This window comes from Panthera pardus, unplaced genomic scaffold (genome assembly GCF_024362965.1).
Source record: "Panthera pardus isolate Hobbes unplaced genomic scaffold, ASM2436296v1 HiC_scaffold_25, whole genome shotgun sequence".
In the NCBI taxonomy this organism is placed as follows: Eukaryota; Metazoa; Chordata; class Mammalia; order Carnivora; family Felidae; genus Panthera; species Panthera pardus.
Genome location: NW_026526821.1, coordinates 28,024,513 through 28,095,355, shown reverse-complemented (window position 1 = coordinate 28,095,355; position 70,843 = coordinate 28,024,513). Strand labels below are relative to the sequence as shown.

The 70,843-nt window shown below is 52.0% G+C and overlaps 1 protein-coding gene across 1 annotated transcript; it reads left to right on the top strand.

The window, feature by feature from the left end:
• The first annotated feature begins 29,980 nt into the window (after positions 1–29,980).
• RSPO4 (R-spondin 4) lies at positions 29,981–64,772 on the top strand. Its single transcript, XM_019458922.2, has 5 exons — positions 29,981–30,515; positions 58,563–58,751; positions 59,235–59,375; positions 61,124–61,309; positions 63,716–64,772. Exons 1-5 carry the CDS (start codon positions 30,035–30,037, stop codon positions 63,817–63,819), a joined length of 1,101 nt encoding a protein of 366 aa, XP_019314467.2. The 5' UTR covers positions 29,981–30,034; the 3' UTR covers positions 63,820–64,772.
• The last annotated feature ends 6,071 nt before the right edge of the window (positions 64,773–70,843 follow it).

Below are 70,843 nucleotides of genomic sequence, written 5' to 3'. Positions count from 1 at the left end.
GAAGAAGGCAGTCTACAAATCAACCTGCATGGGCAGGGCCACCACTTCTAAAACGTCACCCCAAAGCATTCTTCTCTGCAACCTCTGTAACTGACCCAGCTCCCCAAGACCTTCCGGAAATCATAGGAGGTTTGTCCGCTTGGAAACTTTTATTCCATGCCCTTTTGTTTCATGATGGCTGATGGAACGTCAAAGGAGGATGGGTCGCCTGAACGGAGGTGTGACTGAGCACCAGGCAGGAGCGTAAGAGCTCTGCAGGCTTTGAACTTTCGCAGGAACCCTGTGTCATGGGTACTATTTAAACGATACACTGAGGCACCGAGCGGAGTCACGTGCCCTGACCACACAGCAAGCGGAGTAAGGCTGCGCGCAGTCATGGCCAAGACGCAAGACGGACCGGACTCGGGCAGGGTCCAGCTGGGACTCTGCCATTTACCAGCTGTGTGTACTTGGGTGAGTTAGTCTAACTTTGCTGTGGCCCCAGTTGCTTTATTCATAAAATGCGGGTGATCACAGCCCCTACTTCACCGACCGTTGAGATTAGATGAGATAGAACATATACAATGCCAGGTGCACGTACAGTCCTTTATTCACCCCGCATCAATGCCGAGCACCTGCTGTGTGCTGGGCACTGTTCTAGGTGCTGGCGCAGAGCAGTGAATAGACAGACATGGGCCCTGCCCCCATGGGGCTGATATCCTAGAAGTAAACGGTAATCAAATGTTGGAATAACAGTTAACTGAAGTTTAGCTGGAATTTGAACCTACAGCTATTGACCCCACAGAGAGGGCTCCGTTATGCCCTTCCCCTGCAATATATATACACATATAGATGTATATGTACATATGTATATATGTATATGTAGAACTATTTGTAGGATGAGTCTCCTCTACTAAAATGTAAGCTCTTCCCTGGCCTTTACTTTTTTCATCTCTAAAATGGGACAATAAAAAAACAAAAAATAAATAAATAAAATGGGACAATAGGGGTGCCTGGGTGGCTCGGTTGATTGAGCGTCCAACTTTGGCTCAAGTCATGATCTCACTGTCCGTGAGTTCGAGCCCCGCGTTGGGCTCTGTGCTCACAGTTCAGAGCCTGGAGCCTGCTTCAGATTCTGTGTTTCCTTCTCTCTCTGCCCCTCCCCTGCTCGCACTCTGTCCCTCTCTCTCTCTCTCTCTCTCTCTCTCTCAAACATAAATAAACATCAAAAAAAATTGTTTTTAAACGGGACAATAACCTCCAGGCTGGCAGATCATTTCTATAAGCTAATGTTTTCAAATCAAGGTAGTAGACAAGGGTTGTTGTCCTAACAAATGCATGCCTAGAGCAAGAGTGACTTATTCTGACAGAAGCAGGGTCAGGGAAGGGCCCTAGGAGACAGGACTATTTGAGCCTAGCCCTGACAATGAATAAAATATGAATCATCAGAGACAGATAGGATGGCGTTCCGGGCAAGGAACCTAGAAGTCTGTACTCACGCTTCAGCTTAGCCAGGTCCCAGCCTTTCCAATTGCTCTCTTCTCCCACTTGATTAGTGCTGATGGATCGTGGGACAAACACATAACACTAGTGTTTCATCAGATACCATCCAGCATTGGTTACTGACATTTCCAGCAAGGTGTGTTGTCTGGGGCTTCCTGGAGAGTGCCTGAGCATTGATAGGCAACTGTTCATCATTCATTCATTCATTCATTCATTCATAATGAATTGGTTTATTTGCTCAACAAACATTTCTCAAGGGCTTCCTCCATGCCTGGTGCTATGTCAGATCGGGACCCTCCGTTAGGACAGCCAGGGTCCCTGCCCTGGAGGAGCTCATGATCTCATGGGGAGAATGGATGTGAGCCATCCATGCTGACAAGTAACGACAAAATAGATGGTGATGATGTCTGTGAAGGAAGCAAACAAGCAGTTGAGAGATGATGCTCGAGAAATCCTCCTTTCTGTAGAGTGGTCAGGGTAGGCCCACCCAGAGGAAGTGACAGTGAAGCTGGAGAGGATGAAAGGAAAGCCACCAAAAGAGTGAAGACAAGGGTATTCCCAGCAGGAGGAAGATCATGGGCAGAAGCCCTGAGGTGGGAAAGGATCTGGCCTGTTGAGGGACTGGAAAGCGGCTGATGTGGGGCTAGGAGCTAGAGGCCCCTTGGGGCCTGGAGTAGGAGATGGGCTGGGGCACACAGGCCATAAAGAAGAGTTTGGTTTTTGCTCAGGGTGTGATAGGAGGACATCAGGAGACTTTAGGTGGGGAAATGAGAAGATCCCTTAGCTGTCAGGGGTGATGGGGCAAGAGGAGGCCTGAGGGCAGCTGCTGGAGACATCCAGACAAGAGACGCTGAACGCTTGTCCCTTTTCCCCATGCCTGATTCTTTAACCTTCTGTTTGCACGCACCTTGTCATGAAGACTCAATACCTCGACATATAGTCTCCTCCACTGTTGGGTAATTCCAACTGAAGGAACGGGGTCCCACTGACGAGTGATTCTCAAGCATTTTGGTCTCAGGACCCCTTTACCCTTAAAAACTATTGAGGACCCTATACAGCTTCTATTCATGTAGATTACCTCCAGAGCCAGGATAAGGGAGAACTAAATGAGCATAAAATTCGAGGGGTGCCCCAAAATCTCAGTAATCAAGATGAATATTTTAAAACAGTATTTTGAAAAATCCATATTGGAGCCTGAGGCAAAAGGAAAAATTAATAACATTGATCTTGTCTTTATTTAAAATTTTGACATTTGTTCATCATGAATTTTCTTTTGCATTAATTTTTTTTTCATTGTTTTCAAAGCGAAGGTTCTATCACAGGTCATAGCTTCAGAAAATTACATTGAGAGTGAAAAGGGTGAATGATGTCTTAGTATTATTATGAAATATGATATATCACCTGTAGCCCCCCCTGGGATGGGCATGGGACCCCAGGGATTCCAGACGATACTTTGAGAACCACTGCTTTTGACAGAAACCAAATCTTCTCCAGTAGTTTCCGCCCTTCGGTCTTAAGCATGCCCATAAAGCTTCTTCTGGGCTTTCCTCTGCCTTCAAGGGGGGTAGCATCCAGGAGGCTGAGTTTCCTGCTTCTTGCCCATCGGCTCCAGGCTAAAGACCTCCAAGTGCATGGGCTTCCCACCGACCTCTCCCCAGCCCTTCTCTGCACGAATCCCTTTGGCTGATGTCTCTGAGAGATCGAGGACCCCCAGTTAGGACGTACATTTCCAGGTGTGGTCTGAGAACCGTGGAGCCCCGGACCTGTCACCTCCTGCCTCGGGACACTCCATTTCTATCCCTGCTCCTGGGTCTATCCAAGCTCCCAGGGCACCAGCCCTGGTGATTCCTGTCCCTCCACTCTCCTGGGCTGCTGATGTGAGTGTGCAAAATCTCTATGTGCTTCCTCTGGGCCCCTGGAGAGCAGGCATCTCACCAAGAAACAGCACGCAAGCAAAGGAAACCTCCAATGTGTTAAGCTGGCTTCTAGGAAGCCAACTTCTGAAAATTCAGTTTGTCAGAAGTATGAACAGGATGCAGAGCCTGGCGAGGGCAGGCTCCGAGGACAGCATCGGAGGGCAAGAGTGGAAGTAACAACCGGCAGGGCAGCAAAATGCGAGCAAATTCCTCCTCACAAACAGATCCCTGCCTGCCTCGGGTCTGTCTTTGTTCCTTGAAGTTTCTCTCTCCAAACATCGACGCCCACTCCGCCAGGCTCTGCCTCTCCTGGATACCTCCCTTCCTCTCTGCGGGCCTCAGTTTCCCTGGCTGCCATATGGGAGGATGGACCTTGGGTTGCCAACCTTTCTGTCCAGTCCAGTATCCCAGAATCCACACTTCTCTGACTTGAAGCCCCCCCAGGCATTTAGAATTCCACGATTCTAAGCTGCCTGGATTTTACGACTGCAGAATTTGACAAGTCAATGACGGTGGGTTCTGAAGTGCTCTGAAGTTAAGATTCGGTGGCTCTAATATCCTGCCCATGTAACATTCTATAACTCTAAAACGCTGAGCCTCAATGCTATTCGGCATCTGAAGCAGCACAGCGTCCTCTAGGGCCAGATGGGCTGGGTTTATCTACGGGCGGCTCTACCCCTCCTAAAACTGGGCCAATTACGTGAACTTCTGGTGCCTCAGTTTCCACATCTGCAAAGTAAGGAGCATGATGGTTACGGCCTCGTGGAGCAGTTGCGATAAATGTTTCACTCCTACTATTGTTCCAGGTTGGAAAGTCTCTATCCTCTCAAGAGTCTCAGGTGGGTGCTTCCGGGCCTCCAACGCTCCAGGGTTAAATGTTTCAAAGAATCTCTCGTTCAATGGATTCAATGACGCGTGGGCTCTGGAGGCTGGACTTAGGTGTTTCGGTGTTCCTGCCCGATCATGAGATCATGAGGATGTATAGGGCAAGCTGAGGAGCCTGGCTGACTGGCCCAATCCTGGCACTCTCAGCCACCAACCCCAAAAGCATGACAAGCTTGGGATCCGCAAACCCTAAGAAGTCCCCATCTCTGCCCTCAGTACACACATACCCCTAGAGATAACCTGACTTCCTGTACAAAGTTTCATTGACCCTGAAACCCAGCTGCCTGACATGTTGGGCACACTCAGCCAGGGCTCAGCCTATAGGAAGGCCATCTTCTCACTTCCCTCCAACGTTCTCAGAGCTCAGGCCAACCAATCCCGCTGCCTGTATCAGCCCCCACAAGCGCACAACCTGGCCACACCCTCTCCCCTCTGGGTCCCAGAGTCCTGACGTAAGACCCGAGGAAACTCAGCTCTAAGACCTCGGCTGAATCAGTTGGGCATGATATGAAAGGCAATGGGGAGCCCAGCCTAGCTCTGGAGAGAGAGGGTCTCCAGATGAAGGGCGTTCACTGTCTTCCAGTGGCTCCTATACCCTTTGCGTCTTGTCCTCACAGCTGCCAGGGGCTCCCGCCAACTACTGGCCATGAGTCCCTGCTGTGTTTCGGGGTTAGGTTATTTTTTCATTAAGTTTGCAATTATTAAAAAAATGCAAGTCAAATTGTGACATGCTGAGCTGGGCAGGCTGGAGGTTAAAGCTTTTTCCCTGCCTGCGGCCCACTGGGCCCCCACCCTGTTCTGGGGAAAGGGGAACATTTTCGGGAAAATAAACAAGGAGGCCTTGATGCTTTGGGGACTTTATGAACTTGACCCTACCCCCACTCCATACCCGACTCCATTAGCAGGGCTTGGTCGCTCTCCCTGTTAATTAAAGGGAAGACTGGTTTCCAGGGCAATTTCAGCTCTGGCCAGGCCTATGCCCACATCCTTGAGAGGGAGGGCATGGTGATAGGCTGGCTGGGTGGCTGGTGGCCTCAGAGGTAACAATTTGTCTCAGGATGGAATCTACTCCCCCGAATAAAGGGACTTTGTGTTCTCTCCCTTTCTCATAGCCCCCTGACCTCCAAGGAGAGAATTCTTAGAGGAGAAGCAGCTGTGATTCCCCAAGAGAGGGGGGCCGCCATGGTAGGCAACTCAAGACCACTGCCTGGGCCAGCCAAGACCCTCTCATCCCCCCTCAGCCTCCACCCGGCCTCGGAACTCCTGCTTTCTTGTAGAAACCTGTGCACTCACACAGTCCTTCCTTCATCCATTCGTTCATGTACCAGCTCTTTATTGAGCCTCTGCTAATCCACCAGGCACGGTGCTAGGCACTGGCCATATGGAAGTGAAAAAGAAAAACTCCCTCCCGCCATGGAGCTCACATTCCAGAAAGACACGAAAGATGAGTAAGTCAATGTAAAATCATCACCAGGCAGTCAGATGAGGACAACTAAAACAGAGATTGTAGGTAACAAGTGACAGGTGGGCACGAGTCTCTCTGAGGAGGTGATGTCTGAGCAGACACCTGCAGGTAGGGAGGGGCGAGCTGTGGGGACAGTGGGCACTTCTGCCATAGCAGAGACAGCCTGGCCTTGTGCCCCCACCCCTGTTTTCCATCTCTGGTCTTTTGCCAGGACTTCCTGGACTGCCTTTCTCTCTGCCTGTATTTTCTTTAATATGTGATTTGCTATTTTATTAAGTGAGTCAAATACATTTGTAAAAGCAGAACACAGAGCTGTCTGGGTTATAGCACAAGCTGTCCAGTGAGAATCAGGAAACCCACATTCTTGACACGCTTCTGCTCAATATAATGGTGCCCTTACCATTTAAAACTCTCGAGAAATGGTATTTTTTTTTTAAGATGGCAGACAAAAGGCATTTCTACTCCGCTTCTCTCGTTAAAAAAATTTTCCCTAAAACAGGAAACAGAAACAAAAACTCGGTCTTTGAGAAACCTGGGAGATAGTATAACCCTGAACCACAGTTTACAGAGAAGGGAAGTGGATAAAGAAATGGCCAGTGGCTTAGCAGAGAGGAAGAGAGTCAGACCTAAGTGCCTGGGTAGATGGTTGCTATGGGGATGGATAGCTGCAAAAAGGAACGAGTCGATTTGCCTGAAAGGCTCAAAAATTGCAGATACCAGCTATCACAGAAGGTGCTAGTGAGTGGGGATTGAAGTGGGGGCAGGGAGGGGCTTGGGCTGGAAGTCCATACTGGGAGCAATGAACCCTCAGGTCCCTGACTCCTATTCAGCCCGGTCTGCAAATAGCCCCTGTCATATCCAGGGTGGGCCACTTCCGAGACAAAGACCTACAGATAAGATGATTTGAGAGAAGGGAGAATGCTCCACAGAGTGAGCCCAATAGCCTCTTGCTCACCCACTCCAGATGGAAGCCCACCAGTCCACCACCCCCACCCACAGCTTTCCAATCAGACTGTTAATATGAGTGAGCAGCCAGGGATCACTCCACATGTAAAGAAATTTCCAACATGAAAGAGACCAAAGCAAACCATGGGAGCAGGGGGGGGGGGGGGGGGGCAGGGACTTAGAGACAATGAAGGGAACAGAAGAAAACTGAAAAATAAGTCCTACGATTAATGTCCTTTGGGAGATGAAGATACTGCATCCATAAAACATGAACAGGATGTTATTAAAAAGGAACAGAGTAAGGAAAATTAAAAGTACATGTAGTAGATTGCACAAATAGCCACAAGTTCCTGCCATCCCCCAATGCCCACCCTTTTGCCCTTCTGGAGACAGAGGCTCTTCTAGTTATCCACTGCTACATTAACAAACTACCCCCCAAATTAGTGGGCTAGTTTTGTGAATTGGAAACTCAGGGAGGGCTCAGCTGGGTGATGATTCTTCTCCAGCTGGTGTCCTCATATGACAATACCCAAAAAGAGAAAGAAAGTAGTGGGGGGGAGGGGGATAAGTGTAGGTAGAGGGAAGAAACCCTTTCCCAGAAGCATCCAGCATACTTCCCCTCTTGTTTCATTGGCCAAAACTGGGTCACGTGACCACTCCTTGCCACAAGGGAGTCCAGGAAAGTATCTGGAGTAGAGAATTCATTCCAGGCACGAGCACTGTCCAGTCTCTGGTCTTCCTTTAAAGATTTTGGGCAGCTCAGGGCAGCTTGGTGGCTGAGTCGGTTGAGCATTCAACTCCTGGTTTCAGCTCAGGTCATGATCTCACAGTTTGTGAGTTCGAGCCCTGCATCGGGCTCCATGCTGACGGCACAGAGCTTGCTTGGGATTCTCTCTCTCTCTCTCTCTCTCTCTCGCTCTGCCCCTCCCCTGCTCACTCTCTCTGTCTCTCTCTCTCAAAATAAATAAATAAACGTAAAAACATTTTTTTTAAAGACTCTGGGCAGCTCAATCTTATATAGTTTGTTTTTCCTTTAGTGAGATTTTATATCCCCCTTCATAAGAATGGCCACCCTGTGTGTGCAGGGCTCCCTGCCAAGGCCTTCTGCACCCACTTCTCTTCAAATGGTATTATGTGGGTGCAGGGCTTTAAGGATGATTATCCTCATTTTATTGAGGAGGAAACAGAGGCCCAGCCAGAGAGGAGTCCCACCTGCCCAAAGTCAGATGACTAGTAGGTACCAGAGGGGGCATTTCAACTCAGTTCCATTCCCCTCCAGCCTCCTGTGTTTGGCCAGGGCCAAGGTTGCTCTCGTGCTCTAGCAGAGAGGTCAGGTTTCCTTGTGGCAGACCCCTCCCAGACCTCTGCAGTGTCCCCAGACAGTACTACTGTTAGAAGTGATGAAGATAGTCGTCCAGATATGGACCCCGGATCTTCCCAGTAAATACTACCCGGCCACAGGGAAGGCCTGCCTCTGTCCCCACCCCTGGAGCCCAGTATAGCCTCCTTGGAAACAGGGAGGGCGTCTCCCTCCCCCTTTCAGATATGGCCAAGTTTGGGGGTCCAGGAGAGAGGCCAGTGGAATCCCATGGGGTCGGGGAGAGTCACCTTCATGGAGCGACCCGTCACTTCGTCAGACAGCATGAAGATAGACGCCCCCCACCTCCACTCTCGCTGTGGTGGCTCCATGCTGCCCACCGTCTCGTGGGAGTGGCTCTTAGCACCAGCATGGTCTGCCACGTGGAGACAGAGGCCAGCCCCCCAACCCAGAATTCAAACACTGGAAGCCCTCTGCGATCACCTTGCACATGGGGCACCATCACCCTGAGTCTCCTTGTATCGATTCATCACCTTGTATGGATTCACTCATCCATTCCCTCCTTCATTCATCTCTCCAACAACTATTTTTTGAGTGCCTCACCTCAAAGAGCCTCTTAATTTTAGTGTAGCCCAATGTACCATTTTTGTTCTTCTAAAATAGTCCTTCTCTCCAAGGCTATGCCCTGTTCCTGGCCCCAGGACGACCATGGTGGTCTAGACCGCCTCGCAGAGCTGATGGTCAAGGGGAAGGAAGACTTTAAACAATTAGTCCCATCAATAATATGCAGTTTGAGCGTGGTGACACTAAAGGGAACAGGTGTAGGGACAAAACCAGATGATCCTGGTTAATTTGGGGAGGTGTGGGAGGGTGACTCCCTATGAGCCCCTGGCATTCTTATTTTTGAAATCAAATTGTATCAGATATTTTTAAATGTACCCACACTAAATATATTTTTAGCCGTAAAATTACTTGAAAGGGTTTTTCTAATTTTACCTTTTGTAAGTATCAGCTGGTGAACAATGTATTTAATTAACAATTGTTCAGGCTTAACGACAATTGGTCCACACCTCTAGGAGTTCTAGCAAAGTGGAAAAAATAGGGTCCACAAGGGTTTTTCAACTCCACCTTGAGCGGGATTTTATTTAAGCAGGGATCTGTGACTAAAACACTTTGGAAACTCTCCTCCTCCGGGGCCCCACGCACCAGGATTGGAGGGTTGGGGCCGGGTGGGAAAGGTGTTATAGGACAGTCTGGAGTGGTGGGGGTGGCACAGAGAGCCTGAAGCCAGAATGACTTGGGGGGTGGGAGGCAGGTTCAGCATCTGGGGAATGTAAGGGGGCTTCTCCTGGGTTGGGGATGGGGGATGGTTAGGGGAAGTAACTGTACAACTAGGTCTCACTCTCAGGACAGGCTGTGATCTTGGCCTGGGCCACCTTTACCTATAGCCACTGACAGCTAGAGCCTCCAGGGAGTGGAAGGAGGCATTCCTCTACCCACCCCCCACCCCCCCCACCCCCCCCCAAGCAAAGAATATGGACGGGAAGACTCTGACTGCTATCAGGGAAGGCAGGCCAAGCCCATCCCTGGGCCTGAGACCCAGATGAACTTGAGAAAGGAAACTTCCTTGGAGATGCACGAGAAAGGGAGATTTATTTTTTTTTTATTTAAAAAAAAAATTTTTTTTTTAACGTTTATTTATTTTTGAGACAGAGAGAGACAGAGCATGAACGGGGGAGGGGCAGAGAGAGAGGAAGACACAGAATCGGAAGCAGCTTCCAGGCTCTGAGCCGTCAGCCCAGAGCCCGACGCGGGGCTCGAACTCATGGACCGTGAGATCGTGACCTGAGCTGAAGTTGGACGCTTAACCGACTGAGCCACCCAGGCGCCCCTCGGGAGATTTATTAACAAAAAAAAAAAAGGTCGTTATTATCATCATGGATCAAGAGCTATAGGGCTAAGCTTCAACCATTCAGTTAAAAAAAATTAATTCCCAAATGTAAGAAAAGAAAATCGTTAAAATTCAATAAGAAGACAAGCCAGTGGCTCTCAAACGCAGGAGCAAATGCTTTCCGTCACTCCCAATTCAGAAACTCAGATTTTAAATGTACGACGGGTTTGACAAGGACAGGTGTTTAATGAGGATGGTAAAGTATATCCCTAAAAGTCAAAAATTAATTACAAAAGGAAAAGTAATAACTTCACAGTGGACACCACCTTAACCAAGTGGTCAAAGTGAACACGAAGGGACAAGTTGCCATCCTGTGCCTCTGCTGCCATGCACTAAGAAGGACACGGCACCACTTCTGGGGTATTCCCGACAAAAAGGCATAACCAGAGTCTAATTAGGAAGAAACATTTCACAAACCCAAATCAAGGGATGTGACATTCTGTAAAACAATGTATCTATGTTCTTCAAAAATGTCAATGTCACGAATGACAAAGAAAGGTCGGGAACTGTTCGGGATTAAAGGAGAATAAAGAGACACAACAACTAATGCAATATGTGATCCTGGGCTCCATCCTGCAGTGGGGGAAAAAAAATCTATAAAGGATATTATTGGGACAGTTGACAAAATTGGAATATAGACTGCGGCTCAGATGAAAAGTATGAGCTGGCGGGCCAGTGGGGAGCAGGCATTCCGCTACACCGGCTGGAATGTCAGGCCATTTGGCAATATCTACCCAGTTACAAACACACATCCCCTCTGCCCAATTCCTCTCCTAGGAATTTATTCTGCACATACACGTATTTGCAAATGACATCAGCATAAGGACAGGCATTGCAGCCTTCTGATAATAGCAAACGGCAGGAAACAACCTGAAAGAGAGCTGTATAATCTGTCTCCCACTGACGCCAAGTGGAGACTTTGACCCCCTCACCCCAGGGGAGGACTCAGGGGCCCAGGAGGTCTAAGATGAACCCCCAGGCCTCCTAACCCCCAGGTGCCCCGCCTCCTTCACGCAGACCTTTTGTATTTTGCCCCAGCCTCCCTGACCTCACCCACTGCCCCATTCTCTCCCCACTCACGCCTCCTTGGTGTGGATTTCTGTGCAGCCACATGCGTCTTGGTTTGCACGCTTTCATCTTTTTTTTGGCTGCCCCTTTCACCGCCAAATCGTAACGTACTGGCTCAGAATCTGAAACTAACACAGACCTGAGTTCAGCCCCCACTGCCCAAGTCACGTCTCCTAAACTGGTGCCTGCAAACACTTGGCAAGGTGGGGCGCACCACATGGAAGCTGCTGGTATCGTGGAAAATGAGCACCATCTGCCAAACCTCCAGCTCCCGTGAAAGCCTCGGCCAAAGCCCAAAGAAACCCCACAAAACAGGTCCCAGGCCTCCAGCCGCCTGCTCCGGGGTGAAGGGTCTGAAAGAGCAGCCTGCAACGTGGTCATCGATCCTGTGCTCCAGTCTTACCTGCGAAACTGCCTCTTGTACTTGGTGAGCACACACTCTCTGTTTATTCATTTTAATTAATAAATTGTAATTATCCAACTCACCTATGTAGAATGTAAGTGATACATTCTCTTTGAAAATAGTTGAAATGTACGGAAATCTATCAATGAAACACTTAAACAGAACGTTGCGTGAAAACAGCCAAACACAAAATTGTATCCACCTTATGATCCCGTTTACATAAAGTTCGAAACCAGGCAAAACTCACTTAAGATGATAAAGGGGATAGAACAGTGATAACTACCTTTGAGGGGATAGCCATCAGGACTCCTGGGACGCTGGCCATATTCTCGTCCTTCATCTGAGTGTTGATGACAGGGATGGGTACGGTTTGTGGAAACTTTTATCGACTGCCACGCTTATCCATGTGCATTTTAAATGTATCTCATACCAGATCCAGGCACATAGACACCCCAGGCACAAATAAAATCTCTAAGTAAGAATAGCTCTTTGCACGCCATGCCATTTTATTCTCTCCTTCAGATCCACCACTGTTAAGTTTGGTGCTTCCTTCTGAAATATTTTTCTATTTGTTTATGTTGATAGATTGATAGATGATAAATGGATGGGGGGGTTAGATGGATGGATGGATGGATGGATGGATGGATGGAAGGAAGGATAGATACATAGATGATAGCAAGTTAGAGTTTATGTTTTTCCCATGGACACTATACACTGTTTTTCTGTGACTGGCTGTTTCCTTTCTGTCCTATGTCTTAGAGATTGGACCATATCATTATCAGAGATCTGATCTTGTTCTTTTTAAGAAGTACAGAGTATTCCATAGCGAGGACAGACCACAGCTTACTTAATCAGTGCCGTTGGGCATTTAGGTTTTTATTTTTTTCAACGTTTGTGGTTTAAACAATGCTGTAAGGAACACTCTTCTACCCAGTCCTTTGGGAATTTGTATATTTCTATTGTGCGGATGCTAAAGGAGGAATTTCTGAGTCAGCGAATGCGCACTTAAAATTCTAATGAATGTTGCCAAATCACCTACCAAAAAATGCTACACCAATTTACATGCTGTCCATTCATTTGTTTCACTCACTCTTATGCCTGATAAATATTTATGAGACACCTTCTGTGTGCTGGGCATGCGGTTCTAGGTTCTGGGGCTTCAGCAGGGAACAGGAGATAGTTCTTACCCTCATGGAACCAGCAGTCTGGTCAGGCAACAGCCCCAAACAAATAAACACATAAATACATAATACGTCAGGTGATGAGATTCCGCTTTGCCCATTTTATGATGGAGTGCTTTGCCTTTTTCTTGTTGGTTTATAGGAGCTCTCAATATTATGTATTTTAATCTTCTGACCTATATATGTGCATCTATTTTCTCCAGCCGGTCGCTAGTCTTTTATCTTTGCTCCTGATGTTTCAAAAAGTCCTAATTAATGATGGAGAGCCACAGAAATTTTATTTCAGGGTTCTGTTCTAGGAAAAGTGGTTTGGGTCCTCCCCCCACCCCGCCCCATGAATCTATGTATCTTTGTATCTTTTTTTTTCTTGCTTTGACTACAAGGAAGCTCAGAACAAACTTTTCTATTGGCTTCTAGCAACTGCTCAGAACCTCACAGCAGGATCCTGTAACCTGATCTCGACCCTGGGTTCCTGTTCTTTCCTTTCGCACAGGTTTGTTATCTATTTCTTTTTCTATCTTCTAGTTTGTAACACCTGTAAGCTACTTAAAACCATTTTTTGCTTCCGGGTGGGGCTTAAATAAATGACTTCATTGCCTGCTCATAGCAGCCCGTTTCACAGATGACAAAACTGAGGCCCAGAGGAGGGCAGCAACTTGAGCCAAAGCTGCATTGAGACGTCAGAGAAGGCCACTCAGCTTCTCCATGTCTGCGCTCCTTCCCTGCTCTGTTTGTTTCTAAAGAAGAGCCTTGTCTGATTTGCCACCCGTATTAATCAGAAGTCTCTCAGTTGCCTGTGACAGAAATCCTGTGAAACGAGCAAAGGGGATGTGTTGATTCATGTGGAGGACGAATCCAGTGGGCTGCAGGTACGGCTGGATTCAGGCACGTAGACGGTATAGGCAAGCCTCCCTCCACACTCAGCTTCACTTCTCTCTGTCTCTCTACTCGGTAGCATCATCCTTTCCTGCTCCACTCCATGTGGCATAAATGCAACACCAGCAGCTCCAAGATCACATTCAGAGCCCAAAGAGGGAGACCCTCCCTGGAGCCTCAAGAGAGGGAAAAGATTCCAACTGGCCCCGCCTGGAAAGCCCTTCTCCGGTAGCCAGGGTGACAGGCATCTTGACTGACAGCTCTACGAGGCTCCTGGAAGTGGAGAGGAGTGCCCCAGAGACAGAGGAAAGGGGGAAAGAAAATGTGGTGGGTAAACAGAGTCTGCACCGACCAATGCCTATTGTCCCGGGGAAACCGATCTCCCGATGGGGGAGGAAAGCGACGCTCGCCCCGACAACAAATTAGCCCATGGGTGACTGGTCTTCCTTTAACAGAAACTCATCTTTTTTTCCCTCCCGCTCTTGAGCGCTCAGTGGCTTTGGGGACTAACCTACCATCGTCATTGCCAACCACAACCTCTTTCATGCCAGTCCTGACTGCATCCACTGGCTTTTGCCATTTCCACCTCCTGAATGCCCGCTTCTTAGCTCCTAACCAAATCCTAGCACCTCTTCCTTGGAGCCCCCAAGCCCAGGAGGTGCCTCCCTCTTCCGAACTTTCCACACCAACTTAAGACATTTTTACAGTAATGATTGTGTGCTTAGCTCCATGGGGAGAGACAAAGATCCACCCGGGGACGAAGGTGCACCAGATTTGACCCAAAATGCCCTTTCAGACAGGTGGCTGGATGGTTTTTCTCGAAGGCTATAGTTCATGCTGGAGAAAGCAAACAGCACTCTTACTGTGTCCCCCAAGGTCGTTTGGGAGATGAAGTGAGAAGAGACATAGGAAGGGAAAGCAGTGAATATGTGAGGCTCTTTTTGTGTGTTCAGATCTCCCCAGATCTCTGCCAGGTGCATATTAATTTACAGACAAGGAAACTGGTGCTCAGAGAGGTAAGGTGGTTTCCCAAGATCACACAGCCAATGAGAGGTCTGCGGAACCCAGAGTTGAATTGTCCCACTGTCCTGTCTTCTTTCTGCCCGTTCCTTAATAGGCACCCCCCATTATTAAGTGACGACTCACACTACGGAAACGTCTCCTAATTAAATCTGAAAATAGGAAAAGCATTTGGAATCTACTCTGAGGAGGCTAGCCTTAGCAGAATCACTTCCATGCCAAAAATTTGTTCTCCAGCTATGTAGCAGCTGGATTTTTTTTCCTTTCATTTCTTGATGCTCTCCATGGGTGGAAAATGTAAGATGACAGAAGATGACCAGTTTCTACCCTTCCCTTCCTTCTGCAGATGCCTCAAATCCTTTGTATAATAGGGACGTAGAAATGATGATCAATCAATTAAGAAGACTGTTGGCGAATTTCATAAATCCCCACCGCTTCTTTTTTTTTTTACCAGATATGCTTGTTTGGGGGCAGTTATTGCCCCAGAGTGGACACAGCAAAGTCCTGGACTCCATCCCACAAAACACAATGACAACCAGTGGGGTAGGTTGCTTTGTTTTACAGCCAACAGTCTGAGAACACATCTGTTGTCAGCCTCCAAGTCAGGCCACTAAAAAGTGTGGAGAAAAATATGGGCTCTTTCCCTTTCCTGCCATGTAGAGTTGTGGTAAACTAAGCCGAGTCTGAATATTCCAGCTTCGTCTCCTTTAAGCTGTGGGCTCTAAAGGATGAGCCTTCCTAGAGCCTCTGTGGCCCCCATCCCTGGCACCCCCATCCATCCCTGGCCACCCTGTGGCCCCTTCCCCCGGAAGAGGAGAAATCACCCTATTATCGGGGAGATTCTGTTGGTCCACTCGCTTGAAATAAAACCAGTTAAGGGGTAAGGTGACCACAGGGCCTGATGCCATCTCGCTCTAACTGGCCTCTTCAACTTCCCTCACCCTAATTCAGCTCCACCAGCCTCCTTGCTGCTCCTCAGGGCTTTTGCACAGCTGTTCCCTCTGCCTGGAATGCTCTTCTCCCAAGTTGTCCCAGGGTCTCCTCCTTCACTTCCCTTCAGGGTTCTGCTTCAATGCCACCTTGTCAAAGAGGACTTCCTTGATGACCATCTTGCCTGGGTTACTCCCAACATTGCTCCTTTGCCTTATTTTTCTTTGTAACACTTACATCTCATGTACAGTATGTGTTTATTTGTTTGTTATCTGCCTCCCACAGCCAGAACGTGAGCTCCATGAGGGTAGGGCTTGATCTGGCTCAAAGTTGTATCTCAGTCCCTGGAATAGTGATTGATGGATGGCAGGGTCTTAGTAACAATTGAATAAATGGGTAGGTGGCAGATAGGTGGATGGTGGATGGGAGGATATATGGATGGGAAGATGGTGGGTGGGTAGATGGGAAAATGGGTGGATGGGATAATAAACCGATGGGTTAATGGATGGATAGGAGAATCTGTCTATGGGTCAAAGGGTCAATGGCCAATGGGTTGATGGGTTGATGGGTTGATGGGTCGATGGGTAGATGGTAGGTGAGAGGAAGGATAGATGGGAAAATGATGGGCTGGAGGATGGGAAGATGGGTAGATGAGAGGATGGAAGGATGGGTTGATGAGTCAGTGGACGGATGGAAGAATAGGTCCATGATTTGATGGGTCAATGGGTTGCAGGGTCAATGGATAGAGTGAAGAGAGCACTGGATTTGGAATCAGACAGACCTGGGTTTTTGTTCCAATCCTCTCCCCGCTCCCCATGTGACCTCAGTTGACTTACTCATGCTCTCTGATCCTCTATTCCTGCATCTGCAAAATACACAAACTATTTCTTTGCGTCAAGCGTCTAGCAATGACTATGTACCAAGTGCCATGCTGAATGCCTTACAACACAATGTCCTTTAACCCTCTCAGCAATCCTGCAACGAGGAGGCTGAGGCCAAAGGAAAAGACATGACCTGACCGTGGACACATGCTAGCAAAACCCAAGCAGGAACTCAAGCAGTTCACCTAATACCAAGATCTAGGTATTTGTGAATATGGAGGGCTGAACAAAGGAGATTATTATTATTGTTGTTGTTAATCTTATTGATTGTTAGGGCCAGGCCTTGACCAGGAAGTATCACTGTGGTACTTTGGAATACACTTGGGGCCTTCCTATGGCTCTGGGGTCATCCTTTACACCTTGATCTTCCAAGAGGATCGCTGAGGGTGCACTGACCGGGTAAAATCAAGGGATGTCAGCAGAAAGCATTTCTTCCTCTGACTTTGTCTTCAAGAGGGAGACCAGATAGTCAAGATAAGACTGAAACAGTGGACCTAGAAAAGAGGAGAGGTGGATGGCGGAAACATTGGGAAGGGAGGCTGGATCGGACCAGTGACTCACTTGACAGAGAATCTCGGAGACGGTGGAATCTACACGTGGATCTGGTAACTGGAGGGAGGATGGGGCCACATCCCCAGCAAGGGAAGGTCTAAATCAAGCCAAAATGATCCTGGATCTCCAACCACAGATCATTCCCTGGAACTGTGTGACGATTTGGAGAGGCACCCCAACAGGTGGGAACAGGGCTTTGGAACCAGAGGGACCCGTGGTCCAGTCCTAGCTCCGTCTCTGACTCAGGCAAGTTGCGTCCTTTCCCTAAACTCTGATTTCCTCAGCTGAGAAATGTAGATAGTAGTCATTTCTGTCCCTTGAGGATGTTGTGAGAATCCAATGGGGCTCTGTGTAAAGAAGATAGATAGCACAGGGAACCAGCTGCCGTGTTGTGAGGGGACTCAGGCAACCCTGTGGAGAGGAACCGAGATCCCAGCCAACAGCCAGCTCCAACTCTTGGCCATGTCGGTGAGCCACCTTGGAGGCAGGTCCTCCGGTTCCAGACAGACCCTAGGGTGTGTGCAGTCCCAGCCAACATTTGCACTGCAACGTCCTGAGAGATCCTGAGCCACTAAGGATTATTGGTGTCATAAACCAAGGGTCAGTGAACTTTTTCTGTAAAAGTTCAGATAGTGAGTACTTTCATCTTTGAGGGCCATGTGATCTCTGTTGAAACTGTCTTGTCATTATAGTGCAAAGTCAGCCACAGGCAGTACATAAATAAATGTGACCGTGTTCCAATAAAACTTTATTTATAAGAACAAATGACAGCCCTCATTTGGTCCGTAGTTTGCCAATCCCTGTTTTAAGCCACTAAAATAAATGAGTCATGTATTTTTCATGGTGCATAAAAATAGTTGCTTTCTTTGTGGGGTTGATGGTCTTGCCTGGAATGCTGACCCCGTCTCCTGTACGTCTTCTCCATTGGATTGTTCAGACCTCGGGGCAAGGTGTATATAGACTGACTTCCACATCTCCACCTCTCCCAGCTCTTAGAGCCATGCACAAAGAAAATGCAAACCCGTTTTCTGGAGGAACAAACCAAGTAAAGCTCAGGACAGTATTTATGCCACAAGCAGGGAGCAGACTTTTGAGGCTGCGGAAACATTCCGAGGATTAATGTAATCTGGAAGCCTTCCTGAAGGAGGTGGACTTGAGCTGAACCTTGAAAGGGAGGTATACCTCAGATGAACATTAAGCAAAAGGACAATCATTTCAGAGCAGAGGGAACATTGTGAGCAAAGAATGGAAGGGCAGGCACATGGTGAAGGGGTCGGTGCAGGCCTTGAATGCCGAGTGAGGGGCTCGGCTGTCATCTGGGAGACCAGGGCCTCTCAAACGGAGCCAGATGGGCTTTAACGATGGGCTCTGGGGAGAGAAGCTGTGACTTTCATAAAATTCTGTGACCCAGAGACAATGAAGACACTGGAGTAAGCTGAAGATTTATGTTTTAGTTTAAACAGAAGGGGACATCTTGATTTGCGTTCCCCCAAAAGTAGACACTGAGATGAGGAATCAAGCAAGTGCTTGATTTGGGAGGTAATTCAGGGAAACACAGTACAACACAGGGAAAGATGGGGAAGTGAGGCCTGGAAGGAGAGGAGGCCAAAATGATGCGTAATCAAGCAGGCTGCTGATGGGGGCTACGGGATCCAGTCCCAACGGGATCTCAACTGGCCACCTCTGGGAGACAGTGAAAAGCACGTGAAAGCAGGAAGCTGGCACTTATCCACCAACTCCCACGGGTCACTGGCTGAGGGGTGCTTGGCCCCTTTGATTCCCCGGCACCTCTAGCCTCGGTGGAGAGCTCAGGTGTCTGCGGGAGCCTCCTTGGGCATGGAAAGGTGAGTACTGAGGGAACAATGACAGCGAGTGACATAGGTGGGGTGTCACCTACAAAGTAACGGGTTAGAAAGAGTAATTGAGTGCCCAGGGCGGGGCGGGCACAGACTCTGACCTGAGACCCAAGGAAGTGGCTGCAGCAGACCCTGAGGCCCTAGTGTTGAGGCCGGGCTGGAGAAGGGGGACCGAGGGCCAGCCTGGCTCCACAGACCCAGGGAGGGGGTGGATGGGCCCCTCCCAGAGCGGGAAGCCAGGAGAGGAAGGGGCTGAGTCGGGCTGCAGACACCCGGGGCTTGAGAGGCCCACCTCCAGTGGGGCCATCAGAGCTGGTAAAGGACTTGCCAGACAGCGGAGATGGAGGGAGGAGAACAGAGCCCAAAGGGACGCAGAAATGCAGCAAGGAGTGCAACAAGGAGTGGGAAGGGCGAGAGGAGTTTGCAAAGGAAGGGGGCGGGGGGGGGGGGCGGGGGGGGGGAGAGCGCAAACGGATTTGGGAGGGCAGCATTCCGAACTGATGCCTGTCGAGGGTTTAGCACCGGACCCTCAAGCTCTTGGGGGTGGACTTATTGCCTCTCAGATGCCTTTATATGGATTTATGTAAATGCCTGGGATGATGTGGCAGAGAAGTTCTACAGAATCCAGCCACCCAAGTGAGCATGGCTTCCCACCCCTTGCTGGGGGTGGGGGTCACTCTCTTCCAGTTCTTTCCACCCCGCCCCCCACCCGCCGCTAGCATGTCCCCTAACTGGCCCTCATTACCAAACCCACAGCTAAACGCTGAGGCCAGCACAGGGCCCCGGGGCAGGAGGCCCAGCTGGTGCATACCAGGTCCCTGCTTTCAGGGGCACAGTCAGCAAGACCACAAATCACTGAGGCCAGTCCAGATCCTGGGAAATGGCATAAAGGGAATGAAGCGAGGGAAGGGGATGGATGAAGGCAGGGGTGGGGGGGGGGGAGGGGGTTGACAGAGGGGTCGGGGAGGCCTCTCTGAGGAGGTGACCTTGGAGAAGACAAGGATGAGCTCACCGCGGGAGATCTGGGGAGCGCTCCAGGCCGAGGGAACAGCAAATGCAAAGGCCCTGAGGTAGTAATGAGTGGGGAGTTGTGTTTGAAGAACAGGGGGAACAGGAAGGTGACCGGTGTGGAGTGTGGAGAAGAGATAGAGATAAGGAGCGGGGCCAAATCCTATGGGCCTTGAAGGCCGTGATAAGGGGAAAACGGGGGCAGGGGGGTGGGCAGACATGGCAGGTTTCAAGCTGGGGAAGGAGACGGCCTGATGCTCTTTATGTCAAGATCCCTTTGGCTTCTTGGGGATGCGGGCAGACTGCAGGACAAAACCGGAGGACAATTTGGGAGGAGGCCTTTATATGCACGCAGGCACGAGATCCGGGGGCTTGGATGAACAGGCCGTCACGGGGGTGTTAGAGACGAGGGGCTGGCTTTGAGAGCTATTTTGCGGGTGAAACGGACTGGGTGTGGTGATCGCCTTAGCAGACCTAGAAATACGAAGTCAACGGCAAATTGGTTACTTGGGAGCTGATCCCAGAAAGCAGCAGCAAGGAAGTGAAGGAAGACAGGGAAGAAAAAGAAGCAAATATAAGGGGTGCTGAGAATCAGGTTGGACAACAGGGTTTCCATGCCACTGGGAACCTCGAGAGTCCCACCCTAGGGGCCCGAGCTGGGGGCTTATCCACCAACTCCCAACATCCCTGGTTGAGGGTTGTTCCGGGGAGCATTAAGTACCCTGAGGGCAGCTGGCCCCTGGGTCTGGGCCAGAAAGTGCCTGAAGGGTGAATGCCAAGCCGGTGTGGGCAGGGCACCCACTGAAGGCGCTAGAGAAGTGGGAAGGAGGAGACTTGGAAGCAAATACCTTGGCCAAGACCTCTCGGGAGCTGACCTGACAAATCGAGAGGGATTGGAGTGGGCAATGGGGGCCACTGGAGTGGACAATGGGGGCCATACGGTAATGGGGGCCTGGTCCTAGGATTAAGGGACTGAGGGAGACCAGAGAGTTAGTGCTTCTCACTTCCTCCTTGGTCCAGTTTTGGCTGAGCAGCTGGGAATAAGGTGGGTGAGGACTTGGTGGGCGGGGGGAGGTCATGGGTCCTGAGGGTCCTTGGGCTGGGAGGCAGAGGCCAGAGAAGACAGGCGAACTGGAGGCAGTCAGATCTGTGTCCCCTCGGAGTGCCTTCCTGGGACCTCCTTTACCCCATCTGTGAAATGGGGCTGTTGTTAGGATTAAGGGAGAGAGTGTGGAAGGACCCAGAACTCTAGACTTTCTAATGCCAGGGTCCCATCTTGTCTCTGCCCTGTCCAATGCCCCTCAGTGGCTGCTGATGGCTTTCAGAGAGGGTGGAAACTCCCCCACCTTTCCCTGAAAGAACAGGACTCCTCCCCATGTGTCCCGGCCCAGCTCTCTGGCATCTGCCTTTTCCTACCCACCGCCTCCCATCCCCACGGGAAGACACATCCCTCACCCCCTCTGCTCCAGCCACTCTGCCTCCCTTCACTGCCTTGGCCCCACATTCAGTTCATTCCTGCCTCTGGGCCTTTGCATCTGCTGTTCCCGCAGCCTCCTGGAATGCTTTACCCAGATCTCCATACAACCCACTCCTTCACCTCCTTCAGGTCTTTGTTCAGTGTCCCCTCTCAGAGCAGCCCGTCCCCGCCCACCTTGGTCCAACCCCAGCTTTCTTCACTGCACTCACCGTCACCGACATCACGTTCCACTCACTCCTTGTCTCTCCCCTGGACCGTAAGCTCCAGGGGGGTCGGATCTGGACCTGGCGTACCGTTGTTTGAGTCCAGGACATGGGGACCAGCACTCAGTAAATATGTGTTGAACGAGTGAAGGTTTAACCGCCACGAGCAGTTCAACAGGACTCAGCTCAGACGTCAGCTCTTACAGGCATCTTTCCGGCCCCTCGCCTGAGCTGCACAACCCCTCCTACTTGCCTGGATTTGAGAATTTCTCCGACTTTGTTATGGTTTCTGCTTTTTCTCTGTCTCCCCACCAGGCCACGAGGGCCTTGTGCCTTTAATGCTCAACTCAATTCATCAATTATCGACTGCTAATGGTCAGAACCAAGATGGGGGACACGGGGCAGCGGGCCACCAAACTCTACCACCTTTCAGGGGACAAACAATTGCATATAAATAATAACAACATCTATTCCGCGCACCTGCTCAGTGTCAGATTTGTGCCGGAGGCTCTGCGATTGCCTGGTCTTTTGATCTCCGCCGTCCTCCTTGGGCAAGTGGTATTGCCTCCATTTCATAGGTGAGAAAAGAGAGGCTCGGGGTTAAGGACGCACAGCAAGGAAGAGGCTCCGGGTCTTGGCGACTTCCAAAGTGGGAACGTGTGGAGGCCTGAACCTTGGCTCTTCTCCCCCACCTTTCTGCACTCAGTTCCCTTTCGCCCCACCCCCATTGCTCCCTTTGTGTTGACCCAGAACCAAGGCTGGCCCCAGGCCCCACGCCCCTGCCCCGGGGCCCACCAGCGACCTGCCTGCCGGCCCTTCCTTATGAAAAACTTCTCTTTGTCCTTCCCTACTCTCCCCCAGCCAATTACTGTGCGATCAACTTGGTTGTGGGTGTATTTTGGAAATATTTTCACTGTTTTAAAAGTTTTTTCCTTTGAAAGAGGGCTCCAACTCCAACCATGCAGGGGGAAGAAAAAACCCTACCCCAGAGGACCAGGGATGCAAATGTAGAAACCAGAAACGACTGTATTAAAGAATCAGAACTGAAAACCTCCCAAATAATAGAACTCCTCAGAATTCTGGCCTCAGGAGGACATGGGTCTTTGAGGCTGCCCCAGGGTGGGGTTGGGGGCTTTGCAAACATAGAAAATGGGTATCTTCCTCCTGTGATAGGATATAAACCCTGCTCTAAGGGTGCCGAGAGAGTTCTCTTCTCCATCATTTCCTGGGCAACAGACTGAAGTCTGGGTACGACGGGCAGTTGGGTTCACACAGCAGATCCAGGATGGGCTGCAAGTAGAATTCCAGGTTCGAAGCCCCACTGTGGGCTCCACGTGGGGCCAGAGCTAGCGCTCAGTATGACGCCAGGATCATGAGTCAGTATGGAGGCAGGAGTATGACTCAGTCTACAACAAGGATCAGAGCTCAGTCTATCACAAGGTCCAGGGTTCAATCTAAGATCGGGATCTGGGCTTAGTCTAAAGCTAGAGTCTAGGCCGAGTATGAAACAACACTCATGGCCTGACTGAAACCCAGGTATGGTTAGTGTGGGGCTCAGTCCACGAACAAGACGGGGATCAGAACCCTACTCAGGTCCAGGATTATATCTGGTCTAGGATCAGGGTCAAGTTTCAGTGTGTGATGAAGGACCAGGACTCAGTCTACAATGAGAGTCAGGGTTCAATGTGCGACTGGGACCAGGATTCATCTCGGGTCTTGAAACCACCAAAAAAAGAAAGTCTACCACCTCCTGAGACCATGGGTGAGTCACTGCACCCTCTAGGCCTCAGTTTCCTCTTCTGTGAGCTGGGGATAATTATAACCCCCATCCTGAAAACTTCCATGGTTAAATGTCAGGCCAAGTGAAATAGAGGATATTAGCAAGCTTTGCAAGCGGTAGGGTGTTGGGCAGATGTTTATATAAACACCGCAGGGGAAACCCCAAAGAAGGCTGATCGTGGAAAAGTCCAAATGTCACTAAGCCTCCCCCTCCACCTTCTACCCAAGTTTCTCTTCTGCCTGTAAAACTAATAATAGCTAACAGTTACACAGCAGGGCCTTGTGCTAGGCACTGTTCTAAGAACGTCACATATATTTAATTTAATCTTCAAACAACCCTATGAGGTAGGTACTGTATTATCCCTATTTTCAGAGGGGGAAACTGAGGCAGAGATAGGTTAAGTACTTTGCTTTGTCACCCTTAATATGTAGAAAGTCTCTGATTCGAACCTAGGCACTTTGGCTCCCAAGTCTATGCTGAGTGTAGGCACTGGGGGTGGGCGGGGGGGAACGGGGGACGGGTCTGGAAGATTCCTCATGGAGCAGACAGGGGTGAGAGATGCAAGTCAGCACCAGGCTGAGACATGACCCATGGCCTTTCCCCAGGAGGTTGTCTCTCAGCAGACCCCACTCCCACAAGAGGACATAACAGGCTGGGGTGGGGGGGAGGAGTTGGCGGGTGGCATTAAAGGCATTTCTGTAAACTTGTTTGTTTATGGAAAGAAATTTCAGGCCAGCTGCTGAAAACCTGTATTTTATGGGTAATTTTTCAATTTATTTCACACTGGTATTAAAAACAACAACCCAACCCACCACGGAGGCTGTGATTCCCCTGGGGTTGGCGAGGGAGGGGCGGCTGGCTTAAAGCAGCTCCTTTGTTTGCCTGAACAACCCAGGGACAAGGCTGCCTGCCTTCCCTTGGGAAAAACCAGACGGACGTGAAGAATGAAGACAGGGCATGATGCAGAGGGTGTGGTTTAACAGGAGAACAAGGTGAAGTTCAGCGGAGGAAGGTGGGGGGGGGGGTGTTCAATGCCTGTCTTTTATAGATGATGAGCTTGAGACCCAGATAATGAAAATTGTTAGTAAGAACTTATTCTGGAGGAGACATTGCTTTCACCGCCACTGCCTCATGGGTGGTCATGACAGTTAAGATACTGCCTTGGTTTGGGATTGCTGTGATGCAGACACTGAGACAAAGATCGGAGCTCAAGAAGTTTATTTGGGAATTGATCCTAGGAAGTGTGGGGCGGAGAATAAGCTGTGAAACAGGATGGGAGGACGGCCCAGGAAGGGCGGGTCATCAAGACAGGTACCAATGGGGACCACTGGAGCTCACCCCTGCTGGGCAGTTCTGGGAGACAGCATAGAACAAGCCTCGGGCTATCCCACCTGTTAAAAGAGGGCTTTGGAGTAACTGTCCATCATCGGATGTCTCCACTCTACCAATGAGTCTACCAGCAAGACTTTGATTTTTTTTTCCAGTCATTGTACTGTTCAGTTTTATACTTTCTCTTTGGTTCTTTTTAAAATAACTTCTATTTCTTTGTTGAGATTTTCTATGTTTTCCTTCATTTCCAAAGAATTTATAATTTCTTGGCAAGGCGCTTCTTGGATGGTGGCTTTAAAGTCCTTGACTGATGAGCCCAATATCTGAATCATCCCGGTTTTGGTATTAGTTGATTGTCTTTTCTCATTCAAACTGTGGTTTTCTGGTTCTCAGTATGACAGGCAATTTTGTATATATCCTGGACCTTTGGGCTATTATATTAGGAAACTTCGGGTCCTATTTAAGTCTTTTATTTTAGCAGGCAGTTTCACTTTTTAGGGGTAGCACGTAGATTCTCACCTACTTTTGGAGGCTGTAGTGGCAATGACCATTTTGTTTCCAGAGCTCTTGCATTTCTATTCTGGTCTGCTTTGTTCTTCTGGTGCTATTGGGGCTAGTATTAGCCTGATACCAAAATCAGACAAAAGACAGCACAAGAATTATATATAGGTCAACGTCTTTCATTGATGGATGTAAAAATCCTTAAGAAAATATTATCAAGTAGAATTCAGCAACATATAAGAAGAATTATGCACCATGGCCAAATGGGGTTTATTCCAGGGACAGAAGGTTAGTTCAATATTCAAAAATCAATGTACTACATCAACAAGCTAAAGAAGAAAAATCACATGATTGTATCAATAGATTGCCCCCCCCCCAAAAAAAAAAGAAAAGAAAAAAGCATTTGACAAAATCCAACACCCATTCCTGATTGAAAACTCACAGGAAAATAGCAATAGAGAGGAACTTCCTCAACTTGATAAAGAGTATCTACAAAAAACCTACAGCCAACATCACACCTAATGATGGAACACTGAATGAATGCTTTCGCATTAAGACTGGGAACAAGGCAAGCATGTCTGCTCCCATCACTCTTATTCAGCATAGTGCTAGAAGTTCTAGCCAATGCAATAAAGCAGGAAAAAGAAATAAAAGGAACGTAAATCAGAAAGGAAGAAAGAATACTGTCCGTACTTACCGGAGACATGTTATCTTTGTTGGAAAACCCTAGAAATCTACAAAAATACTCCTAAAACTAATGATCAAGCTAGGAGGATACAAGATCAATACATAAAAATCAGTTGTATTTTTATGTACTAGGAATGAACACATGGGGTAACAAAATTGAAAACACAATACAATGTACAATTCTTTTTAAAAAGGAAAGAAAAATTCTTAGGTGTAAATCAAATAGAACATATGTAGGACTTGAAAATGGCAAAACACTAATTCCATAAAAAATCAAAGAATATCTGAATAAATGGAGACATATACCATGTTCATGGATTGGAAGACTCAACAAGGTCAAGATGCTAATTCTCCCCAAATTGATATACATGTTTAATGCAATTCTGATCAAATTCCCAGCAAGATTTCTTGGTAGGTATAGACAAAATTATTATAAAATTCATATTGAAAGACAAAGGAACTAGAATAGCTAAAACAATTTTGAGAAAGAATAAGATGGATGAGATCAGTCTTCCCAACCTCAAAATTTCAGTAATCAGAACAGTAAGGTATTGGCAGACAGAACAACACATAGTCTGCAGAACAGATAAGTCAGAAATAGATTCACACAAATATGCCCAATTAATTTTTGATGAACAAGCAAAAGCAATTCAATACAGGTAGGACAGACTTTTCAACAAATCACACTGGAGCATTTGAACATCCATAGGCAAAAAAATGAACCTTGACGTGAATCTTATTCTTTATGCAAAAATTAATTTAAAATGGATCATGAACTTAAATGTAAAATGATATAACTTCTAGAGAAAAATAGGAGAAAATCTTTGAGATTTGGGACTAGGCAGAACAAGAGGGCACAAGACTAGGCAAATGTCCTTAGACTTGGAAAGTCTAAGATGGAAAGAAGATGAAGGGACAAATCATAAGCTGGGAGAAAATACTAGCAAACCACATATCCACCAAAGGACTTCCTCATGGAATTAAAAAACCCTTAAAATGCAACAGTAAAACAAACAAAAAAAAATCCCCATCAAAAATGTGCAAAAGATATGCACAGACATTTTGCCAAAGAGGATATACAGAAACTTGTACACAAACATCCATAGTAGCTTTGGACTTAATAACCAAAATCTAGAAGTTATCCAAATGTTTTTCAAAGAGTAAACGGCTAAAGAAACTATAGTACATTCATCCCACGGAGTATTACTGGGCAGTAAAAAGCAACTGTTAATCATGTAACAAGTTGGGCAAATCTCAAGAAATTATGCTGAATAAAGAAAGCCAATCTCAAAAGGACACAAACTACATGACTCCATTATATAATATCCATGTTACAATGTAATTATAGGAATGAGGAACAGATTGGTGGTGGTTAGGGGTTAAGGTGGAGGGGAGGAAGTAGTCCCGTGTGGCAGAAGGGCCAGACGTTCACCCAACTCTTATGGTTTTCCTCCTGAGCACACAGCTAGACTACATTTCCCAGCCACCCTTGCAAGCAGGTGTGGCTACATGACCGAATTCTGGCCAGTGGGAGGTGGGGGGACACACTCTGTACCTCTTCTAGGTGACCTTCCATGCCTTGCCCCTTCTACAGGGAACTTTAAGCTGCACACCGAAAGCGCAGAGCAGAAGCTGGAATTAGCCTGAGCCCTGGCTGTCCAAGGAGGAGAAGGATTTGCTCATCTGGGACACCCGATTATGCCTGTAATGAGTTGCAGCCATTATACTCGTCGTCATTTATTTGTGACAGTGTCCTGTCATTCCTTAACCGATGCCCCTGCTGTTCCTTAACTGATATACACCTCCTGGAATGTCATCAGCACCACTGGCCTCCATGTCCTCCCTGGGTGCTTGTGTTGGGGAAGAGCGACCAGATGACAGGCCAGGATTCCCAGACAGCCCCCTACAGCCACAGAGACCCCAAGACCCTCTGAGCGTCTCAGAGCAGGGTAGAGACCTGAATTCTGGCTCACAGAATCCAAGAAATATCGGATTGTCAAAGGATTGTAAAACTCTCAGGGAACACAAAATCCTGTCCGTACCACTGAACAAATGGGGAAACTGAGCCCTTGAGAGCAGGAATGAATGAATCAGGGCACGAGTGAGCACTCGTTCGTCCATTCTTTTATCCACTGCACAAATACTTAGTAAGCACTTTATGCGTTAGGCACACAGGTAAAATAGAAGATTCCTGCCCTCATGGAACTTACAAACAAGCCAACGGCAAACATGAACAGGACTATGTACTCGGTACCGTGGAAGATAAGGCGAGATAAGGGGATAAAGGAAATGGGTGTTCTGCTTTATCTGGAGTGGTTGGAGAGGGCCTCTCTGAGGAGGTAGCCTTAAGCCGAGACAGGCCTGGAAGATATCTCAGGAAGGATTTTCCAGACTGAAGGAACAGCAAAAAGTCCTGCTGAGGACACATGGCAGAGTCTGAGAAACACGGGGAGCCTGAGTAGCTGGAGCAGAGGGGATGGGAGGAGAAGGGGGGGAAGCTACAGCCTGCAGAGCCGTGCGGCTGTCTTGTAGCTGGGGCCTCCGCACGACCAATGCGCACTGCTCTTCCCCAGCGCGGCTCACGTGGGGGCTGTCCTGCTCTGGACTTTGGAGACTTTAGGACCAGGGGTGGTTGGGTAGGGGCTGACTTTCCAACTTCCTGACGTTTGATCTTCTAGGGTCACCTCATTTCTCCAAATACCTAATTCCACGTATAAACCGGGAGACTCCTGCATTGGGAGAACTCATTCATTCATTCATTCATTCATTCTTCACGAACATGCTGACTCCTGCTCTGTGTCTACTGCGTGCTAGCATTCCAGGGCTCTGGGTATGACCTCATCTCTGGCCTCAAAGACTTGATGATTTAGAGAGAGAGACAGAGACATCAATAGTCACCACCTGGTGTGATCCAGGCTGTGATAAAGAGACGGTGGGAGCCTGGAGGAGGCACTGAACCTGGCCTGAGAGGCAGGGATGAGGGGCATATCCAGGGCAGTGTCCTGAATGAGTCAGTGAGGAAGGGGGATGGGAAGCTGGCCAACATTCCATGGAGAGGCCACCTATGAAAGGCTCAGAGGTGTGGGAGGCCTAGAGGTGTCGGTCAAATACTGCAAGGAGTTGAGATCTCTGGGATCAAAGACGTGAGGGGTGGGGGGATGGGGGACACTGAGATCAGAGAGATCAGAACAAGAGGGATTTGTAGGGTGAGGCAGAGGGGATCCATGCTGGAACGCCTGGACGCCCATCCCACCTCTGTCCTAGACTTGCCAGGCTGCCAGAGCTGAGCACCCCCAATCCCGAGGCCTCAGTGACCCCATCTGCGAAATAGAGCCATTTTGGTGGAACCACTCCAACATTCTGCCAAGATCCCAGGATGCCATCTGCCCGTGTCTGTGGAGCCCCACAGAAGCATGGCGAGGCCAGTGCTACCTCCCTCTGTGTATTTCCTTTCCCTTGACATGCCTTCAAACGTCCTCATTGCACTGGGGACTCACTAGGATGGAGAGAAGGGGCTGGAGGCGACAAGCCACACACATAGGAAAAAGGAAGGACAGCTGTTCAGCAAGAGGCTGTCCAAGGGTAAGTTCCTCTGTGTCCTGAGCAGTGGCTAAGAGGGCAGGCGAGGGACCCAGACAGGGCACTGACCTGCCTCGTGTGGCCTTAGGCAAATCGGTCAGCCTCTCTGACTTCTTTCCTCCCCTGTAAAGTGGGGCTAATCAGAACAGAACCTCACTGAGTTGCTCTGAAGATTATATTACGTGTCAAGGGCTAAGCACAACCCCAAGCACACAGGCCCCGAAACTGATAGCTACCATTAATAGCACGGGGGTTGTTTTCAGTGGGCGGGGCCACGGGAGGCAAGAGTGAGTGCACTGTCTGTTGGGTAGGCGGAGGGGTCTGGCTCTGCAAGGGTTAAAACAGAACCCGCTGCTCCCAGTCCCGCAGATAAGGTTGGAGGAAACACAGTCCAGGTCCCCCAGACCCTTCACAAGTGAATTTATGAGGTGCTGGTCACTTCCAGGCAAAGATTAGGGGCTCCCCGCAGGCCGCGCAGGAAACATTCAGGGTCAGTGGCCAGAAGGGACGCAGGACTCTTGAAAGAGCAGAAAGGGCGCAGACCAGATGGCCGAGGGACGAGGCCACAGAGTTTGGGGGGTGGGGGGGGGGGGGACGTGAGACAAAGACAGAAGAAGAGAGGAAGTGCAGGAGTGGCCCTGAAGGGCCAGGCGCAGGAGACACGAGCCACCGAGAAGGAGAAGAGAGAAAATCGGCGGCAGGCGGGGAGTGGGGGGATCGCGACGTGCCGAGAGCACAAGGATGGGGGTCACTTGGCGGCCGCGCGTCTGTACCTGTGTCTGCCCGGCCGGCGGCGGCGGTGGCGGGGCTGGGGAGAGGGGCAGTGCAGGGGGCGGAACGACGCCAGACCGCGGGCTGCGGGACCCGCCGACCTCCGGACCCCCGCCGGGCGACCCCCGCCCCCCGCCGCGCGCGCCTCCCGAGCGGGTTAACGCGCCGCCCCGCGCGCCGGCTCCTCCCCGCCGGGGCAGTGTCCGCGCTCCGCCGACGCCCTCACTCGACCTGGCGGCCGGCCCCTGGGCGGACGGCGCGTCCCTGGCGGCGGCACCGAACCCGCGCCCCGTGGATGCGCCCGCGCGCCCGGAGCAGCCGTCGGACCTCCCGGGGAGCCCCCCGCGCGCCCGCCCCGACCAGGCTGCCCAGATGCGGGCGCCACTCTGCCTGTTGCTGCTCGTCGCCCACGCCGCGAACATGATCCCCCCGAACCGAAGGAAGAAGCAAGGTACCAGGGGCAGCGGGCAGGGTGGCAGGTCGCCCACAGCGGGGCCGACAGGGAGATGGCCCTTGGGACAGCTGCATAGTGCCCGGCGCCCTGGGCCACTAACTCCTCCGCGTAGCCTTCAGGCCCGCTTTACAGATGGGGAGACTGAGGCTCCAGGGTACCTGTTGAGCCAGCTGGCCCAAGGAGGCTCTCCACAAGGAAGGAAGGGGCTGGTAGGACTCTCTCACTGACCCGCTCCCCATAGTTGCAACATTGCTGAAAAGAAGGAGGGTGGCTCTGTGCAGAGATAGGAAGCCCAGGATACCGGGACTGCAGGACAGAATTTTGGGCTTAGAAGCTATGCCTGGTATCCGTGCTGAGCCAGGAGAAGACATACAGCCCTGGGCCAGGAGTCCAGATGCCCCGGACTCAGCCCCAGCATTGACCCTGACTCTCGCATCCCCTCGGGGAAGGCGTGATTCTCAGTGGGCTCCCCCTCTGGTAAGGACATGAGCTTTGTGAATTCAAGATCTGAGACCTGAGTTCAAGTCCGTTGGTTCTGGGATGACCTGGAAGAAGTCCCAGAGCCTCCCCCCCCACCCCAGGTTTTTCCATCTTGACCTCCTAGGAACACTAGAAAGATAACCCAAGGTTCAGACTCTAAGTGTACCTGGGGCACAGAGGGGACCCTTGCATCCTCACTGGGAGAGTCAGAACGTCCTCAGGAGGTGGGTTTGAGGCCGTCCCTGCAGAGTGGGGGTCGGCAGAGCCGGTGGGGCTGAGGAAGGCAAGCAGGCGAGCCTCCTCCTGAGCTGGTGCCGGTCGGAACCAACCTTGGAATGCCCGCCATGGCGCCAAGGCTGTCCTTCATTAAGGGAATCCCCACTGCCTCCTCATGAGAACACCCATGCCATTTTATAAAGCCGAGGCCAAGGCTCAGACAGGTTAGGTAACCTTGCTAAGTTGTCCAGCAGGTGAGTGGAAGATCCAGTGTCTTTCTTCCCAGCTGTGGTGTTAGGTCTCAGGAAGGCTACATGGGAGTAAGAAAGAGAGTCTGCCCTCTAGGGGCTTCTCATCCACTTGAGGGAAAAGCCCTGCCTGGACCCAGTGACTGCTGGAGCGGAGCAGGAAGCAGACGGGCTACGGGAGAACTGGGAGTTGGGATTGGGGGGGAGCAGGGAGACTGGCCCAAAGGGCTCCAATCTCGGGTGTGACTGAATGGAGGGACCCAGGGGGAGGAGAAGTGGGTGGGCTTCAGGGTAAGCCGGGGGAAGTTTGGGACCTCGTGGTCCTGTGTGGATGGCCCTTGTATAGTGGTTGATCCCATGGGTTCTGGAATCAGCCTGCCTGGGTCCAAATCCCAGCTTCCCCAGTGACCAGCTGAGTGACCTCGGGGAAGTCACTTTGCCTCTCTGAGCCTGGGTTTACCCACCTGAGGTTCTTTTAGAAAAGCTCTAAGATTTTTCTCAGTGTTAAAGCAGACCAAAGACATGAAAAAGAAAAACTTTCTCCTCATTGACTCCTCTTGAAAATAGGCATAGTAATCTGAAGTATCTAACTCACCAGGCAGCTGTGGGTAAGACTGAGTGAATTGGTGAGTATGTGAAGGGAGTAGCCAAGTACACAGGCTCCTAGTGGGCATTTGCAACACATCTTCATTTCCTGCCCATGATGTCCCTGGCTATGGGAGGTGCTTTTTATCTGGATGGGGATTCAGAGAGGGAAACTGACTCGTCCAAGGTTGCACAGCAGGTAAGCGGCAAAGCAGGCTCGAATCCCGATCCATCTGACAGGGTGTCGCCTGAGCTGTATTGGTCTTCCCTCTCAGAGCCTCAGTTTCCCCATCTGAAGAGGAGCTGGTTTAGGAGATCTTTGAGATGTTTCACAGTCCGAAAAAGACAGAGAGACAGACAGACAGACACAACACACACACACACACACACACACACACACACACACACACATACACACACACACACACACAGAATAAAGAAAAAGAAAACTTCCAATCTCTTTCCCTGCCACCAGTCGCTTGGTGAGGACGTTGGGCATGGCAGCCCCTGACGCTGCCCCAGTTTGTCAAGGGGGCTCTCGGCGCCCCTCCTGGAAGCGGTTGATGTCTTGCGTAGGGGTCACAAACATGCCCCATCCAGCATCTCCAGAGAGAGGCTTGTGGCTCCACTTGTCAGTCGGGTGCCACGGATTTCAGTCCCACTGTGGACCCCTTTGTACTGTGTGACCTTGGGTGAGTGGACTCCCCCACTCCTGCCTACAGCCTCAGTTTCCCCACTGGCCCTGGGGTGGGGGTTGGGGGGTAGGAAAACCTTTCCCATAGCGTATTACACAAGGGGGTCATAGGAATCCTGGCCAAATAGGTTTGGGAAACGCTTAGTTTAGCAGATTTCTTGACTGCAGGACTTACCAGAGCATTCATGGTCAAGCAGTGGGACGAGGCCTCAGTATCCCAAACTAATTATGTAGCAGAGGCCATTTTTCGTCAGATAGCTGCTTGGAAGATTCCACAGGACACCCCTACCTGCTTTGACATTTTCCGCTAATTTTAGCAGGAGAGTGCGTCCCGAAGGCACCTGGGTGTTGGTCTTGCTTCATTCATCGGTTCCGTCACTTGTTCATTCAACAAGTGCCACAAGCTCTGTGTTGGGAAACTTGGAGAGGCCAAGGTGTAGAGACCCTGGGCTGCCCTTGAGCAGCTGCCGGGTTGGAGGGATGTCCCTCCCCTGACTTCCCCAGCCTCCCCTCCGTGCCAGAGTCCTTAGCCTCTGCCTCCGGCCTGCTCTGCAAGGCCCAGCAGCAGCCCCCCTCGGGGCCTGACGCCCGCACACCCCTGCTTCCTCCAGCTCTGGCGTCACTGGTTTGTTTTTTTTTTTTTTTTGATGAAACCCAATTTTTCTGTTTCTAAGACAAGCAAGAATGAAAGGCAAGGCTTGAGAAAGGTTCTTGGATCTCGAGTGTCTCTTACAAAACAACATGTTGATTAATTAAGCGTAAATGAATCAGAACCAGATGGAAACATTTCTCTGGAAACATGCTGGGGTGTCCTGGCAAAGGGATAGTCAGGGAGTGTGAGGGGGCTCTGGTCTGCACCCCCAACCGCGATATGGAGCTTCATTTAGGCAATGACGAGAAGACAGGCTGTGACTGACTTCCGTGATGTCCAAGGCTTGCTGGGGAGGGGGCCTGGTGGAGGTGAGAATTTCCCCCACGTTTGCAGGGTGATTTTAAGATCCTTCTAGACCTGAGGCAGCCAGGGGCAGAGGGAATTCAGGGAATTCAGCTCTGGAATTCAGATAGCCCTGGGTTCAAATCCTGAGCCCTCTCCTACCCTACCATGCCTTCTCCAATCTATGATTCCACATCTGTGAAATGGGAACGGTTATACCTACCTCTTTGGCAGTTGGAAAGATTCACCGCAGTCCCAGAGGGAAGGTGTCCGGAAGCATACAGCAGGTGCCTCATAAAGATTCTCCTCCTTCCCCCCTCCCATTCTGCAGCAGGGTGGGATGTTCTCTGGACTTGGGGTAAGGGCATCTCACGTGGGTTGAACCTCACCTCTGCCCTTGTCCCTGCTGTGAGCCTTTTTCTTCATCTGTCAAAAGACTGTGACAGCGCTGACATCGGGGGGGGAGGGGGGGTGATCGTACTCATTCTCTGTAAATTGCAGAGCCCTGCGAGGACAGCCAGGCAGACAGCACTGTCCCCTGTGCATAGCAGAGATGCTGAGACCCGGCAAGCAGGTGCCCGGGGCAGTGGCAGAGACGGGGAAGGACCCAGGTTTCTTGTCTCCAGGGCTGGGCCAGGGCTGGACCCAGAACAAGGTGCATCCCCCCCCTAAATGCTGGCATCCGGGTGATGCCAGGTAAAGATGCATGTCAGGGGCGACTCTGGAAGGGGAACGAGTTGCTAAAGGACAGGGAGAGGGCTGCTAACCGCACCTGGAGGGGTCGGGAAGGCGCTGCGTATTGGCAGAGTCCTACTTAAGACAAGTCATTTTGGCCCCTTTGGGTCTGGGTGTCTTCATAAAAATATGGCTGGTTGGTTGAGGCCAGGAAATCAGGATGCTTGGCACATAGTAAGTACTCAATAAGTTTGGCTCCGCTCACATGCCGTCTCCCTCCGCAGCCAGTTCTGGAGCCCACACTGGGCTCATAGGAGATGCTGCTTTCATCTAGCGGGCTCCCCCACCCTTGGGGGGATCCACCTCCCTCTCCAGGGATGGAAACCGCTTAGCTACCACCCAGTCACCAAAGGAGAGCCCTGAGGCCACTTAGCGAGGGCTGGCCATGCGCCAGGAGCTCCACACACGGGGAATCCTCACCGTGGCACTGCCTGGTGTCCTACCCATTTCCCAGACAAAGGAACTGAGGCTCACAAAGGGGCAGTGACCTGCCCAGGAACTCCCAACATGTGAGATGCGGACTCAGGGTTTGGGGGCTCCAAAGCTTGTGCCCAGAAGTACAAACGGGGTCTGTTGATGGCTTGCAAGGTGGAGGTCTCCGAGAGGAGCCTTGTCACGGGTGGGACTTAACCGTTTATCCATCCATTTTTCCATCTAGTGGGAAAACGGACACTTGCTTTAATCCAAAGTTTTCAAACTGAGATTTACAAGCCAGCAGCGGATCAGGGAGATCCATTTATTAAGTACAGCCAGCATTTTTGAACGGTACAGCGAGGGACCAGAACAGAACGGTATAGAATGTAGAGGGCCGGAGAGTAAATATTTTAGGCTTTGCTGGCCACATTTGACCTGTCACCTACTGTCCTTTGTTGTTGTTGTTGTTGTAGTAAACCATTCTTAGCTCACAGGCCGTGCAAAAACAGGCTGAGGGCCAGCTTTGGCCCACAGGCTATAGTTCGCTAACCTTAGAAAATACCAGAATGTGTTGCGAGGGTTAAAATGAAATATTAAATGGGGAAGTGCGTTTCAGGCTACATGCACATGTGAACGTGTGTCTGAGTAGGTGAGTGCACTTGCTCATGTGCCCATAGATGTGGATTACGTGCGAGAGTGTGTGTGTTTGTACTAGCGTGTGTATTCTGCGTGCTGTGCATGAACGGATATGCAACTGTAATATTTACCATTGTCGAGGAAGTGTGGAGGCTGCTGGGTCAGCTGAGCCCAGTGTGGTCCCCATCAGTCTCTCCGAGATGGGTTCTAGGAGGATCCCTACGGCACAGATGGGGACACTAAGGCCCGGGGGCGGGGGGTCACATAGCAGGTGCACCCAGGGAGTCTGGCCGCAGAGCTACAAATGCGACACCAACTCGCCTCAATGAGCAGCAACCGCCCCTGACACATTTTGCAGGTCGTATGGCCCTGAGTCTGGTGGCTGCGTCCTTCCCAAGTCCTGTGGCTTTTAGTCTCAGAAGGTGGAATGATCGGTCAGGGCCCTGAATTTCCTCCTGCGTCAGACACCCCTGAGCAGCCAGTGGGTGCCAGATACCGCGTGGGCCTTTCTCGCTGACCCTGCCGGGTGGATGTGGTTGCACCCTCTGCCCTTACAGAAGAGGAAGCTGCTTCAGGGAGGGTTTGTCCAAGGTCACAGAGGATATGGATGTGTGGCCTGGGTCTTTCAGACTCCAGACCCACCGGAGCAAATCCGGGCTACGACAGACTTCTCTGGAAAACCCATCCAATGCCAGTAACCATCCTCTTGTCCACACGGCACTTTACAGTTTGCAGAGAATTCCGCTTGCCTTCTCTCTCTGGAGTTCTGGAGAAGGGTGATAGAATGATGGCATGCTGGGGCCAAAAAGGCCGACTGAGACCTCTGAGACTGATACCTGGGCAAATACGGAGGCTCAATCAGGGCAGCACGTCACCCAGGGTCACCCAGCGGGGGGTGGAAGTGAGGGTACAGTCGAGACTGGGGAGGAGGGGAGGGCGACTGTGGAGAGGCAGAGGAAGGCAGTCTGTTCCAGAGCCTGAAGGTCCTGGTGTAGGGCCTCTGAGAGCCTCAGTTTCCCTGGGTGGCTTGGCCGGGCTGGGTCTTCTGTGCCTTTCTCCCAGGTCTCGGGTAAACGTCAGATGAGGAGTGGAGTCAAGCGCACCAAGGCTGTTGGCGGAGGCTTCTTTTTTTAATTTTTTTATTAAAAAAATTTTTTTTCTTTAACGTTTATTTATTTTTGAGACAGAGAGAGACAGAGCATGTACGGGGGAGGGTCATAGAGAGAGGGAGACACAGAATCCGAAACAGGCTCCAGGCTCTGAGCTGTCAGCACAGAGCCTGACGCGGGGCTCGAACTCACGGACCGCGAGATCATGACCTGAGCCGAAGTCGGACGCTTAACCGACCGAGCCACCCAGGCGCCCCATGGCGGAGGCTTCTTAATAACGAGGGGCCAGCCCAGGACCGGGAGCCTCATATGGGCCCCTGGAGTTACCTGTGTGCCACATAGGTCATGGCTTGGCTGTGTGGTTCCATCCGAGGGAGCCGGCCGAGACCTGGGCGGGACTGAGAGCCATCCCTGCTTCAAGGCCAGACCTTCCCTTAGAACCTCAGGCCATGGACGCCGTCAGTACACAAAGTGGCCCCAGGCTCGATAAACACCCAGGATCACGCTTCTTACCTGTATTTCCACACACATACAGGTTCCTAAAAACATATATATGTATTTTTTTCTTTAAAAATACTTAACTCTCAGGGCGCCTGGGTGGCTAAGTCGGTTAAGTGTCTGACGCTTGGTTTCTGCTCAGGTGCATGAGTTCGAGCCCCGCATCGGGCTCTGTGTTGATGGACCGCACGGAGCCTGCTTGGGATTCTCTCTCTCTCTCTCTCTCTCTCTCTTTCTCTGTCTCTGCCCCACCCCCCCCCCCACCTCTCAAAATAAATAAATAAGGGGCGCCTGGGTGGCTCAGTCGGTTGAGCGTCTGACTTCGGCTCAGGTCACAATCTCGCAGTTCGTGAGTTCAAGCCCCGCGTCGGGCTCTGTGCTGACAGCTCAGAGCCTGGAACCTGCTTCGGATTCTGTGTCCCCCTCCTTCTGCCCCTTGCCTGCTCATGCTCTGTTTCTCTCTGTCTCTCAAAACTGAATAAACGTTAAAAAAAAAAAAATTTTTTTAAATAAATAAATAAATATAAAATTTAAAAATAAATAAATAAATAAACTAAAAAGAAAAATACTTAACTTCTGCTGACATCAAAGGTTTCAAAAAGTCTGTTTTTGATCTGGTTTTACGTTCAAGCGTTAACTCGATGCCAGGTGCCGTTACCCGTGTTATTTTATTTGATTTAACAAGACCAGGCACTGTTCTAAGTGCTTTATATATATGAACTGATTAAGTTTTCTTAATAAACCTATATGAGGTGGGCCCCGTTATGATCCCTGTTCTACAGATGAGAAAACTGAGGCACAGAGAGGTCAAGTAACTTACCCAAGGCCACACAGCCGAGGCTCAAATCCTGCCCGGTCCCAGAGCCCGAGCTCAGTCATTTCTCGGCCTCCCAGGTTTGCTGTGAGGACTCTTATCCATATTTGGCAAAGGAGGAAACTGAAGAGAGAGGGGCATTACATAAAGTATATGCAATCGCCATTTTTATAGGTCAAAACCGGCCCCACATTAACAATTTCATATGCTTCAGTCCAATAGCTTGGCAAAGTAAGTTTGGCAAAACCAGGATTGAAACCCAGACAATTAATTCCAAAGCTTGGGTGCATAACCAGCCCGCCAGGCCTTCTCCCAGTTCAACCACACAATAGCCCGTGAGGCGGTTTGATCCTATTATTCTACAGAGGAGGCCCTCCAAGCTCAGAGAGGGCAGTTGACTTGCCAAGGGCGCAGAGCCAGGACGGGGAGAAGCTGGGATGTGTCTCCAGGTCCCCAGGGGCCGGAACCTCTTATCTTGGCCCTGTGCAGCAGGTGGTGCTATTCAGACACACGCCCTTGGCCCAACCTCGGGGATCCCCCCCCCCCCCTCCAGGTCCCACAGGGAATGGTCCGGTTCCCACCGCTGACAAACTCGTCTTGGGCACAGCGGCTTCAGGCCGGGCCACCCCCTCCTGCCCCGGGATGATTTCTTGGAGTCATGCCATGTGATTCATAGAGCCCCCGCTCTGCCATCCATGGTGGAGGCTCCAGTGCGCCACCGTGGTGGGGGTTCTGTCTCACCAGCTCAAAAGAAAAGCATTCCCAAGCCGGGGGGACCCAGACCGCATGGGGAAAACCACTCCCTTTCGCCAGAAGCCTCCACTTTCCCTGAAGCCCAACAGCGGTGCCCACATCCGCCGGGGCTGAGACACGCAGAGAAGGAAGGTCACGACTGCCCTTCAGGAGCGTGCTCTGGTGTTGGCAGGCAGGCACAGCTGTCCCTAGCAAGTCCCAGATGAGCAGCGGGTGGCCAACAGGCTGTCACGAAGGCCATGGGCTCTGCCACTCACTGGCTAAGTGACCTTGGGCAGTTCACCTCTCCCTGCTGCGCGTCTGTTGGCTAACTTGCAAAGTAGGGCATTCCTAGCAAATAGGGGGTGCTCTTAAGAGTTCTAGCACCAGGCAGGGAGGATGGGATTAGGGCTGGACATTCATGGGCCCAGCTCCCACCTCTGCTACTGCCTTGCTTGGGTGAAAATATTCCACTCCCGGGTCTCAGTGTCGTGTATCAGTACAATGGGGACACTGATAGCATCTACATCATATGGTTGTCTTAAGGATTAACATTATGCATGCAACCCACCTGGGAGATAGTAGGTGCTCAATAAATTGTGACACCCATCACACACCGTGAGGGGTTGGCTCTTTCCAGATCAAGTGACTCTGGACTTTCCAGAGTCCAGAGCTGTCCAGCCTGGCGTCAGACACGCCCCGGCCTGCGTTTGAAAGTCCTCAGGAGACCTGACTTGTCAAAAGAAGGCCACTTTGAGGAGCCCAGATTCAAAGGAGATGGTGGTCCTAAGTGCTGTGTGACTGTCGCACAGTGACTACCGTCTCTGAGCCTCTGTTTACTCTGTGAAATCCGACTCCAGAGGACGGCAGCGAGGCTGGAAGAATGTGTGCGTGTGTGTGTGTGTGGTGCTGGCACATTATAAATGTATAAATGATGTGATGGCTATTTGTGGATGAGGCCGTCGCAGGGCCTGACGTCCTACCCTGTACCCAACGCAAGCTGGAAAAACACAGTCAGATGCCGTCTTTTGGACATGCTTTTCCTTCCTCCTGCCCCCGTCCCTCCCTTCTGGCAGGCATCTGAGTCCATCAGACTCCCTAATTCATAGCACATTATCCGCACCAGCCGTGCAAAATCCTGCCCTTGTTTTCTATTTTATTTTTCTTGCTTTCTTTTTTAAACTGTTACAAATTGCTGGTTTTTTATTTCACTCTTACATTTGTTTCACTTCTTTAAACTTTGTTCTCTTTTATCCCACGTAAACAGTTTAATTTTATTTTTAAATTTTTCACCAATTACTCCAGGGAAAAGAAAAAAAAATAAAGTTTTCACCATGTTTCCTGAATATTTTTCATCAATTTGTAGGACTCACGGTGTTACCTGTATATTGACCCCATGTTGGTTCTGACATTGAAAATGTCTTTCTTCAGCCCGACACCCATCTGCTAACTTTGTATGTCCTTTGGAGTTTAGAAATCATTACCCATGATGCTGTTCATGTGGTCAAAGCCCACGAGCTTTTTGGGGAAGGGGGTTGTCTTCTGCCTTCTGGTCTGGGCTTTTTAATCTTAGAAAATGTCCTTATTAGGGGCACCTGGCTGGCTCAATGTGTGATTCTTGATCTCGGGGTTGTGAGTTCGAGCCCCACGTTGGGCATAGGTTATTTAAAAAGAAAATCTAAAAAAAAAAGAAAGAGGGGCGCCTGGGTGGCTTGGTCGGTTAAGCGTCCGACTTCGGCTCAGGTCATGATCTCACGGTCTGTGAGTTCGAGCCCCGCGTCGGGCTCTGTGCTGACAGCTCGGAGCCTGGAGCCTGTTTCAGATTCTGTGTCTCCCTCTCTCTCTGCCCCTCCCCTGTTCATGCTCTGTCTCTCTCTGTCTCAAAAATAAATAAATGTTAAAAAAATTTTTTTTAAATAAAAAAAAGAGAGAGAGAGAGAAAGAGAGAGAGAAAGATAAAGAGAGAAAAGAAAAGAAAAGAAGAGAAAAGAAGAGAAAAGAAAAGAAAATGTCCTTATAAGAAAGTCTCATTACAAGGGTGTGAGCCCTCGGCTCTCCATCCCTCAAGCGGGCCACCCTTCCGTGACCCATGCCTTCCATGACAACATGTGGGCCTCGGCCCCTCCCCAGCACACTATTGGAATTCTCAAATGCAGGGGATGCTTCTCGGTTCACCCTCGTCCCTGAATGTCCCCTCGGTCACTGCATTCCAGCTGGCACTTGCTGGTAGCCAGACCCTGTCCTTGGGGGCCCCAGACTGATGGAGGTGTCAGGCCCACCAGAGCGGGTCTTAGTGTGCGAGTAGGAGAGGTGACAGTGAAGTTGGCTTGAAGGGCATCCCGAGGGGTGTCAGAATCCTCCCCACGGGGCTGAGCAGCCCCAGCCCGAGGCAGGCATTTTCTCAGGGCTGTTTTGGCTAAAGGGCTACAGTTTATGGATCATCTTATTCTCTAGCATCACACCCAAAACCACCAACAACAACAGGAGGAAAAAGAATACAAACACTCAGGACATTTGTATGCAAAGCTGACTTTAAGGCAGGTCCTCTCTTCTGCCTGGAATAAATCTCCTCCTGTCTGTCCTCACAAACAGCTCAGGGCCCCTCTTGGGCTGACCTTGGGCCCTGACAGACATATGGTTTTCAAGGGCTGTCCTCTGCTTTTGGAGAGCCACGGGGCAGGAGTCACCAGGGAAGCATGCCCCCAGCAGTTAGGGGCTGAGACTCTGGGTTGCATCCTTGCCGTGAGTTCGTGGGGCAACACTTCATCTCTCTGAGCCTCAGCATTCTCCTCCATGAATTTGGGGAACATGTAGCCCCAGCTTGTAGAGCCATAGTGGCCTTGAAGTGATCTGCCACAAGGACCAGAGTGGCACGGGTCCCTGCCTGCTGCAGAGACTCAGCCACCATGAGCCGGCCTCTGCCCACTTGGTAGTCCCGGTCCCTTCGAGGGCCTGCCAGAGCTCACAGTGACCGCCGTCCCCTGGCTCCGCTGCCCTTCCTGGTTTCAGACCTTAGTTCTGGTTTTAACTGGGCAAGAAGGAGTATGGTTCCCATTTTGCAGATGAGCAGACTGAGGCCCACTGACTGGGGATGTCAGATTTTCAGGCCTGTGCAAGCCCAGGTTCCTCAGACCGCCTGGGTTGCAGTTTAGTGGAGACAGTGCCTCGGGGCCACAAGAGAGTCAGAGCCAAGGCCGTCGATGGCCCCATTTCTGGGGACATTCTGCCACCCCCCACCACGTGCTGGGCCTGTTTGCCCTCTTCCGTTCAGTTCCTCCCCACTGGCATCATACAGTTTATTGAGCACTTACTGCATGCTGGGTGCTTTGTGTGCACTACTCACATCCTTAGGAGATGGGTACCCATTTTACAGAAGAGGAAAATAAGACCCAGATGGGGCAAGTCAGTTACCCAGATTCGCACAGCCCTCATAGAGCCTGGATTGGAACCCAGGCTGGGGCTCCAAAGAGCTCTTTTTCACTGTGCCCGGGATTGTCAGCTAAACCCAGGACAGAGCATAAGGATATGTTTGGCTCCCATTTAATGAGTGCTTAGCATGTAGGCGGGCACACAGCCAGGTCCTCTGCAGGCTATCACCTGCCTTTACCCTCCAGGCAACCCTTGGAGAGCATCATTCTGTATTGCAGATGAGACACTGAGGCCCCGAGGGTCAAAGCGCCCCTTCCCCGGCCAAGGTGGCAAAGCTAGGATTCAGCCGGGAGCCTCGTATACCCTGGGGAAGGAGTGTCACCTACACCAGCAAGGCCCCAGCCATCCTCAGCCCCCGGGGCAGCAGTGAGTAGCCTGGGCCTAGCCTCCCAGGTCAGGTGCCGAGGACCAGACCATACACAAGGCCAGATGGAGTGGACCAGCTGGCCAGAGGCTCTGTGGCCGACTAGCCAAAGGCACCTGTCCCATAATGAGGATTCCAGCCCTGCCCTCTGGTGACCAACCGGGTGACTCTGAAGGTACCTGCCTCTCTCTGGGCCTCAGGGTGCCATCTGTACAATGAGGTTACTGCCCTTGAAACTTTAATAGACTCTGCCCAAACCCCCTCCTCGAAAAAGAGGTGTGGGTGACTTCAATCTTATACAGTTTCTGTATCCTGTAGGTCACAAATAATATTTCCTTCTTGTTTTAATCTTCATTTTGAAAAGTAGTTGGGGCCCCCGGGTGGCTCAGTCGGTTGAGGGTCCGGCTTCGGCTCAGGTCACGATCTCACGGTTTGTGGGTTTGAGCCCCGCGTCGGGCTCTGTGCCGACAGCTCAGAGCCTGGAGCCTGCTTCGGATTCTGCGTCTCCCTCTCTCTCTCTGCTCCTCCCCCACTCATGCTCTGTCTCTCCCTCTCCTTCAAAAATAAATAAAAACATTAAAAAAAAATTTTTTTTTAAGTATTAGTGAGGTAAGGTAGCTCTCCTTGTGGTTTCTGGCTCATTTGTCTTTCTCCTTTGAGTTACTGGTAATATCTTTGCCCATTTTCCCACTTTAGTTGTTCCTGTTTTTCTTATTGATTTCTAGGAGTTCCTTGTATATTAAGAATGATGATCCTTGGTCTCCTCTGTGTGTAAGTGGCTTAATGATCAGACTGAACATGTGACAGAGGGTTGCAAATATGGCATGTGCTTTCTCTCTCTCTAGTTCTCTGTTGTATCTCTAAAACCCAGTCCCGAATTATTTGGGCAGATCTCAAAGCTTTCTGGTATTAAAAAACCCAGCCCGGTGCTACATTTTAAAAACATAGGTCTAATTTCCAACTCTCTTCTTCCCCCTCCCTGACTTGGCTCCTGAGTCCATTGACCTGCCCTGTGGGGAGATGTGTCGTGCCCTCTCCCTCCCTCCCCCTCTGCACGTTGGGGGGCAGAATACAGGGGGTAGGGACAGGGACAGTGGTCTCTTCGGTCTCTTCGGTCTCTGGTGCTGCTGTAGCCTCATAACTCTCAGCACTGAGTAAACCTGGGGCCTCATCACCAGCGAGCAGAGGGGCAGGGGGGTCAGGTCTGAATGTTCCTATGCCCCGCTTCATGCCCCCGCCATGGGACATATGTCATAACTGTGGCGGGGTGTGATTTATCGGGGGGAGGAGCATGGGCTCTTGTTCTCCTGATTTTCCTACCTCCCTCACCACCCCGTGGCGTCCCCACAGCCTCTTGGCTCTTTGGGTTGGGAATCCAGAGCTTGGATCAAGCTCACCTGCCTCTGTCAGTCGCTTAGGCAGACAACTGGCCCAACGGTGGCAGTGCGGTCTTCCCCGGGCCTGCGCTGGCCCCTTCGGCACTCCCCTCCTTCCCGGTAGAAATGAGAATGGTCCGTAAGTGTGTGTTCCATCAGGGGACGAAACGCCATTTCCACGATCCTCAGGCGCCCTCCAAACTGTGAGTGGTTCCCTTGCCACCCCAGCTGGGTCGAGGGAGGTGGGGAAGTGCGGGACAACCCTTCTTGGATTCTCTTCAGAAATCTGTTTATACAGGCTGGGGAGGCAGTGGCAGCAGAGAGGATGGGGGGGGGGGATGCCAAGATACCTGTCCCCCCTCTCACTAAGCCCTGGAGGGGGTGTCAGGTCCCAGTTGCATACCCCCGAGGCAGCTCTCTTTAGAACACAGCGGCAGGGGAGGGGAGGACTCAGACGGTTTCCACCCTTTGTCACAAGCTTGGGAGCAGCAAGTCCCGTTCCTTCATTCATTCAATGAACGTTTACAGAGCACCCGGCGTACCCAGCACTGTGCGTAACACTGGGAGCGGGGATGAGTAAGACAGAGAGCCTAGGGAATCTATCTTCCAATCTAGAATCATTCTGTGCATCTTTCTAAAATGTTTCCACAGGTCTGTGATTTGTCTCCTTTTTTTTTTTTTAATGTTTATTTATTTTTGAGACAGAGACAGAGCATGAACAGGGGAGGGGCAGAGAGAGAGGGAGACACAGAATCTGAAACAGGCTCCAGGCTCTGAGCTGTCAGCACAGAGCCCGACGTGGAGCTTGAACCCACAAACTGTGAGATCATGACCTGAGCTGAAGTCAGACACTTAACTGACTGAGCCACCCAGGTGCCCCTCCTTTTTTTTTAATGTAATGTTTTTATTTATTTTTGAAGGAGAGAGAGAGACAGAGCATGAGCGGGGGAGGAGCAGAGAGAGAGGGAGCCACAGAATCCGAAGCAGGCTCCAGGCTCTGAGCTGTCAGCACCGAGCTGACGCGGGGCTCGAACTCAAGAACCGTGAGATCATGGGCTGAGCCGAAGTCAGAGGCTTAACGGACTGAGCCACCCAGGCGCCCCTCTGTGATTTGTCTTTTAACTTTAATAAGTCGAACAAAAGCAAATGAGATGGGGTTTTTTGTTTCCTGTTTTACCCTGATGTTCCTGGAGTCTAGGAAAGGGTGTGGTACCTCATAGGTATTTAAGAAATGCCTGTAGGATGGATGGATGTGTAAATGCATACTGGACCCTTCCACACAATGGGTTTTGACAGATGGAGAAACCGAGGCTCAGAAACAGGGAGGGACTTGCCCTAGGACCCAAAGATCTGAGGCAGGAGGCTACATCTGGGGCTCTCTCCCTTCTGCTAGGATTCGAGAGGGGAAGGGAGCCTGTGGGAAGAGACCAGACCCAGAATTGGGTCCGCGAAGATGCTTAGCGCTTGCCTGGAGGCCCAGACTGGATTCTCAACTCTGTCACCCCTCGGAACCTCCTGATCCCCAGGGGGGTGCTGGTTGAGAGGGGCTGGAGCTGTCGCTGGAACCCTGACAGCCCTGACTTTTAGGGCTGGTCCCCTTCCCTGATGCTTACTGGCAGTGGGGCCCCAGGATTTCTCTGTGCTGAGCGCTGATCATCTACCCAAGGCTTCCTTGGGCTTAATTTTATGAGGTGAGGAGGGTGTTTATGTTGGGCCTGTCCTGAGGGCTAGATTCTCCCTAATACTCAATAACAGCCACCAGTTACTAAGACTGCCTGGCCTTAAATCGCAGCTTGCCGCTCATCAGCTGTGTGATTCTGGGCACCTCATTTACCTTCTCTGTGCCTTAACTTCTTTGTCTGTAAGGGAAGATACTAACACCTCACCGGGTTATGGCGACAGAGTCTGGCCATGTAGGGGCTCCACGCTGCTCACAGACGTCCCGCTGCCACACGTCTCCCGTCTGCCGGACACGGGTTTACAGATGGGGAAACTGAGGCCCAGAGAGGTTGGTTTGAGGTTTGAACCCAGGCTGTCTGCTGGCTGCTGTGCCACCTCTCCTGCCACCACTGGAACTGTGGGACTTTGGGGCTCGAAGGTCCTTAGAGATGGTCCAAGCCCTCAGGGGCTGCCTCCAGGAGGGGGTGAAGGGACCCAAAAGGACCGGGTTCAAGATCCTCACTCTCACACCCATCCAGATTTCAACCCAAGCAGCTCTATTCTTTCCTGCCCTGTTAACTGGATGCCCATATCTCATCTCCTTCTGGGGAAAAAAAGGCTTTCATAGCGGAAAATATTTTTAAAGCCCCTTATCAAGACCAATCCTTTCGTTTTCTGCTGGGGAAACTGAGGCGTGGGGCGAGGAGGAACTCTGCCAAGATCATACACAGAGTCTGAGTCCACGCTGAGACGGGTACCACGGTCCTGGTTCCTAGCCCTGTGCTCTGTGCCTCACAGGACTTCAACAGGACAAAGTAAAGGAGGTTGCTTATGTCAAACCTGGTACCTTTCTCCAATGAATCTTAGGAATCCAGGCTTTCTAGTTCCTCTTAGAAAGTTTCCCCCACCTTCCCTGGAATCCTGGCACTCACATCCTCCCCGGGGCTTGCGGGAGGCTCCTGGTTTAGCCCAGTGGGCATTGCCCCCTACCCACGGCATATGGCATCGGGGTGCCAATATTGGCTGGATATGTCCCACCAGAGTCCTAACTGCTGCAGACGTCCTCCTACTCAGCCAGAGCTGAAGTTTTATAGCCTCTCAAAGAGCCAGGAGGGGCCTCTGCAAATAAAGAGCAATGGGGAATCATAAGCTCCCCAGGGGAGGGAAAGGGTTAGGGTTGATTGAACCCCAGTTCTGCCAGCTACTTTATACACAGGTCTCAGGGTACTTTAGAGCAGCCAAGTAGGTTTAGAGAGGATCAGAGAGGCAAGAGACCTGCCCAAGGCCACACAGCAAACCATACAGAACCAGAACTGGAGGGAGCCAGGAGCTGTCTGAGTCCACTCCCCACCCTACAAGTACTAAGCACCTACTGTGTACCAGGCATCTACTCTGCCAGGTACTAGGGTGATGGCCGTGAGCAAGCCAGAAACGCACCCACTTCAGGGAGACTCCGTTCATGGGAAGGGTCATGAGATTTCTTGAGGACCTACTCTGCGCCCTTTTGAGCAGAATGCATTTGACCCTCAAAATATCCCAATGAGGTAACTACAGAAGAAGAAACTGAGGCACGGAGTATTCCAGCAGCTTGTTCCAGGCCACCCACCACAACAAACCGCCAGTCCCTGTAGCTGGAAAAGAAAAGGAACCGTTTTCTCGATACTTTTTCCCAAAAGAATGGCAACCGCATCTACTTGACAATTTTGTGACAGTCTCACACGTAGGACAATCGCGAGACAAGTTCTTACACAGTTTCACATGCTTGACAACATTACGACACCTTCACACCCAAGACGGTTTTGTGACAGTTCCGTAGGCAGATTGATTTGCTGACAGTTTTACAGTCAGAATAGCTCCATGATGATTCTATGCATGGATGGTGGGGTGCTGACCTCTGGGGAGATGTGGGTCCCAGGGAAGCCACCTGGAACATAGGACTGTCTCTGCCTGGTCCCGGTCTCAGCCAGCTGCTGCCACCTCCAGTGCTGCTTGCTGAGTGATGCAGGATCCAATAACAATCCTTTTTTTTTTTTTTTTTTTTTTTTTTTTGCAAGTGATTGTAAAATGACGATTTTTCTGAAGGTCACTAGCACTGCTTTGGGCTGCTCGGCTCCCACAGGGCTCCCCCAGGAACACAAGTGTGGCCGCCCTTAGCGAGTGGGTAATGGAGGGCAGAATACATCTGCTGGGTCCAGGGAGGGTCGTTAAGGGATAGGGAAGCGGAGATTTGGTTCGATGAGAGTTGGGAGGCCGGGCACGAGCAGACCGCTCCGGACTGTGTCCACCCCCCTCCCCCCTACCTGGCAGGAGGGCCAGGCAGGGCTGGCACAGGGTGAGCATTTCATGCTTCACCCCTGAGCACTGGAATCCTTTTGATGTGCGTTTCACCTGCCGGCACACACCCCTCATTGTCCTAGCAGCGCGCGCGCGCGCGCACACACACACACACACACACACACACACACACATAAACAACCCCAGTCCCTCCCCTTCCTGCCTTGCTGAGCTTGGTAGGGACTGTCCCCAACTCACGCCACTTGGGAAAGCCCTCCGATGAGTGGTAAGAGGAGCTGGGTTGCCCCTTCCAAATATTACCCCCACCCCTCAGCCACCATCAAGGCCACTGGAGCAAGGTAGCACTGTCTGGGGACTCTGTTGAGCTCTGCTGCTTACACTGGTTGGCCTAAGAGCCTCAGTGTCCTCACCTGTATAACGAGGGGTGAGAACAGCACCAACCCCCTTGGTTCTTAAGATGAGGTCAAGGACCAGCACCATCCACGTCCCTGGGGAGCTTTGTAGGAAAGCAGAATCTCAGACCCCACCCAGACCTTTGGCATCAAAATCTACACTTGAACCCAAGATCCCTGGGCACTTTTGTTGCAGCATCAGTGTTTGGGAAGCCCTGGCTGACCTCGCAGTGTGGATTTTGAAGAGCATCTGAGTTCATACAAATACAGCACCTAGCACACCACCACAGTCTTTAAACCAACCCCCCTATATTGAGAGGTGGTGATGCCCTCTGCTTTTGACAAGCAGCCCCGGATGATTCTATGTGGATTTAAATCTGAGGATCACCAGGGGCTGGGAAAGAACAGATGTGGGTGTAAATCCTGGCTCCCTTACCATCCTCCGTCCTGTCTTCCCCCGCCCATGTAAGCCAACGTCAGTAAAGGATTCCTTCTGGGTTCTGACCTGGGGGGAGGGGAGCAGAGCACTTCCCTACCTCCCAAAGCCCTGGTGGGGACAGCAAGAGAAATTCCCAGAGAGAATTTGGAAGGGACGGGGAGACAGGCATTTGCTCCCTGGTTGACCGCACACGTGCTAACCTGTTCTGTGTCACAGGGGTGAGAATGGCAAAGGGGGGAAATGAATGAGACATGCAGAAGGGGCAGACTCAGTCCCTGGACAGCCTGCACTTGTGTGGCCAGGGCCACCTTCCTGCCTCAGTCAAGGTCAAATGGACGTGGAAGGCGGCAGTGGCTTTAGCACAACACTGGAAACTTAGCAAAGACCATAGTAGGGGGACGTGTTATTCATTGTGGAGGATTAAAGGGGGGGTGGGATACCCTGGCACTCGGGAGGAGGTGTGGCCTTAAGATGAAGCCTTCGGGTTCTGCAGTCGCCCTGCTTGGATCTGGCTGTCCGCTCCACCTCTTACTAAGTGACCTCGGACAAGCAGCAGTGGTGCCCTGAACCTCAGTTTCCTCGTCTCTGAAGTGGGTATGATGATCGCACTTAAATGCCTTTTGCAGCATCCCCACATGGAACGGTGAGCAGCTACGAAAAAGAATAAGGCAGAGAGGTGCAACATTGGCCAGGATAGCTCGGATGAGCAGAAACAAGGTGCTGACTCGTCTGTGGGCGGCTCTGGGGTTTATCCCCGCCCTCCTGGGGCTCGCCCTTCAGTGGAGGAAAAGAGACACCATCAGCTTCCTTTACGATACATGAGCCTGGTCCTCCCACCCAGACTGCAGGCTCCCTGAGAACAGGTGCAAGGCAAGGGCGGTTTGAAGAACACTCCAAACTAGGCGCCAGCCCTCAAGGGAGCACCTTGGGTGCCTCCCAGGCATCTCGCATAAATCAAGTAACAAAATAGCGCTCATCCGTCTGCCCTGAGTTGTGCTGAGCACTTTGCGTGGATGAGCTCACGTCATGCCGACAAGTGCCTGGGAGCTGGTTGCCGCCGTTGTCCCCATTTTGCAGGAGACTGAGGTTCAGAGTAGTGAAGCCACTTGCCCAAGATCACCCAGCCAGGAAGCGGTGGTTGTCAGGCTCCAAAGCCAAGCGCACCTCAACATTCTGCTGAGTGTGTGGCCCTCTAGGTCCCCCCTGGGTACTGAGAAGAGGCCAGTGGGCTGGAGACCTTTAGCCCTGCACCCCGTGGGAGACTACAAGCTGGGAGTCATCTCCAGGGTCCATCCCTTGCCGGGATGGTGCAATCTGCCCTCCAGGCAGGGATGTGCCGCGGGGCTCCTCTGAGCCAGCTTCCAGCAGCGGCGACTGCCTCCCATATGTGGTGGCCGGAGTGGACAGGCGGGAGCCCACATGTTGTTTATTTCCTTTGGTCATCAGTGACATGTGTCCCCCACTTGCCAGGCAGGGATCAGAGGACGCACTGCCCAACGCTGTCTGCATGGGGCCCCCCTACAATGGTCTGGATCCTCCCCTGGGACAGAGCAGGACTGACCCAGGGTGGGGACTGGCCCTCCTCAGGTTGCACTGCCTCGGGGCAGGGGGTGGCATTCTCTTTTCACCCCCATCCTTCTCACCCCGAGGGAGAGCTTCAGGACAGCTGTGTTAAATCCTCTGTCGACCATGACACATGATGTTCTCACGCAAGACAGTTCCCCGGGCACACCCCAGTTAGGAAGAAACTCTACCCCCAAAAATGTTGACATCAAAATAAAACGTTCTGCACTGATTGCCCAAGCAAGTCCCGAATCACAAACAGCCACGAACGCATTGTAGGCGGTGATAGTAATATTCCTGAGTCGCTCATCGGTGTCAGGGTTTCTCAGGTCCTCACGACATTCACTGTAAGCTCAGCCAGTCTGATGCCTGTTTTGCAGGTGGGGAAACTGAAGCACAGAGAGGCTCAAGGACACCTGGGCAAGGATAAGGGGCAGAACTGGGATTTGAACCCACAGAGTCTGGCTCTTAACCCTACTCCAGTCTTCAAGCAGCGCCCGCATCCCCTGGGAACCTGTTAGCGATGCACGTTCTCAAGCCCTGCCCAGATCTGCTGCATCCACAACTCTGGGGGAGGCTCAGCCATCTGTGCTTTAATTTTTAAAATCTTTTAAAATGTTTTATTTATTTTTGAGAGAGAGAGAGAGAGAGATACAGAATCCGAAGCAGGCTCCAGGCTCTGAGCTGTCAGCACAGAGCCCAACGCAGGGCTCGAACCCACGAACCCACGAACCGTGAGATCATGACCTGAGCTGAAGTTAGATGCTTAACTGACTGAGCCACCCAGGCACCCAGCCACCTGTCCTTTAATAAGTCCAAGGTGAATCTGATGCATGCCCAGGTTTGGGAACCCCTGCTCTACATTGCTTTCTAGCATCAGTGAGTGAAGTGGGTATAACATAAACAGAAGCTCAAGGATGATAACCCAGAGCAGCTGACCTTTGCCCTCAGCAGCAGGGATAAGTAAAGGAAATGGTGGGGCAGAGTGGCGAGCCTGTGTCCCATCTAGGTAACTTCAACCGAGTATTGCCTTGAGGGAATGCAGGCACAGTGTTGGCAGATAGGCTGGCTTTTTCCAGAGAAGTCCAAATGTCCGCTTTTTATGTGAAATCTGATTTTTTAAATGTTAGCAATCTATTCAAATTAGGGTGGGGTTTTTTTTGGTTTTGTTTTGTTTTTTAAGTGTGGGGCTGGAGTTCTTAACTTGGGTATTGAGGGTGTTTCAGACTCGCTGTGGGCTGCTGAGGACATAAGCTTGCCTGGGAGGGCACGTAACTTTCACGGTCGTAGATGTCACCCTGTGCCTTTTGGCCCCTTCCAGGAAAGCTCTGCAGGCTGAAGGTGGGTGGGAGGCATGATATCGCAGAGGTGACCTTGACTCCACTTGAAATTCCCAAGTGGAAAAAAATATGGAGAGCACTTGCAAATGTTGAGCCATTGACTCCTCTTCCAACAAGGTGCCTGGGGGTGTTCTCAGGATGCGGTCACCCCGAGATTGGGAACCCTTGTTGGAAGACACAGGTCACTGCCTGATCCCCACAGAAAGGATAATATTGCCCTTCACCCAAGACCAAAGCTGCCTCCTCATGTCTGCCCTGAGCTCCTCACCTTCCAGACCATCTCCCTGGACCCTGCTGTTCACCAACCCCTCTGGTCTCCGTCTACCCACCTGTGAGAGGGAGGCGGGTCCAAATGTGGACTGACATCCCACCCTGGGCCCGTGACAGTGAGGGAACAGGAAAGGAACTTACACTTATAAAGAAGCACCTAGGCCCACAGATGATGGGGCTTCTGTGCCCAAGGTCACTCCATGAGTGGTGAAGCCAGGATTGGAACCTGGGCACCTGCACCGTAACACACGTCCTTAGCTTTTTGAGGGCACAAAACTGGTCATGGCTTCAATATAACAACAATAGCTGCCGTTTATGGGGGGCGGGGGCTGCTATGTGCTGAGCTCAAAGCCAAGTGGTTTTCATGGACCACCTCCCTCAATCATAAGAACCCTGCAAGATAAGCATCATCACCTCCATTTACATGAGAATAACTGAGCTCAGAGTTAAAGCGCTTTGCCCCCAGTCACACAGCTGTCCCCCAAAGCTCATAACCATTGAGCCCCTAGCACTGGACCTGACAGAGTCACATTGGTTGGATGCACGGACGAATGAATGAATGGATCACCCAAGCCTGGGCTCACGCATGCGCTCAGAGTAGTTACTAGCCCGCGTCTCTCGGTAAACTGCCAAGCCCGATGTCATCCATTCTGCTGTCATTTTCTCGGGGAAAGACGAAGGGACTCACATGTCATTTGAAACCCCTCCAACTGCTGGAGGAAAACCGGGCCATGCATTTTGGGCCTGGTATTTTGACTGGGGGAGGATGGCTGTGATCATGGGAGACAGTTGATACAGGAACTCACTGGGGTGTCATCCTCTCTGAGGACCCCCCCCCAAAAAAAACCCAGGGGGTGTTGCAAGTTGTGCTCAAATGCTTTCATTTAGAAATGTGCGTCTGAGCTGGGAGAGGCCAGTGATGAAGTCCAGGATCCAGCTGAGGTGTGGAAGAATCCAGGGGCTTTCAAAGTGTGCTCCCTAGAACCCGAGGGCCCGTGGGGAGCCATGGCAGTCAGGCTGGGTGGCCCGCGGTCCAGGCCCCTTGGCCTTGCTGAAGCAGAGCAGCTCTGCCGTGGTCTGTTGAGCCCCACATACCTGGTGAGCTGCATCGTTCTGATTGTGAGTTGATAGGAGGAGAGCTAGCTCAAGTGAAAAGCTATGGAGCTTGGAGCTTGGAGCTATGGGCTGAGCCCAGCCTTGAGGGAGCCTTGAGGGGTCTCCATCTTCCCAAATCCCAACAGAGCGGAAAAGAAAACGCATGCACATGCACACATACACACACCTGTTAACCACCACCACCACCACCACCCCCCAAAAATCTCAAGCCTAGCTCTTGTCGAGACACGTGCCTATGTCCGAACCAACCACTGTAGTCAAGGGCACCCAGTGTGGTGATTGCCCAAGTCTGGATTAAGCGCATCTGGGTGGAGAGACTCTATGTGAACCTCAAAGTCAGAGAGTGTGGAGGGATGGGGTCTCTATTAGCAAAGAAAGGGCCCACAGATGCTAGTGCCCGCCAAAGCTTCTCACACTTGGGCACTGCCTTGCCCTCCTGCAAATGTCCTCAGGTCAAGAGGCCAACCCAGACCATTTTCTGGTGGCCCAACGTCAAAATTCTCAAGAGAGGTGGTCTAATGGGCCCAGCTAGGAAGAGCCGTCAGTCCCTAGTTCAGTCCGTCCACCACTGGCCAGGGGACAGGGTCATGCAATCCAAGCTTGGTTGCCAGGTCTGCTTCTCAGGGAAAGGCAACTGTGAGCAGGAAAGACACATCCAGAACGCCTATCACATTTATTTTGGACTTACTGTAATGCACATTCCTGGACTCAGACCAAGCCTCCCTGGGGATTCTTACACACAGTCAAGTTTAAGAACTATCAAGTTCGGGTCTTTCTAAAGCAGCATGGTACAAATTCTAGTTGTCATCACTTATGATTCATAGCATTATCTTGTCTCTACAGCCATGACCTTGGGGAGGGGAGAAATAGCATTGCTCTTTCCGACACGTTCTAGAGATGTGATGAAAAGCCACAGACCATCAGCATTTAAAGTCATTACAACATAGAGGCACTAGAGGGCATCCTAGCCAACCACCAGGACCAAGGATGCAGGAGGAGGCAGAACCACCTGGGGTTGAAAGATGCTAGTGACATCTGTCCCCTATGTGTGCACCCATGTGCGCACGCACACACACACACACACACACACACACACACACACACACCCTCCGAAGTCAGGGGAGGGTCCTTATCAGGTTCTTTTGTCTTCGGCATGTCAAGATATCACTCTACAAATAGTGCTGTAGCTCTAATGGGGGCTTATTTGCTGCTTGGCTGCCTGACCTTGGGGAAGGCTCCACCCCTTCTGGCCTCAGGATCCCCAGTGAAACTGCAGGGGTCAGGCGAATGATCCCGAAGCTCTTCCCAGAGACTGGAAGAAGTTTTACTTTGCCCGTCTGCCACTTCTGTGGGCTTCAGCCCTCCCACCAGGCTGTGAGGTCCCATAACGGCAGGGGGCATGTGTGGCTCGTCCCTGTGGCCCCGGGCTCTGCCTGACAGAGTGGATCCCTGAACAAAATGCTCCAGGAGGGCAGCGGGGGCTGACTGCCGTGGGTCCCTGCCTCCACTGATTCTGCAGGACCCTGAAGGGTGTCTTTCGCCTCTTTGAGCCTGTTTCCTCCCCTGCATTGTGGACAAGGACCCCCAAGTTGGGGTGTGAATATGTCCACACGCTCAATGTGCAGGAAATATGATTTTGTTTTTCTGTAACTGAACATAACTTCTAATTTGAACTCCTGTTCTGCCAAGCGGCAGAGATCGCCTCAAGCCGATTGAGGGTCCCTTTGCCCTTTGTTGGTGGGGCTGCATCTCAGGTCCAGCGGCATTTCATAGCATCAAAGCACTGGGGAGAGGTACCCTGGTCTCCACTGACGTCACTCTGTGACCACCTGCATGGTTGAAGACCCCACATCATCAGTCGTTATCATGCGGTCCTCATGGCTTAACCAAGAGGATTGACACTTTCCTCCTTCTCCCAAGCGAGAATGTGAGGTAGACTGCCTTGGGCTAGTATGGCCTCGCGGTGGTCTCTCTGCCAGGTCCCTCTGCCGCCTGCACCTGCCCTGGCTCCTGCCTCCAAGTCTGCAGTCCCCGCAGGCCCACAAAGAAGGGGAGGAAAATAGAGCAGCTCTTCTTTGCAGGTCATTTGGCGGGTGGCACAGGACACTCCCACTGGAAGCCCATTGGTCAGAACTTAGATGTATCATCCCATACCACTGCAAAGGAGCCTGGGAAATGTAGTCTTTATTCTTGGAAGACATTAATTCGCTAAACAGGAGGGTTCCGTTATTGAGGAGGAGGGAGAATGAACATGGGGGGAGGGAGGACAACTTGCATAGCTCTCATGGCTGCAGGTCTCCACGGCTCTCAGAACTTCTGTCACCGTCCCCTGCCCAAGGCCTCAGCTTGAGGATGGGTCAGGGCTTGGGGAAGGAAGCTGGGAGGGGTGGGATTAGATGTCCTCTGCCCCCTTTTCCCTCCCCCAACCCACACACACAACAGAGGCTAAACATTTTTTAAAGTATATTTTTATTGTAAAGTAGCTCAACCCTACAGGCAAGAGTAAAAAACATAATGGACATTTGTACACCTGCCAGCCACTGGTAGCAAATGTTGCCATTTTCGTATTTGTTTCAGATTTTCAGAAATTACATATTACAGATTCAAGAGAAGTCTCCAGCCTTCTTCCCGAATCCCCTTTCCCACTTCTCACCTCACCTCGGAGGAGGAGCCACATTCTGAATTCAGTGTTTCATCGGTCCCCTGTGTCTTTTACTCTTAATACTAATTTAAGTATCGTAAATGACCCAGAGTATTGCTTTGCAGAGTTTGGAACTTGCTACGAATGGTCTCTTCCTGCGCGATTCATTATGTTCATTATGCCGTTTGCTTTCTTTGCTCTCAGCATCGTCTCTGAAATGTATCCATAATGACAGCTACAACTCAGCCTCAGGCATTTATCATGGGTCCTGGATGTGGAATGTGGCGAGCGTATATGGCTGCGTGCCAGCTGTGTTTCTCTCTTCTTTTGATACACGGGTTTTTGCAACTGTTTGCTATTCAGTGATGCTGCAGTGAACATCTCTGTTCATGTCTCTCTGGGCACAGACACCAGAGTCTCTCTGTCTCAGTGGTTCTGAGAGCATAGTCAGGGACCAGCAGCAACAGAGTAGCATCACCTGGAACCAGTTAGAAATACAAATTCTCAGCATCCCCTCGCCCCCCCCCCACCCAGATCTACTGAATCAGACACTCGGGGTGGAACCCAGCGCCGTGTGTTGTAACAAGCCCCCTCCAAGAGGCTGGTACAAGAATTTGAGAAGCTCTGCTCTAGGGTTTAGACCACAAGTCAAGTGGCTGTGTTCGGCAAAGGCACATCCTCAAATGTTCTAGATGCTGCTGGATTTTTCTCCAGCATTTACACTCTTATCAGAATGGAAAGTTTCCTTTCATCCTTGCCAGCCCTTTGTATTATCAGAATTTAACTTGTCTCCCGTTGGGCGGGAGGTGTGGGCTCTGTTCGTTTTTTCAGCCGAAGTTCTCTCTCTGGCCCCGGGGGTTCCCTCTTACGACATCACACCTTCTCTCCGCCCTCAGGTTCCTGCGGGTCTACAGCTTTGGAAACACGCAAACCTTGACTCTGCTCTTCCCAAGGACATTAGTGAGGGTTCTCAGTTGTAAGCAACAGCAAGGGGAGTTAGCAGCAGGATGTGGGGGGCTCCCAGAATCCAGGCAGCTGGAGATCAGGCTGGGAGAAATGCAGGATCCACACCACAGCGGGAAGGAGGGGAGGCAGAAAGGCCCCAGGCTGGTCTGGGCAGTCAGCTGGCTTCTACCTGGACCCTTATCCCCACATATCCTCCTTACTCTCTTTGTTCAACTCCCAGGACTCAGGGTCATGGGAATAATTATCTGATTGGTCAATGCCCAGTCACTGCCAACTTGAAGAAGGGCTTGGCCTCCTTGGTTTTTGTTCCAGGGGGACACCGGGATTTGCCCTTCTCCAGGTTCTTTCACACAATGGGGAATTCCTCTAAAAGGCAGGTCGGGCCCCAACAGAAAGGGAGGGCAGAGCTGGAAAGTCAAGAACATCCTGTGCTGAGTGGGCATGGGCTCAGTGAGCCGAGATGTGTAACTGGTGTATTAAGCAGTCTGACCTTAAATGGGGTATAAACGTGGAACAGTTGAATGTGTCCCCAGGGCACCTGGGTGGCTCAGGCAGAAAAGCATCCAATTTCGGCTCAGGTCACGATCTCGCAGTTTGTGAGTTCGAGCCCCACGTTGGGCTCTGTGCTGACAGCTCGGAGCCTGGAGCCTGCTTCAGATTCTGTGTCTCCCTCTCTCGCTGCCCCTCCCCAGCTCACGCTCTGTCTCTCTCTCCAAAATGAATAAACATTAAAAAATATATATTTTTAATGTGTCCCCAATCACCTCGAAGAAGCTGCTTGATCCTTCGTGACACCAGGTCACTTTCTGACTCTCCTCGGCTCCTGCCTTCCATGGTTTCCCTTGCTGCCTCTCACCGGGACACTTGCCATCAACCAGCCTGCCTGGGTAAGGCAATGGCAAGAGCACCGAAGCCTGGGTACTTCTAAGGGGCCCTTGCCACCGAGAAGCCCCTCGTGCTTGCCATGAGGGATGTGCAGGCTCTTTCACTGCTGCCCACCCACTCAGCCCTGCCCTTCTCTCCCTTGGCCTCTTTTCTCTGCTCAGAGAGGCCTGGAAAGGGGCAGATCTGCAGGGCTGCAACACAAGTGAGTGTCCCCCCGGGGCATGAGAAGCTGGTCACCTCTTTTTGCAGACACCCTGTCTCTGTGAGGAGCACCCTGCCTCTCTCCTCAATTGGTTTTGGGGGTTGGGAACAGAAGGAAAGCCACAGCAATCCGCCCCACCACCCCCCCCCCCCAGGCTGACAATTCCAGTCTCCCATGAGCCCCTCTCTCTAAGTGGTCAGCTTAATCAGGTGATGGCCAGGATAGCAAGGACCACCCCCCCCACCATGAGCCTGGGAGAAAATCTCTTTCTAGAGGATTCTCCATCTCCTTCTTCCCAGCTTTGGGTCTGGTTGCTGATTCTGGGGCAACAAAAATTTTCTTTCCTCAACTTGCTACGCTTGATGATGTTGGGAGCCCTTGATGGTGGTGACAGGCAGGAACGGAGTATTGTTCGGACCCGCCGCAGGGGGCCAAGGGTCTCCCCCACCCCCACATGCACGTGCACCCCACCCCCCACACGCTCAAAAATACACACCATCTCCCTGAAGGTTAAGTTTGTCTGTGAGTTATAGACAACTCCAGATGACAATGGTTTAACCAAAAGAGACATTGATTTCTCTCTCTTGTAAGTCGGCACAGGCAGTCCAGGGCTGGCACAGTAGTTCTACCTTCCTCGGGGACCCAGGCTCTTTTGCTTTTCTTTCTCTGCCATCCTCAACACGTGGTTCCTACTTCATGGTCCAGAATGGCTGCTTGAGTTCCGGCCATCATGTTCACGTTCCAACAACAGGAAGGATGAGGGGGTGACATGGGGCCCACTCGTGCTTGTTAAGGCAGCTTTTGAGAGGTTGCACACGTTGCTCTCCCTTATACCCCAGTGGCCAGATTGGGGTCACGTGATCATACCTGGCCGTGGGGGAAATGTTGTTCATCTGGGTGGCCGTGTGTTCAGTTAATACGCTCCGCGAGGCAGTCTGAGCTGCTCACCTACGTGGTTTGACTCTCTCTCCCTCCCCCTCCCCCTCACCTCCCACCCCGGCCTGGCTGGCAGCGGGCACTGGTCTGGGGGGCAACTGCACGGGCTGCGTCATCTGCTCCGAGGAGAACGGCTGTTCCACGTGCCAGCAGAGGTTGTTCCTGTTCATCCGCCGGGAAGGTATCCGCCAGTACGGCAAGTGTGTGCATGACTGTCCCTCTGGCTACTTCGGCGTCCGCGGCCAGGAGTTCAACAGGTGCAAAAGTACGTGGTTCCTCCCTTGTCCTGTGCTCGTGCTGGGCCCCTGAGGCCTCCGGCCCATATCCTCCCCGCCTCCCCCACCACCCCGACACGGCCACAGGGCAAGTGGTTTGTGCCTGAGCCCAGACTCTGGGATTTCAGGCGGGGTTTCGGGCTGACTCCGAAGCCGCAAGCAAGTCAGTGTCCTGTCTGGTCTCAGCGCTAAGGGGGCAGGGAACCTTCGCCTCCACCCTATGCGCTGTGTGGCCTTGGGCGTGTTAACTCGCGCCCTCTGGACCTAGCTCAAACGAGAAAAGGGGTCCTAAGTCCTGACTCTGCTTTGCATGGCGACCTGGGACAAACCATGGCCATTGTTGAGCTTTGATGGAAATGGGGCAGAAAGTCCGCACTCCCAGCCTAGATTTGCTATGTGACGACATCAGACGAGCCGCTTGCCCTCTCCGAGGGCAGCCGCCCTCACCGCGGGTGACCTTGGCTCTGTTGCAGAATGTGGGGCCACGTGTGAGAGCTGCTTCAGCCAGGACTTCTGCATCCGGTGCAAGAGGCGGTTTTACCTGTACAAGGGGAAGTGTCTGCCCACCTGCCCGCTGGGCACCGCGGCCCAGCCCAGCACGCGGGAGTGCCAGGGTGAGTGGGGGCCTCCTCGCCCCGCCTGCTTCCCTGCAGGGCCCGGTGCTGGGGGGGGGTCAGGAGAGCCGGAAGAACCTTAAGAGAATGTCGCGTGGTGAGTGGAGGCCCAACAGGTGACGTCAGGCACACAGAGGGAGCCTCCAGTACCGTCACTGTGATTTGCGGCTTCGCTGTCCTTGCCAGCGGGAGGCAGCAGAGTTCACGAGAAAAGTACTGCCGAGGAATAAGACAGACCCGGGTTCACATCCTTTTCACTTGTCCCCTTCGCCTCTCCCTGAGCCTGGCTAACCTCCCCACCCCTACTTCAAGCTTCAGGTCAGGAGTCACCTCCTCCAGGAAGTCTTCCAGCTCCCCCCAGGCCCCTGGGGCCCATGCCTCCTCTGGGCTCCGGCACCTGCCTGTGCTTCCTCCCGTTACCGCAGGAGCACCCTGCCCTTCCCGCCTGACTTTTCTAGGCAGTGAACTCTGGGAGGCAGAGCCAGTCGGTCTGGTCACCACTGCCACTCAGCACCTAGCACAGCATGAGGCACACAGTAGGTGCTCAGTCCCTGCTGGTCAAGTCAACACATCTAGCAAAAGGACCGTTGTTCTCAGGTCTGGAGACCTGGCTTCTGGGCCCGATCGGGTCTGAAACGCTTACAGTGTTCTGATGTTGAACCCCCTTCTCTGTTCCCTTAGCGGGCCCCTTACCTACTCAAGGCCTCAGTGGCCTCATCTGCAAAATGGGGGTATCCCATAGCTGCCCTGTTCTTTGCCTACTTCTCAGGGGCTCTTAAAAGAATCAAATGTGAAAATATAATATATATATTTTTATATATTTATGATGTATATATATTTATATATATTTATGATGTATATATTTATATTTATAAGTAAATATAAATATATACATCATAAATATATATTTATATTAATAAATATATATATTTATATACATTTATAATATATATTTATAATATTTCTATTATGTTTTTATATTTTATATATTTATATACTTATATTTATTATAGAAATATATAAATATATTATAAATATATAAATATAAAAAATATATATGTTCACATTTGATTCATATATATATGATATGATTTGATATATATGTACATATATATATATATATATATATATATATGGGTTTTTTTAAAGTTGTTTCCTACTGAGAACGTTCATGTCCCATGACCTCATTTTTCCTCACAACAGCACTGCACGGCTTCCACCTTCCACAGCCCATCAAAGGCACATGATCAAGGTCGAAGCAGTGTCTCGGCCCTGAGGGCCTCCCAGCAGACCTTCTGGCCTCTTCGCCTGGCCCTCCTCCTCCCAGCCTTCACCCTGCCCCTGCTCTAGCTGCCATCCCTCAGACTCGGTCTGCCAGGCCCCCAGGGCTGTGCACACCTACCCTCATGGTGCTTCCTTCCGGTTCCACTGGATCACCTCCTCTCCCTTTAGCCCCTCTGTCATCTCCTGGGGGAAGTCTTCCCCTCTAAAGCCAGTGGTCACCCCCCACCCCCTTCCCCCCCGCATCTGGCCTGGGCATGCTTTAGTCTAACACCCATCCCGGGCTCTCATAAATAGATATTTAAGTGTCTCCCCTCTGCTCCTTGTGAGAGCTTGCAAACCCCTTGCATGTGGAGACGGCGTTCGGGGAACGGGACCCCTCAGACCCTGCCCTTGGATCTGAAGGACACTCACTGCCAGCTGACCAGAACTGTCTATCTGTCTGTCTGTCTGTCTCCACCCAACAGAAGAATGTGAGCTGGGCCCCTGGGGCAGCTGGAGCCCTTGCATGCACAACGGGAAGACCTGTGGCTCGGCCTGGGGCCTGGAGACCCGGGTGCGGGAGGCCGGCCGGGCTGGGAAGGACGAGGCAGATACCTGCCAGGTGCTGTCGGAGTCACGGAAATGTCCCATCCAGAGGCCCTGCCCAGCAGGTGAGCACCAGGCCGGCATTCGGGGCTGCAGTGGGCAGGGCCCACGGGGGATTTGAGCAGCTGGGGACATTGCCTGCCCAAATAGTGCCTGTAAAGCTGCCCGAAAGTCCAAGAGTAGCCATTCCTTCCCATGGGCTAAGCATCGCCCGCCCCGGTGTCCTTCCTGGCTGGGGTCAGTCCCAGCTATTAAAGCCACTGACTTAAAGAGAAGAGAGGCCGCGGAGGGTGGTAGGTACGTCGTGAACAGTGAGTAGCAATAATGCGCAGGGGGCCAGCATTAACTGTGCATCTGCTATTGCCGTGGGCAGTGTGCTAATTCTCCACCTTCGGGTCATTTAATCTGCACCATGACTCGATGGTGTGGAATCGTTACCATCCCCCTTCAACAGATGAGGAGATCGGGGCCCAGAGAGGTTGTCACTTGCCTCAGGGTCATGCAGCTAGGAAAGTGTGGACCTGGGATCCAAACATAGGTCTGTGTGCAAAGAGGAATCTAGAGTCACACTTCAGTGTAAGGAACCCAGAGCCAGGTCACGGGGGGCCACACAGCTGGCATGTGGTGGGGCCAGGACTCGAGCCCAGGGACACGCCTGATTTCAGGAGCACTTGTAGTCTGGGTTGGGAGTGCAGACAGCAGAGCTGGGCGGCCGGGGACAGAGGGTGAGGTTGAGAGGGGACTGGGGAAACTAAGACCCCAGGCCCGTGAAAACACCCACACGGACAGACGGACAGACGGAAAGTTCTCCACAACACTTGATACTTTGGCCACGCCTGTCACGGCACATGATTGCTGGTGGTGATTGGCAATGGAGGGACAGAGAGAGAGGAAATGTCTTCCCATAGGTGATGATGATGATGATGATGATGAATGAAGAATGAATGACAGCAGCAAACATTCATGCGCTGGGCCCTGTGGTCAGTGCTCTGTAAACCGATGCCTTTCGTCCTCACGACAACCCTACTGTGGGCTACTTGTATCCTCCGGGGCTCAGCTCAAAGTCCCCTCCGCAGAGAGGCCCTCCACGACTGCCCCTGCCGAGAGACACCACCCGTGTCTGGGACCGCCATCCCGTGGTGTCACAGCGCTTACTTCCTCCCAAAATGATGGCACACACTCTTGTGCTGCCTTGTTTAGTGTCTGTCTTCCTTACTAGAATGCGTCCCCGGTGAAAGCCGAGTCTTTGTCTGCCTTGTTCACGGCTGCCTCTCCAGGGCCTAGAACAGGGCCTGGCACACAGCAGGTGCTCAGTTAACATTTGTTGAGGAGTGGATGGGTGGGTGGATGGGAGGAAGGTGGGCCAATATCAGGCAGGCAGAGGGAAGGGCTGGGGACCCCACACCACTCACCCCACCCTCCTAACTTCAAAGCTGGCACAGCCACTCAGGCAGTGGCCACCCTTCATCCCCCAGATGCTTATGTCATTTCAGCTGACACAGCCAGCCCCGGAGTTTAGAGTGGGAGCCTGGCCTAAGCAACCCCTAAGGGTTCAGGAGTGGGTGAAGGGAGGCCCAGAGGTGGGCAGCCTCATCTAAGAGGATGACCCAGAATCTGCCCTGAGGGGTAAGTGGAGGCAGGAAGGCTGGGGGGAGAAGGTGTGGTCTTTTCCTCCACGTGAGCCGGGAGCCACTTGAAAGTGACACCAGGAAGTCCAACCCAGACTATGTCACCAGCCAAGCAAGGTCCCTGTTGGGCCTCAGTCACTTTATCTGAGAAATGGGACGAATCAGATGTTTGTGCTAGAAACTCATCCCCGCCGCAGGGTTGGGGGACTGGGGGTACAGTAGGGTCAAGGTTCCCAGGTAGGTCTGGGGTTTGCAGGCCAGGCCACCCCTCCCCACAGCACAGACTGTCATATGGGGGCGGTGGGGCCGTGCCTGCTCCCACACCTGCGGGACGTGGCTGCATGCAGGGGTGCTGGCTGAATGCTACTGTCCTCGTCGTCTGAGGCCAGAGCTGGGGCCCGAAGGTGAGTGGGGGAGCTGGTGCCGGGACCCGGGCAAAAGGTATGGAGTCTCCAGCTTGAAGCCTTGTAAACTGCAAAGTGAGTGCCCCCAGGAGGGTCATGGGCACCCCCCCGCGAGGCCGCCCTAAGTCCTGACTGGCCCCCTCGCCCCATGCAAACCTCTGGGCCTGGCCAGGCCACATGCCCAGCATGGTGGGGGCGGGGGTGCCCTCAGCCAGTCAGTGCCCCTCCTCACCCGCTAGGGAAGTGGGAGCAGTGGTCCATGTCGGGTAAGTTCCCCCGCAGTCCACGCTCCAAAGTGGAGTGATTGTAAGGTCAGCACCCAAAGGTGGTTCTGAGCCCCGCTCAGGGAGAGTGGGGGCCCACCCTCATCTGGAAGGATGGAGGGGCCTCCCGGGGCCCCGAATGGCCTCAGAAACAACACCCTGTGCTCTCGGTGCAGAGAAGAGCCCCAGCCAGAAGAAGGGCCGGAGAGACGGGCGCCCGCGCAAGGACAGGAGGCTGGACCGCACGCTGGACGTGAGGCCCCGCCAGCCGACCGCCTGAGGAGCCCCAGAGCTGCAGCCCCCAGCGCCCCGCGCCTCCCGCTCCAGCCCTTTCCACCGCGGTTGCTGCTGCTGCTTTGTCCTTGCCTCTCTCCACCCCCTGTCCCTGTGCCCTTCCACCTTCCCTGTTTCTCTTTCTGATACTCCTTCATCTCTCTTCCTCTCCTCCCTCCCTCTAATCCTCTCCCTTCTTACTCATTTCCCTTTTATCTACCTGCCTTTCTTTTCCTTTTCCCCTGCTTTCCTTCCTGTTCTTCACCGTGTCCTCTGTGTCTCTTCTCTCTCTCCCTCTCTCTCTCTCACACACACGCACACGCACACACTTTGAGAGACCGACCGTCTGTGCCTTGCTCCCCAGATGCTCTATCTACTTCTTAAAGAAAGCAAACCACTTTTTCTAGGCCTTACCCTGACCTTGTCCTGACCCCAGCTTCGCAGAGAAGGGGTTTCCAAGGGCAGGGCCCAGGTCGCAGTACAGGCAGGCTGCTTGCGTCCGGACAGCCCCGCTTCTGCTCCAGAGGAGACCCCAGAACCCAGGGCTGTGAGTGCCCCCTGCTCAGGCCAATCCCTGGAGGCCATTTCCACGGCCCTTGGTCACTAGCTCGCATAGGAAGCCCCAGAAGAGGCCATCAAAGCTGGAAGGAATTTTGAGATTATCCAGGCTGCTCTGTTCCCCACCCTGGAGCCCCCTGTTGTACTCATGGGGAAACTGAGGCCCAAGAAGGGACTTGCCCAAGGTCACCCAGGGAACCCAGGTGCTAGACTTTTTACTTATTGGCTGCCCTGCAGGGCACAACTCTGGGGGCCTTTGGAGAGGAGATGAAGGAAGGAGCAAGGGAAGGGGCAGGAGCGAGGGAAGATTCTCCCACTCCCCCATGCCACCACTGAACCCTGTGCACTCGTATTTCACTGTGACAACCTCACACACCCAGGAAGAACACTGGGGGGGGGGGGGGCGGGTCTCCAGTTAGACCTAGTTGAGAAGTGGGTTTGTTCTCACTGCCTGTCATTCCACCATCATGGTACCAACCTCCTCCTCCTTGGCCTCCCGGATTCTCCAGAAGGGGGGCTCCCAGCTTGCCCTGGCATTACCTGCTGGCCTGAACTGAGAAGGTCCAGTAGCTAGGAGCTTTGAGGGTCTGGGGTGGCCTGGGGACGGGGTGTGTGCAGGCTGGAAGAGAGGCTGAAAGGGACAAAGTAGCACTCCCCCACCCCACAAGAGTGTCCACCTGCAGGCTTCCCTCTGCCTGGCACACCCTCTGAACACCCCCCAAAGGCCCACCCTCACTCCTAGCTCCCCTCCTCCTCCCTGAGGACAGCCACAGCCCTTCCTTGCCTGGCCAGACTACCAGCTTCTCTTCTGCAAAGTTTGTGCCTCTGAAATGCTCTATTGTCGTTGTTTCAAGATCCCGACTTTTTTTTTTTTTTTAATAAAGAGAAAAGAAAAAAGAAATTTGCAAGTGCTTCTTGGGCATCAGGCGGGTGTTACAAAACCATGATGCTGATGAGTTTGGAGTAGCCGAATCTAAACCATGTGGGGCGGTCTTCCCTGGAATGCGCAGAGGGCCTGGGTGTGTGGGGGACGAAGGGGGTGCTGAAAGAAGAGAAGGGGCCCACAGTCCCCCAGGCTCCTCTCAAGAAGGAGGCTTAGCCACAGACAGAAGACAGTAGCACTGTCGGCCCCCACCCCCAGCACCTCTCGGCCCCATGAATCACAGGAGGGGCTGGGGAGGCCCAGGAGGCACGACCATCCTAAGGAGCCATCTCAATCCCCTGGGCTGCTGGTGAGAGTGGCTTTAGCACTGGGGGCCCAGGTTCAAGTCCCAGCCTGCCACCAGCCATCTGTGGGCTTTAGGCCAAGTCATTTTTTCTTTCTGGGCCTCAGCTCCCCCCCACCCCCACCCAATCTGATGGATGCAGAGGGGGCCTGACCAGATAGAAGCCGTTGCCCGAATAGGAGTGGCCCAACAGCATCTTCTGGAGCCCTTTTTGTAAAAATTCAGATTCCAGGGCCGTACCCCAGGCCTACCAGTCTCCAACAAGTTTGGGGGGCAGACAGTGGGAGCCAACGACCCATTCCAGGACAAGCTCAGCGGAAAGGGTGGCTCTCGGGTGACTTAGAATCCCAGCTGCCATTTTGATTCTGAAAGCGGGGCTCAGCAACGTGGTTCTTCGGAGTCTCACGTGTGTATCTCTCCTCTATACAGTTTTCTGGTGAGATTTGAATTCTAGGATGCCAGATGCTATTCCACAGAGAAAACAAGGCTTGGCCTGAGCGGAGGAGTTGCTGTTCAGCCCTCCCGCCCAGCTCCGCCACGCTGCACCGGCCACCCCCAGAGCCCGCTCCGCAGGCAGACTCCCCACCCGGGAGCTCACGGTGTCCCGGTTCCCCCGGACCCGCACCACGGCCCTGCCTGTCATTCCCACCTCCTGTCCCTAGAGGGCGCCGCCCAACCAGGAACAGCGCTGCAGGCGCGCTTGCAGCCAGGCACTTTTTAGAAACAGGGGGACGCAAGGCTTTTCTCTTCTATGGGACCGGTGGGCAGGAGGGGGGGGGGGGTGGATGACGGGGGGGAGGCCGCCTCCCGCCTGAGGCTGGACGACAACAGACAACAGTTGCAATGGTGAAACCACTCACAACAGTGAAGGCCCAGGGCTCAGACCCTCCCTCGCACAGAGGGGACAGGGATTCATCCTACAGTGGTAATGGAGACTGTAGCAGTTCCTGACCTCCCGGCCTCCAGTCCCCAGTGACTCGGGGAGTTCTATCTCTCCCATGTTCACGTATGGAGGATTTCAGACCATCCTGTGCGGCCCATCAGACTCAGGAAACGTGCATGCTTCTGAGAACAAAAGCAGCAGTAGTGATACTGACGATTAATGATCGGAATGTCTTAAACGTAATTAACACGACCCAGGGCTTTTGGGGGCAGTATCTTCTTTCCTTTGCTTTTCTCTCTTCTATGTAGATCACCTTTCCAAATTCCCCCTGTGTGCGTGCCTTTCCGCGTCATCTCCTGCCGCTTCACAGCAGCGCTGCAAGCTAACTTACAGAAGGGGAAACTGAGGCTCGAGTTAAAGTCGCTCAAAATTTACCAGTCTCACCTCGCCATCGGTTCAGTAAATATGCACCAAGGCGCTGCTGTGTGCCTGGGACTGTGCTGGGTGCTGGTGATAAAGACCCAAGACCTTGTCCCTGGAGCTTTCCAGTCTGTACTCAAGTCAGTTACAATGGCGTGACAGGGCTGCGCACCGCGCCGCCCCCGCCCCCCCCCCCCCAGGCGACAGGATCTGGGAGGAGGGACAGCAAATGCGTCTACACAGCCCAAGGGGGCTCAGGGAGCACCTCCTCCAGGGCCAGATGGACAGGCTGGGAACGGAAGCCGGACACGGTTCTGGAGGGGGCCCAGCTCCGGGAAACAGGCTGTGCAAATGCCCGGAGTAGAAGCTGTTGGTGGAGGTGCCCACCCCAGAATGTGCAAGCTTCCTAGGCCCCCGACCCTGGGATCCAAGGACTCAGCCCTGGGATCTCTTGCTTCTCCACCTTGCCCTCCAACTGCCAGCCTTCCCCATAGTCTTCCATTCAACTGGACACTCACCACCCACGAGGCTAAATAGATCAGCCAGCCAGACCCGGGACTGAAGAAGCCAGCTCGGAAGTGACTCCTGCAGCCCTTAGCTGCACAGTCTGCCTAGCTAAGGCCCCAGCGGAGAGAATCTGCCCTCTCTGAACTCCTGATCCTCAGGACTCACAAGCATAATAAAATGGTTGCTGCTTTCTGTGCCTGAGGTTTGGAAGCTTTGTTTTGCAGCAACAGACAACTGGAATGGGGGTGAAGAGGGGTGAGGCAGGGAAGAGCCTCGCAGGAAGGCCAGAAATTTCACCTGCGGGCCACTGACCAGCTCTGAGCCCTTAGGCAAGATCCTGTCCATCTCTCCGTGCCTCAGTTTCCTCCTCTGTAAAAGGGGACAAGAAGAGTATCTCTCATGGTGTCACTACAAGATTTAAATAAGCTCCCATAATACATGGGAGTTTACACACGCAGTAAGTCCTCAATAAAGGTTTTTATTCCAATGCCTATTTCATTTATTCATTCAACAACCATCTCCCAAGCACTAAGTCAGGGCCAGGAGCTATGTCAGGCATTTACCATTAAAAACTTAAATTCATCCTCCAGCTCACCCTCGGAAGTAGCTTTTATTATTTATTTTTAATTTTTTTTTCATGTTTATTTAATTTTGAGAGAGAGGGACGGAGCAGGAGTCGGGGAGGGGCAGAGAGAGAGGGAGACACAGGATCGGAAGCAGGCTCCAGGCTCCGAGCTGTCGGCACAGAGCCCCGACACGGGGCTCAAACTCACGAACCGTGAGATGGTGACCTGAGCCGAAGTTGGCGCTTAACCAACTGAGCCACCCAGGCGCCCCAAGTAGATCTTACTATTATTCCTACTTTTTATACACGAGAAATCCAAGGCTCAGAAAGGAAGTAATGGAGTGGGAACTCAAAACCTCGCCTTCCACCAGGTGGCCACTTCCTGCGGGGCGCCAATGGGGTGCGCCCCACTCAGCCCAGGAAGACGAGTGTCACGAAAGAGATGCGTCCAGATCTCCACTGCTCTTCTGGGCAGTATTGCTCCTGTAACAGCAAAAAAGCCTCATCTGGAAAAGGGACTCCAAATGGCTCTTACACACGCGCCAGAAGAGATGGCCAGCTTCGTTCAAATGAAATGACAATAAAATCACCCAGAGCTCTCATTTGGGACCTATCTGATTGGCAAAGGGCCGGAATGGGAAACCACAGGGCTTGGCCAGGCTGTGGGTGAGCCCGCGCTCTCTCCTGCCTTCCTAGGGGGAGGGACATGGCCCAGCCACTATCGAAGATGAGTTGATGACATCTATCAGAATGACAATGCACTCGTCCCCTGACCCCGTGACCCACTTCCAAGGATGTGTAAAAACACAAGCATACGTGCCTCACAGCTGTTCCCTGCAGCCTGCGTGTGATCACAAAAAACCGGGCACATCCCAAACCTCTGTAGGAGACCCTCTTAAGGTATAATCGGCCAGCACTCAGTGGCACACCAGGCCGCTGAGAAAGGATCCCGAGGAAGTGTTTGATGTACTGACACAGGGCAATTGCCCACACGCATTATTAACGGAGAAAAGAAAGTTGCAGAACTTGCGTGGGGGCCGGGATTGGAGCAGGTGGAAGGAGACTGGCTTTTCTCTTTTGCTCCTTTGGACTTGCAAGACACGGGAATATACTACCAAGTCCCCAAAATAAAAATGAAACTAAAATGCTTTGGAGACAGTCACACTAGGCAAATGGGTCTTTAAATCCCCTGAATACTGGGGCGCCTGGGTGGCTTGGTCGGTTGAGCGTCCGACTTCAGCTCAGGTCATGATCTCACGGTCCGTGGGTTCGAGCCCCGCGTCGGGCTCTGTGCTGACAGCTCAGAGCCTGGAGCCTGTTTCGGATTCTGTGTCTCCCTCTCTCTCTGCCCCTCCCCTGTTCATGCTCTGTTTCTCTCTGTCTCAAAAATAAATAAACGTTAAAAAAAAAAAAATTTAAATCCCCTGAATACACATTCACATGGCTTTGCATCAACTCCAAAATGAAGCTTTTTTTTTTTTTTTTCCAACAGGGTCTTGGAGACATGGCCTTGAGCTCAAGGAGGGAGGCCCAGTGGGGTGTCCTCGCTGCCTGCCAAAGAGCAGGGGTGCGGCTTCCGGGGTGAGCCACTGCGCGGGGTCCCACAGCTTACTTCCTCTTGTTCACGCAGGCGCTACGTTTACTCCCTACGCAAACCTAGTGCGAAGTTTTGCTGAGACGCTGTCCAGTAGTCTCCTTGACTCCAAATCGTATCTGTTCTGCAGCATAGATGCTCCTCCTCCAGGAAGCCTTACCTGATCCACTGTGTTTTCCCAGTCGAGCTCCCTTCCTCGTGTGACTCAGTACTCCTCCCTCCTTCCACGCCCTTTGTTCCATACCTTGGGGCGGGGCCTGGGTGCTATAACTCTTGTGGCCATGAGAGGGCAGCATTGCCCAGGGAGCCCGCAGCACCAGGCTGGAGACCACCACGCTGGCCCAGGGCTCACCGCAAAGCCCTACTGGGTGCCAGACCCCACTCTGCGCACTCCGCTTACTTTAGCTCATTGGAGGAAGCCACTACCGTGGCTGCCTTCTGTCATCCCCATTTTGTCTTCTTCCCCCCCTTTTTTTTAGACTGTGGGTGTCAAGAGAGTTGAGTTCGTCATTCTCCATCCGGGCAAACCCCTCTTTTGCTTTATTGAATTTCGCTCTTTTTTTGTTGAATGTTTTTGTTTATTTTTGAGACAAGCTGGGGGGACGGGCGCAGAGAGAGAGAGGGAGACAGGAACCGAAGCAGGCTCCATGCTGGCCGCGGAGGGCCCCGATGCGGGGCTCAAACTCAAACTCACGAGTGGTGAGATCGTGACCTGAGCGGAAGTCAGATGCTTAGCCGACTGAGCCACCCAGGCGCCCCTATTTAATTTCTCTCTTGATGCCCCTACTCGTCTCTGCCCCCCACCCCCACCCCACCCCCGCACACCCACCCTCACGAACTCTGTGCTCTTTAATGTTCTTTAAGGTTTGCATGTTTTTATGTCCAGAAATGATTCGGGGGGCAGGGGTGGCTCAGTCAGTTAAGCGTCCAACTCTTGGTTTCGGCTCAGGTCATGACGTCACTGCTTTGTGGGTTCGAGCCCCACATGGGGCTCTTCGCTGGCAGTGGGGGGGCAGACTTGGGATTCTCTCTCTCTCTCCTCTCTCTCTGCACTGTGTCCCCCACGTGCACTGTCTCTGTCTCTCTCAAAATAAATAAACTTATACTGTTTAAACATTTTTTTAAAAAAATTGTTTTTAATTAAAAAAACTGTGTGTGTGTGCTACCGATTTCCTCCCGTCCCCTTCCCCCTCACCCACGCGGTGTTTCTTAGATCTAGCTCCCCTGCCCCCGCCGAGGCTCACTTACCCTGACCTTGGACGCGACTGTCCACTGCTC

Excerpts from the sequence above, each read along its gene's own strand:
- RSPO4 (XM_019458922.2), top strand. The coding sequence starts at position 30,035 with ATGGGGGTCACTTGGCGGCCGCGCGTCTGTACCTGTGTCTGCCCGGCC. Across the intron at positions 30,516-58,562 it reads GAACCGAAGGAAGAAGCAAG|CGGGCACTGGTCTGGGGGGC; the intron begins GTACCAGGGGCA and ends CCTGGCTGGCAG. Across the intron at positions 59,376-61,123 it reads CAGCACGCGGGAGTGCCAGG|AAGAATGTGAGCTGGGCCCC; the intron begins GTGAGTGGGGGC and ends TCCACCCAACAG.